Genomic DNA, 72,089 nt, shown 5'->3' with positions numbered 1-72,089 from the left:
TTAGGATAAATACAAAATGTCTTCAAAGCCTGGAAGCTTCATCAATTCAGAAACACTGGGCAAACATTTCCAGATGACTGGGGAATGAAATTGGATACCTGATTTAGGGGGATTTGAAATTTGACAGTCACAAGGGCAAAAAGAATCTAGAAAAAAATACCTGAAAATAATCATTTGGTGAAGGTGCCATGGGATCTTTTTTACCCACTGAAATCAATGCAGTTCTGAATCATGTGGGTACTTTTCTATGGATCCAAAGTACATTAGTCTCATTGGTAAGAAACTAAAATGCCAGTGAAAGATTGTCAAATATATTAAACTGCTTTATAGGGCAATAATTTTAACAAACGCACAAGAGGACATTATGACAGATGATGCTTGCTCCATGAGCATTAACCTGTTGTCAAATATAAATGATGTAGCCAGGCTATTTATTCCAGAAGGAAAGAGCCCTACCTGTGACACATGGGACAAATGTTTGATTAACAGCCCCAGCCCTGAAGGAGCCATGCAGGGAGGAAGAAGACCGAATGAGTGTGCCCCACTTGTTCCTCCCAGGTGGGTGGTAAAGTAACTAGTGCTCAGAAAGTACCAAAGGAAGTGTGATTTCTACAGTGTGCTCAGGGGAAAATACTTTCCTTGCTTGAAGGGATAGGTGAGTTGCTTGCTGGCAATGTCCCTAGTGGAAGTGAGGGATGAGAAAAACAGATAACCCATTGTGAATCTACCTTTTCTTCCACAAGCTAGGCATCAGCAGGGGAAATGGAAGAATAAGGAGAAACCATCTCAAATGTATGCTAATAGTTATACAACTGATGGCTCTCCCAATCAACCCCTGCCTTGGTGATGGGTAATGAATTGGCTGATTGTCTGGTAGGGGGGGGTTGGTGATCAACAGGCAGTGAAGGGTGAACAAAAGAAAAAAAAGTGAGAAGTTACACATCACTTATGTGATTTCCAGTCTATCATCTCCACAGATAGTTTTGAGAGAAAAGATAAGAACAGTGAAATCTTGCCAAGTGTCATGGTCAGCCATAGCAACCAGCTTGGAGATAATGAGGTTTAACTGATTTCTTGTTGGGGTTGGTTATAATATAAATAGAAGGGAGTGTGTGTGTGTGTGTGTGTGTGTGTGTATGCAATATATATATATATATATATATATATATATATATATATATAGAGAGAGAGAGAGAGAGAGAGATATGAATATATACATATATATATATATATATATATATATATATATATATATATATATATATATATATATAGATATATAAATACATATTATAGATTTATAAATGTATATGGTTATGTATAAGATAATTAATCTGCAAAACATAGCATCACCAAATATCAACAAAATATGATTTGCACATAAAATCCTGACAATCTAGCATTCATGCTACAAAATGGTTCTCTACAGCTGCTTGAGTCTCAGGTGCTTGAATTCCAGTAAATCACAGCTAGGGTTGAATGCCTGATACCTCAACTGAGCAACTCCTTGTGCTCAAACTCAGATGTGAGCTCACACATGCAGCTGCTGCACCATCTGCTCATGTAGTATGAGACCAAGAGAAGCAGGTGCTTGCAGACCAGGTAAATGGAGAACTAGAGCGGGAAGGGTGCTGTTAGGTTTGGGAGGGGGATGGGGAGTGCATTGTGGAATTTTAGGTTTAGGAAGAAACTGGGAAACATTAACTTTAGGGATGGGATGGGGAGCATATTGCTGACTTAAGGGTTAGGAAGGGGGACAAGGATTTTAGGCTTAAGAAGCAACAACATTAGGTTTAGGGAGGGGGGATAGGGATTTTAGGTTTAGGCAGCAAAACAGATTTTATGTTTTCTGAGGGAGAAGGGGATTTTTGGTTTATGGAGTGATCAGGACTTCAGGGCTAGGGACAGGTACAGGGATTTTAGGTTTAGGGAGCAATCTGAAATGGGATGAGGAAGAGGACATTTGGTTTAGGGAGCAATCTGGAATGGGATTAGGAAGGGGATATTAGGTTTAAGGAGTTATTGGGATTTTAGAGTTAGGGAAGGAAAGGGTATTTTAAGTTTATGGAAGGATGGGGAACTTTAGAGTTAGGCACTGGGAGGGGAATTTTTAGGGTTAGGTTCAGGCTTTTGGAGGTATAGTTAATGTTATGGGAAGTTTGTTACTGGGAGTTGCAGCATTTGGAAAAATAAGCAAGTGTCACTCAGGATATTTGACTTGATCAAATATGGCTTGAACACATGCAGTAGACCACTTCAAAATATAAGCTTGGAACATGTAACTTAAGAAACATTTTTTTGTTTCCAGCACTTTCCATGTTGGGAGATGGATTCCTCCCCAGCTTCTTAGGTTCATAGCTTCATAAGTAAGCACTAGACAATTGGGCTACAGACCCTTTCAAGCCAAGCTGAAAACCTCTTTTCAAAATTTCCCCTCTAGCCTCAAGGAGGGTGAGAAAAGATACACCCGGGAGAGAATTTGATGCTGCCCATTCAGTTATCTAGGTTTATCTTGAAGGTGGCAAGGGGCCCATTCAGTTATCTAGGTTTATCTCGAAGGTGGCAAGGGGCCCATTCAATTATCTAGGTTTACCTTGAAGGTGGCAAGGGGCCCATTCAATTATCTAGGTTTACCTTGAAGGTGGCAAGGGGCCCATTCAATTATCTAGGTTTATCTTGAAGGTGGCAAGGGTACTTCTCTGCTTGACATGTAATAAAAGTTTGCTCCAGAGGTGAGGGATATGTTGGGATATGAATCGATCACACCAGCATGTGCTATTTATCTGCTAATGAAAGTTTTGTTCCTTTAACTGTCTATTTTATGTACCATTAGTTCTGAAAAGGAATAGGAGATCAAATAGGATTGGATTTTTCATGACACAAAAGGCTAGATGTAGATCTCCATGGAAGAGTCTGTAACAACCTGACTACTGAGAAAGAGCTGCCAGTCTCTCCTGATAAGTAAGATTTTTGAAGCTGCAAATCTTTTTAGTTATGAATCTCTGAGATCTCCCAAGCTCTGTGACATGTTTAGATGAATAAATCCAAAAAGGCGCATTATATTCAAAAATGGGTGTGATAAAATATGAGATAAGTGGACTTAACACTTCTTTGGATCTAGTGGAAATGGCTTTGGAAAGTATATGGTCCAGATAAAAGGCTGTGGAGACATGATGGTCAAATGACAAGGAATTATCAACAAACGTACCTATATGCCTTAGAACAGTGTCAGATTGGAGGAGTGCTTCTCCTATATGGTAAGTGAAATTGGCTTGTTTACCACAATGAACTATGTTGCATTTTTTTACATTTAATTTGAGACTATTGTCCTTGTTCCAATTGTTAATATGACCTAATTTGTATAGGAGCAATTGTGAGTCAGATGAATATCTAATGTTATTGCAACACTCAGTTTACAGTCATCTGCAAATTTATGTAGCCATAGGCCAGGAGTGTTGGTCTAAAAGTCTGAGAAATAGATGTCAAATAGGACAGGTTCCAAAACTGAATCCTGTGGTATACCACTGGTGGATTTTTGGTTTCAGAAGCTACACTAACCACATGGGTTCCATTAGATAGCCAGTCAGCTATCCATCAGGCAGTATAAGGATTTGTACTCATATTTACACTATCAATAATGCTTGCATGGAGAATAGTGCCAAAGTCCTTGGCCAGGTCTTGATATGTTATATTATTTATTTATTGACATTTGATTACTAGGAAAGTCAGACTGGGTAGGAGCCCATTTTCATAAAGGAGCATATAGAAAAGCTCCAAAGTATTAAAAAAACTTTTATGAACAATACTTTTGCAGTCTTCAAAGATAATTAAAAAAATCTGCAGTTTATATAATTATATCAAATTATAAATATTATCAAAACACTGGTTAGGAACAGATACAAGTTACATGACAATGATGTAATGTTTAGAGAACTTTTAGCCAGCTAATAGATACATTAAAGGTAAGTAATCATAATACAAACAGGAATTGCAATAAGAAGTCAGAGAAAAGCAGGCTTATCATGCCATTTACACAGAAAGCTAGATGCATGCACTGCATAACCATTATCCATTCCTTCAATTACTTTTTCAAGGAACTGAATAAGGTTAAAGAGCCAGGGCCTTCCTTTGATAAATCTAAGTTGATGAGGGTACAGGGCTGAGAGAATGTTGAATGTCCAGATTAATTAAGTCTGAGATAATGCACTCTATCGGTCTGTATATGAGGCAAGTGAGATTAATGGGCCCATAGCTACCAGGGTCCATGATTGAGGCACCCTTTTGTAATGCCATTACAGTAGATGTTTTCCAGGCTTCAGGAATGTAATCTGTGGAGATGCTTAGATTAAAAACTTTAAGCAGGAACTCAGAAAGGCAATATTTGGCACTGATAATCAGACAAACAGGTATGTTGTCAGGGTTCATGGATGACGTATTCTTGTTTTTTGAAAGTGCTGAAAGAACCTGTTCCATAGTAACTAAAGGACATGTCTCAGATTGTGAAACCTGTGGGATAACTATAACTGTGGATGTAGTACAATTTGCACTAAATATGTTAGCTAGGATACTAGCTATTTTCTTTGAGACAGAGTGACTAGCTCCAAGCACTGTTGGGTGTTAATTCTTAACTTTCTGACATAGTTAAAACAGATTTGTGGTTATCTTTAGTTTTAGTTGCTATTTTAAGTTCATAATCAGGTTTGAACTTCTTAATGATCCCTTTAAGCTCTTTGCCAGTTTGCTTAAACATGCTCTTAAGGTAGGGAGACTGAGACCACTCATAAGCATTAACCAGTTTCGTTCTCTTGTCATATGATTTACTTATATGGGTACTCCACCACAAGGGGCTGCTTTTAAACTTCTCATTATATTTGTTGTGGGCAGGGGCTGCCTTAGCAATACAACCATTTCAGTGGGAGTACAATTCAGAGGCAGTTTTAGCAATAGAATCCTGCAGAGGAGAATTGCAGCAGAATTTATTTAAGTCATTAAGTAACTGAAGAAGGTTTGCTTTTGAGAAGTCCCTAAACACAGAGATATTTACATAGAAGTGCTACCAGTTTTAAACAAAAGGGTCAGTAAATTATGGTCTGATTTAACAAGACATGATGATACAAATGTAGTTGTGCAAAAAGTGGCCATATTTGTGAGAACTAGATCCAGGATACTGGTGCCCCTAGTAGGATGGTTTACTATTTGTGAAGGAGAGTTAGCATTTATAATGTCAAGGAAGAGCTACACATGCTGAACTTTGGCAGTGTAGGTCAGCCATTTTAAAAGGGGATAACTGAACTCCCTCAGTATATAGGTCTTGGATTTAATAATAACTTCAGCTAAGGTGTCAAGATAGTGATCGTGCTCAGAATGGGACATATGGGATATTCTATAGCTAGCTATGAAGTGTCTTCTTTAGGGTGATTTTGACATCTAGGAGTTCACATTTTGTGTCCAAAGGAATTTTTCATGAGGGGATGATATCCTTGACAAAAACTGATACTAGCTTATAATTAAAAAAATAACAAAAAACGAGCAGCAGATATGTTTAATTTAATAAAAAACATAAAGCATAAAACAGTAGAAAGCTTTGGGGTTTCCCCTTCATCAGTGTATGCAATTACATTTAAAAAAAAAAACCTTTAAATATAAAACACATGACATAGCCAACCAATCACAGAGAAAATATAATGAAACAATTAATTGATTAATTAATTTAATAACATTTCTTTCCTTTGCAATACTGGTTTCAGGCTTACTGCCCCATTTAGACCATGTGGTTTTTCAGCATTCAACTCTAAAATTCATTTCAATTCAGCATTTTCTAACTTTATTTATATCCCCCTCCTCTTATATTCTTATATTGTACTTTAATCACCCTGAATTTAAACTTATGTAAATTACGTTTATCTATGATATGCTTTGCTAAAGCATTTGTTTCTATCTTTCTCTTAATTGCAGATTTATGTTCTATATTGTGTTCTTTCAAAATTCTTATTTGGCTTATTGCCACTCGACACATATAATCTATTTGGCAACATGCATAGTCTGCTCGGCATTCTATATTCAGTGCATGCTCGTGTCATCATTACTTTGCATGTTTCAAACTAATTCATATTTAGGATTGTTTAATGTTTGCTGTCATCAAAACTGTTTTATTGTAGTGTACAGGTTACTGCTTTACATATCATCTAGAACATTCTTTAACATGCTGTTTCAGTTAAAATAAAATACAACTAGATGTTTTCTTTTCTGGAATGTAAAGGATACCTCCTCAGTGTAGAAAGTAATACAAACCAAAGTCAGTTACACAACTAATCTGTGGGTCAGAATTCGTAATTCAGAGAAAGGATGTTGTAATGATTGGAAGCAGTGGAGATAACTGTGCTAAATCTGCAAAGTCAAAAAACAAACAAACAAAAAAAAAAAGGAGTCCTAACCTTGTTTCATAGCTCAATGGGTAGTTATTAGCATGTAATGAGAATCGGTAGATCCTGTTTCATGTCAATTCTGACATTAAACATTTTGGCATTGAAAATTTTAAAGCCAAATTTTGATGACATAAGCTCTTTAAAGAATTATTTCATCATGTTAAGAAATGCAAATGTGTGACAATACCCTTTTTATGTGCAAAGCACAATGTAGTTCTGGATCATACTTTACACATACTTTAAAATAATAATGTACAATTATACACAACCAGATTCCATAAAGCTTGTGGATTTCAGCACCTTATGCCAATATCAGCACAAAACTTGCTGATAGCAGTGTAATATCTAAACATACCACAGTGCACCCAGAATACCTTGGTGGACAAGGGAGTATCACTGTAGGAACAGTGCACTAAAGAAACTTGCAGATAAAAAGTAAGTAATAAAAAATTGCTGTCAAAGAGCATTGCATAGTAACAAATTTATGGAAATATTATCACATCCATGGCTACGAGCAGCTAGTGCAAATTCCAACTGGATTTGATAAAAAACCTAAAAGGGAATCCATCCTTGACTGGGTCCTAACTAACAACTCCACATTGTACCCTCACACAGGCAGACTCCCAGACACCTTAAGTGATCACAACATAATATACTTTATACGTAGTATAACAAGCATATGCAAAACCACTAACTATATATCCACTAGAAACACAAAAACATTCTCTCCTGAGGTCCTCAACCAGGGGCGGCTCGTGGCATCGGACTGCCGGACTGCAGCCCCCTCAGTTGTTTTTGGTCTTGTGTATTTAATCATTAAATTTAAAAAAAAAAGAAATCTCTTTTTTTTACTTTAAATTTCGAGTCCGCGACCCGAAGGTACGCGCATGCGCATTGCGCACCTTAACCGCGGCGGTTGTAAACAGCTTTTTTTTTTTTTTTTTTTTTTGTTTTCATTGCAGCTCGGAGGAGCAATTGAGGCATCATTGTGATGCCCAGAAGTCTATGTGGCAGCGGTTCCAAACCGCATAGACTTGGAAGGGGCTCGGACTGCGACGTCCGCAGGCACGTCAGTCATGACGTGCCTGCTGGGCTAAAGCCTAAATGCTGCTGATTGGTTGTCGCTCTCTTCCCGGGCTTTATGAGCTGGGAAGAGAGCGAGAATCAGTCAGTTTAGTTTGGGATCCGATGAGGAATTCAATCGAGCTTTCTTTTTTTGGCAATAGTTGTGTGATCATCATTGTCTTTTTTTTTTTTTTTTTCATTTCTATTTGGAGCTTGGAGGGATTATCGGGTTATCGTTTACTTGTCTTGGAGTGAAGAAGATAGAAGTACAGGGTGCGTGCTGCAGAATTAAGTAAGTAAATTAAATAGGGACTCTCTTACTTGAACCTCATCTACTTTACACTTGGTTACAAATAATGTAATGTTAGAATGGGACTAAACAAATTCTTTAAAGGTTGCCTGCTTAGGGTGCTTAGTACATTTCCAGAAGGAGTCCATTATCTAACACTTGAATCTTCATGTGGTCGGTGATGACAGTTTGACTTGCAGGGGGCTATTTCTAGCTGGTACATGAAAGCTGTAAAGTGGTTATCACAGAGGATACAATCTGTAATTTGATCATGTAGTTAGCTCTGCCTTGGTCAATTCTACATCACCCCTACTTTGTTTACGTTGATTCGTTAAGGAACAAGTTCCAGTTTTCTGCCATTATTTTAACTTAGATCTTTGACTCTGTTCTCCTCTTGTAGAACTAAAAGCTTGTCATCTACGTCATCATTTCATTATTTTATAAACCTCTCTTTTAGCAGTGTTTCCCCCTCACTAACTTAAGAAGTCTCAAGCAGAGTAATTTTAACATTCTCATTTCCCTGTGAAGCTTGTTTAATAATAGATGCAGATTTCATACTGGGTACACTGCATTTGCCCTTCTTGAACTCAGGTTAATAAGTAATGTTGTAAGTTCCTCAAAGTATACAAATGTTAGTACCTAATGTTTGAGTGCTTTTAATTAACTTTGGTTGAGCTCCCACATTCATTATAACTATATAGCTGACCAACATGAAGTACTAATTCTTGCTCAGACCCCATGATTAAATATTTAGGTACCTCTGATGTCTCATTTCAGGACTTATGAAGATGAGACATCAGAGGTTCCAGACTATGATTCACAGATGAAGTATGTTTAACATAATGCAAGGGTGGGCGGATTAGGGGGAAATTAAACTGACATTGTATTTGAAGCTACAGAATAAAACATCAGACAGTTTCACAGGTAATCATTTGAAATGTTGGAACCCACATCAGTGAACCCCAAAATACACAGGCTTAATGGTTGAAAGAAAATCAGACTTGCATATACCAAGTCTGAAATAGCCATTCCCTTTCCTTCAAGGTATGGTGATCTTGGAGTTGGTATATATAGGTTTGGGGTGTATGGGGTCTCGCCTCTCATGTTGGGGGAACAGGGGGGTTTAATCCCCTGTAAAAACAAATTTAAAGGAGAAAAGTGATATTCAGGATTATATGAAACAGTATGCATTCACCATTTATGAGCAGGCTGCCACTGTGCCTGATTTTGCTGTTTCCGGTTTGAATTAGATAATTTATTATGGAAGGACCAATAGTTATGTATGTTCTGTTGCTTAAGGTTGGTGGCTTGTTTATTTGGACTTGCACAAATCTGTATCCTCAGGTATAAACTCCATACTGTTATATCATTTTATATTGCATATCTGTTGAAATGCATTATCACTGTATTGCGGCTTTACCCATAAACCAAATGCCAATTGCATGGTCCATAACCTTTACAGTAATCCTTTTAAGCAATGTATCTTGAGCTTATTCCTTGTTTGCTTTTCATTTTTTACTTTGATCATGTTTTCCACATGAAACAAGTAGATGTCAGGCAGCAGGTCTTTTTTTGGATAAGGAACATTTTTACAAGTGGGGGCATCAGAGATTTCTACTTTCAGCATGTTACTTGTTACTTTAATAAAGCTGAATATAAATTATAATTAGAACTGCAGTGCAAGAAGTGGTTTGAATTGAGTGCTGCTTGTTTATCTTACACTTGATTTTGACTGGCATTCCATTAATGTATTTTAAAAAAAAGTAATTTATTTTTTCATGCCTCACAACCTTTATTGTTTCCATCTAGAATAGATATTAAGCTGTCATGCAGCCAATGCATTGAAATATTTTTATTCTTCTACACTTCATTTTGTCTTGATTGGACTCTCATAATGACGGTTTGGTACCCAGTGCAGTATATTTAGTTTTTGTGGTTTGCTACTACAGGTGTGTGTGTGTGTGTGTGTGTGTGTGTGTGTGTGTGTGTGTGTGTGTGTGTGTGTGTGTGTGTGTGCGTGTGTGCGTGTGTGTGTGTGTGTGTGTGTGTGTGTGTGTGTGTGTGTGTGTGTGTGGTAGGGAATACCTCAGGCTTGAACCCTGTACCTTGTATGCAGGTGTTAAAGACCTGAATTCTCTACCCACCACCATTTGTAAAAAAAAAAAATTGCAGATTTTTGCCTCATATTTGATCTGATCTGTTCCTCATAATATCTGTGGTTTGTAAATATTGCAATGCTTGATATTTGATGTTACAGTGGTAGCATTGTTGCCTCACAGCTGCAAGTTCTCAGGTTTGATTCTTGGCTGGGGTGCCTTCTTTGTGGGGTCTCTATCTTCTCCCTGTGTTTGTGTGGGTTTGCTTTTGTGTCCTCCCAAGTTACAAAGACATGTCTGCATTATTTCTTCCTGGGCCTCTGCTGAAATTTTTTTTTTTGTTCCAAGTCAGACTGTCCTGATTAACAAATGTTAAATAAAATTGACAGGCATTTGAATTTCAGACTTCAGGTTTCTGAATGTTTAATTCCTTGCATATTTGATGGTGCAGTGGTAGTATTGTTGCCTCTCAGCTATAGGTTTTCTGGTTTGATTCTTGGCTGGGGTGCCTTCTGTGTGGAGTCTGCATCTCCTCCCTGTGTTTGTGTGGATTTGCTCTGGTGCCCTGTCATTTTACAAAGACGTGTCTGCAGTATTAATCCCTGGGTCTCTGCTGAAAATAGTTTTTGTTCTGTCAGCAGTAAAATTGACATTTGAATTTCAGACTTCATGTTCTTCAGAATACATAGTAACACAACCTTTTATAGCAATTTTCTAAGTTTATAAGATGAATATTTGAAATTTGTCCCTATTTTTGGGACTGTATTCCCCCATTATTGGCTTTGTCCAGGTTTTTGTGCTAAGGTTGACAGCTATGGCAAGAACTGAATTCACTGAATATGTTTGAGGGCTGTATTCCCTCATTACTGGGTATGTCCAGGTGTTTTGTACTCAGAGGTTGACAGCTATGGTGAGAACTGAATTCACTAAATGATAGCCATTTAAGTTTCAGTCTTCCTCTCTTTTACAAAGTAGCTGATGTGGTGTAGTGGTATGTTACTCTGTTTTGCTCAGGGACCTTGGCATTAAAATGTATGGTGGTAACACAGCATTTTATTCTAGCAACTTTCCAAGATTATACAAGCAATGTTTAATGTGTCCCTGGTTTTGGGGCTTTTGACCCCCCCAATACATTTTGGCTTTTTCCAGTTTTCTTGTGCTGCGAAGTTGAGATGCAGTTGAGTATTGAGTAGATTTTACAAGGAGCTGAGAGCTGCAGGGGAACAGAAGTTTAGTGTTTGCCTTGTTAATAGCACAACAGGTTGTGCACTTGCTTTTGATGCAGAAGGCTGTGGGTTCTACTCCCACAAGGGGTGGATGCTGCCGTACTGAGAATGTTCTCCTTGGTGAAGATACTAACTATGAGTCTGTTATCAGTTTGCCATCCATTTCCTCTTGCAATATTATTACTAGCTTATCATTTTTTAATGTAATATAGGCAATTTATTCCTGATGGGCAACAGACACTTTATTTTTCGATGAAACCATGAAATATAAAGGTGATTGCTAGCAGCAACCTCTTCATTAGTTACAGATTTCTTTAATGTGGAATTACTTAGATGACTTTTACTTCAGAGATTGTGCATATTTACTGATAATGGACTGTAGAACTGTGCATATTTACTGATAAAGGTGGACAGTAGAATTGTGCATATTTACTGATAATGGTGGACTGTAGAATTGTGCATATTTACTAATAATGGTGGACTGTAGAAGTCTGAGTAGACTTTTTTATGATAAATGTTCTGAATTGGGCAGTTTTGCCATTATGGGTGCATGCGTTTTGTTTCATTGCTTACTGGAAAAATGTTCAAAACAAATTTAAAACACCCTCTAACACCTGTACTGTATTGTACAAGGAATATAATTTAGTACAATGAGGAAGGTGCATCAAAGAGCACATGTATGTTTCATATGCAAGGGGCCTATGATTTGAAAACAGCCCAAAAATAATCTTTATCTGCCACTGGCAAAATGTATTTTCTTTGAATGTGGGTTTCAATGCTGTTTCAATGAATGTGAGTTTCAAGGGCAGAGAAGTTTTAATGCTAAGTTTTCATTGTGAGACTGCATTGCTTTGTTTAGCAGATGACTTAGTGTTTGTGCTGTAAAATACAAAATAAAACTTTCAAATGAAGTCCAACTCATCATAGAAGTAAAGCAGTATGCACATTAGTGTTTATGGTAAATGGGAGTGAAATAGCCAAGTAATGGTTCATTGGAATGGCTGCAGAGGCTCCATTCAACCATGATTTTGTCAGGGGGGAAGGGCAGCAAACTCAGACAGGCCCAGCTGAACTATACCTCCCAACTGTCCAGATTTTCAAAGAATTAATAGATTTTTGCTTCTTATTTTTGGTTTGTTCTTCATAAAATGTGTAGTTTTCTGGAAAATCATTTAGGAATTAAGTCACTAAATAATGATACACTGAGTTTCAGACTTCATAACCTTCAGAAAAATGCATGTTAAAGTAAGAGCTGTTCTATCAACTGTCTCAATTTATACAAGAGCAATTTTAGTACTGTTTATATGTGCCCCCAATATATTTGGCCTTGTTCAGATTTACTGCATTAACAGGTTGAGAGGTACATGCAAATAAATTGCTTTATAGAATTAGGCATAGCCAACCTCTCAACTGTCCCCGATTTTGGCTCAAAATGTTGCTCTTCCCCCTAATAATCCCTCCACAAAATAGCAATTTTGGAAGAAAACATGGAGGGTTTACAATTAAGAAATAACTGTAATAATCAAAGTTATAGATTACTTGAAATGCATGTAGATTCTTTTATTTTGTCAGCTGCTCAAGGTAGCAGTACTAATATTAAAGTGTCCCTTCTTTGACAGGTTCCCAGCTGTATTGTGTATCTATTTTATATTTTTGCATCACATTTTTGGTCCATTTTTCATAAAATTGTGTTTTTGGCAAATTAGTGACAAATCACTAAAGACCGAAGTTAGAAAATGACAGACATTTGAGTTTCAGATTTTATACCCTTCAGATTTTATACCCTTCAGAAAATTCATACTAATGCAAGACCTATTCTATTATCTTTCTAAGTTTATTAGAGCAATTGGGCCTTTGTCCCACTTCCGTGTATGGCTTTGTCCAGATTTCTTACTCTTGAGGTTGAGAGGTATGGCAAATGTGTCAGGGCCATCACAGTCAGCCAGAGACATTTCAAATTGTGACATACTTGTTGCACCCCACTCCCCTATGTAGTGACTCTGGATGTGTCCAAGCAAGGCAAGGAGTAGTTATGCAGTGTGTCCCCCCCATCCAATGTAGACACAAGTACTACAGTGGCTTTTCATCTGTCCTTGATTTTGCAGAATGGTCTGGTTTCTGTCATATTTTTTTACTGTTGATTTATGCTTATTACTCAGATTTATGCTTATTACTCAAAGTGCCTGTTGCTCTGTGTTTAAGTAGCAATGCTTTAATGACCATAAGGTAAGCTTGCCTAAGATCGTAAGATGCAAGTAAGCTTTAATAAGCATACTGTTAAGGAATTGCCAACACTGAAAGCCTTTCTGTTGTTGCCATGCAGAGAATACTTGACTAATGTATAAGCCTTGGGTATTAAAGGACAGGATTCCATTATTTTAAAAATCTCATTACACTTGTTGGAGACTTCCAGTCATCTCTACAGACTTTACCCGTAAACTAAACAGAATGCCAGTCATGTGTGGTCCATAACCTGTACAGTAATCCTTTAAGCAATGTATCTTGAGCTTGTTTTTCATTTTTTACTTTGATCATGTTTTCCCCATGAAACAAGTTGTCAGGCAGCAGGTCTTTTTTGGATAAGAAACATTTTTACAAGTGGGGGCATCACTGAGATTTCGACTTTCAGCATGTTACTTGGTACTTTAATAAAGCTGAATATAAATTATAATTAGAACTGCAGTGCAAGGAGAAGTGGTTTGAGTTGAGTGCTTCTGGTTTTTCTTATACTTGATTTTGACTGGCATTCCAGTAATGTATTTAAAAAGTAATTTATTTTTTTATGCCTCACAACCTTTTGTTTCCATCTAGATATTAAGTAAGCTGTCATGCAGCCAATGCATTGAAATATTTTTATTCTTCTACACTTATTTTTGTCTTGATTGGACTTTCATAATGATGGTTTGCCACCCAGGGCAGCGTATAAAATTAAAGTTAGTTTTTGTGGTTTTGAGCATAGCTCCTCCCTTTTCTAGCTGGCCACACCCCTCCCCTTGACCCCACCCATTCAGCTGTCTCCTGCAGCCCCCCTGTGATTTGAAGTCACCAGCTGCCACTGCACTTTACTCTGTAACTGTGACTGGACCCCCGTAAAAACCCACCCACTTGACCAGGCTGTAGCATATTTCAACAAAACATTTCTACAACATCTAGACACTGTCACTCCATTGCGCAAAATCAAGGTTAGAACTGCTACAAACCCGTGGCTCAGTAAAGAAACCAAACAAATCCTCAAGTCCAGAGCACTGCCTGGCTTTACTATCAAAAAAACAGAGAAACACAAAGCATAACTAAGTACCAAGAACTGTGCAACCATGCAAATAAAATGCATTAGGCTGGACAAAAAAATCCTACTACACAACATTACAAAAAAGGCCAACACAACCCCCAAAAATTTTGGAAAAATGTAAACCAGCTACTAAAATCTACCCAAAAGGCTACCCCCAAACCAACCACCCTGTCACTAAAGTTCCCATCGAAACACAATTCAACTCCCACTTTGTGAACTCAATTCTACTCTTAGTATCACAGGACAGTTCCTTCCTCACTACCCCACCACATCACAAATAACACTAATACAAGCTTTACCCTCAAAACAGTTTCCACCACTTCAATCAAAAGCATGCTCTCCAAACTAAAAACCTCATCAACAGCAGCCGACCTACTCCCCAGCTATTTCTTGAAATTCACAGCAGATGCTATTGCTATATCAGTCTCCACTGTCATAAACAGATCAATTATTGAAAACTATGTGCCCAAGCTTTCGAAAATATCCTATGTTACACCCATATATATTAGTGGGACCTCCACTGAACTTAATAACTACAGACCCATTGCTTTACTTTCTCCCCCGGCCAAAATCCTAGAAAAATGCATCCATACCCAGATGCTAAACTATCTCCTAGACAGCAACATCCTGTCACCTACTCAGCATGGTTTCAGACCTGCCCATAGTACCACTACAGCCCTCCTCTGCTTCACAGACACAGTAAACCATCTCAAAAATGAAGGCCTGCAGGTGTCAACTATTTTTTTTTGGATATGTGCAAAGCATTTGACACAGTCTCACATCAAATCCTGCTAAACAAACTAAACCAATATCACCTATTAAATTCCACTCTTACCTGGTTCCAAAGCTACTTAACTTACAGGTACCAAGCTGTGAAATGGGAAAATGCTCTCTCTCCTCAGCTGCCCATAACTATGGGAGTCCCACAGGGTTCTATCTTAGGACCACTACTATTCACAGTCTTCACAAATGACCTCCATACCTCCACACAACATGCATCTATCATTCAGTATGCAGATGACACTACCTTAATCTGTGTTGCACAAAACATTCCCACCCTCCTGCAAACTCAACTAGCATTCTCTGATGTTGAAAACCACCTTACCAAAGCCCAACTTATCCTCGATCCAAAGAAAACTCAGCTTATGATTATAACCAGTTCTAACAAAAACACTGATAACAGTCAGTTCACTATCTACACCACAAATGCTACTCCAATGGCTCCAGTGGTACAGGCTAAGCTATTGGGAATAACCATAGACTCCCACCTAAAATTTGATAGTCATCTCAGCTTAACTATTTAAAAAGTACATGCCAAACCATATCAAACCATTTCTTACCAGCAACACAAGATCAGTCATTGCTCGTTCCCAACTTCTATCCACCCTACTCTATGCATTTCCCTTTCTGACTAATCTTAACAAAACTGAACTAAGCAAAATGGAAGCCTGCTATAACAGAATTGCCCACTTTGCTGCAAATTGCTCATATAGAACTCATCACTGTACTGCTTTGAGACAGTGCCACTGGCTTGAACTTCCCAACCTCCTAACCTACAATCAGCTCTGCCTCTGTCATTCTATCTATTACCTCCCCAATAAGTGTCATGCCCTCAAAAACCTAGTACAACATCACTCAGCCAAAAGGCCTCTTAGATCATCAAGCAAACTACTACTAGAAGTCACCAACAGCTACAATAGCTTTGAAGATGCGCTATATAGTAGTTCAGTGGCTAAAAAATTGAACTCTGTCCCCACTAGCATTCAAAACACATCATCCAAAGCCTCCTTTAAAGACCTCATCAGACAACATCTCAAGCAAAGTTGGCAGTGCCATGATTGCTCCCCAGGCTAGTGAAAGCGGTTAAGGTATACATACTAAATCTAGAGTACTTGATAATAGTTTTCAATCTTACTCACAAACACTGGATAATCTACAATGTATGTACTGTACCTGTGTACTATGTATGTATTCTACCTATGTTCCAAATTTCAGCTGTACACCACAAATCTATTAATTACCTTTATTTTTAAATTAATATTTTTTTGTTTGTTCACTCCACTGTAACTGTTGATGTGTCGCATACCACTGTAAAAACATGTCTCTTGTAGTTTGTGTGTATACTGATCATGTCTAAATAACTAAATGTATCTGTAATTTTTCTTTGTGGAGCTTTTCTCCCCGGGCCTCTGCTGAAAAAGGGCCTTTTCGGCTCAATCAGACACCCCCGGTTAACAAATGTAAAATAAATAAATAAATAAAATCCTGAGAGTCTTGCATACATATCTATAGCAGAATCTGTTCAATAAGCTTAAGGAAAACTACAGAATATAACTGACTCCATTTAAAAAAAAATGGCAACTATCCCAGTGTAAGCTGCATGGCATTCATAATACATATTTTCAGTAATCTGTATAGAAACATTAGAGACAGCTACAGATATTTCCATAACTCATTTACAAACAAAATATACTTTCTTTAAAACTCCATGCCCTTAGCAATACATATGTTTAGCAATCTGTGGAGTAAGCTCAGAGACAACTATGGATATCTCTGTAAGTCATGTGCTAATAAAGATATGTCTGCTTGCATTTATGGATTCCGATGGAATTCGTACAGTTTCTAATAAAATAATTAATAAAGATGCAGGACATTAACAACCACATTGCCACAGCTAACATTATCTAACAATGGGTTTGGGACTTGTGTGAGGAGCACAGGTAACACACACACCCAAGGAAAGTGGGAGACAGAAAAGAAGATGTGGGGTATGGATGAAGAAGAGGGACACACAAGTGGGATGTTGAATAGGAAAATCTAAGGGAAAGTCAGAGGGGCATGGGCAATTTTTTTCTGTTTGTTTGTAATAGGTCACATTTTTTTAAGAATAGAAGGAAAGGTAAATATAGGGAAAGAGGAGGAGAAGGGTGTCACAGCAGGAATACCCACAGAACAAATATTACAAAACATGACAGACAAAGGTTGGAAAAAAAAAACAGTAAGGACAGGTAAGTTACCCATACAGGGCACTGCACAACATGGGCATTGGAAAATTGTCAAACAGGGTAGGAATGCATACCAGCCATGGTGAAATGCAGAAAGGATATCTAACTCTGCACTATCATGTTATGACATGTTGCAAACTGTGCAGCAGTCATACCTGGATATGTATGAACAATGGTAAATGTGTGTTGGAGGAGGGTAGTAAATAAGGACCACAGTACAAATTAGATAAATGAAAACATATCAGAGTAGCCCATCAGCAGTGCAGGTGTAAGCCAAGCATCATCACAAATGAGCAAACACAAATCTAGCAATGCTAAATAACTCCAGCAAAGGACAGAAGTGAACCTATGACCATACATGTGAAAGGCAAACAACCAAATACAGTGCCAAACAGAAGTACTACAGCAAAGCACCAATATGTCTACTAATACACAAGTAGGTGCACACTACCCAAACAAATGTGTAATGGAATGCATATATGTTACACACATATGCCATGTCAAAGGCATCACACAAGTGTTAATGTAACTGTATAGAAGTCTAAATCTCAGGATGCACTTGCTTGAAGTACTTGTCAAAATGGAGAACATCGACATTTGTGCTGTAATGGAGACCTGGTTTAAAGCGGCAGAAAGCACCCCTCCACTACCAGGCTATAACTCATTCCACACCTTTCAGCCCCAGAACATGTACCAAAGCTCCAAATGTGGTGGTGTCTCCATATTCATAAAGGATATGCAAACCCCCAGACTAGTAGCCCAGCATAACGCATCTGAGATACTTCAGTTACAACTAACATTGGGTAAGACGGCAATTCTGGTCGTAGCCTGCTATAGGTGACCAGCCATGTCCCAAGACTCTCACTTAATGTTCCTAAGCACCCTGGAAACTATTAGGGTCCAACTCAACAATCTCATACTAGGTGACTTCAACTATCCCTTCATCAACTGGGAAAACTACTCATGCACCAATACACTTGCCCAACGCTTCCTGGAATTCATCAATTCCAATGCCCTGGACGAGCTCATTCTTACCCCAACTAGAGGAAGCAACATCCTCAACCTAGTTATTACTAACATGGGCAACTGTTGCTCAACACCAATAGTCAATTCCTCCCTGGTTAGATCTGACCACAAACTAATCACCATGGAAATCCACATCTTACCCACACACCCCGCAAAGGTAACCACCAGGTAAAACTTCTCCAAAGCTGACTTTGGGCTCCTAAAAACAAAGGTGGCTAAATTTAAGGCACCCAGGTCAATGGAAAATAGATGCTTGACTGCCGATTCATACACCAATGCACTGTACGAACATGTACATAAATGCATGGAACTAGCCATACCCAACAGAACCAAGACACTCTCCTCCAAAAAAAGAAGCCTGTCTGGTGGTCCCCTGCCATTAATAAACTCTACAACAGAAGGAAGAAACTGTTGCAGAAAAATGTGAAGTCCCAAGACTGTAAAAACTCCCTTATTAGCCTCAACAAAAAGTTGAGATCGCTCATCAAAACCTCTAAATCCAGCTATGAATGCAAAATTGTGGCATACACTAAAAACAACCACAAAGCCTTGTTGTTCTTCTTCTTCTTTTGGCTTTTCCCGGTTAGGGGTCGCCACAGCAGAACTCCGGTCCACTAATGATTGGCAGTAGATTTTTTATGGGTGCCGAGGTGCCAGCTCGACCCCCAACCTTCAGCGAAGGCACACCCATTCTACGCATGTCTTTCGAATGCCACTCGACTGCGGGGAGGACATGCAGACTCCACAAAGAAGGCACTCCAGCCGAGAATCAAATGGGAGAACCTCTTGCTGTGAGGCAATAATGCTACCGCTGCACCACCGTGGCTTATAACAAAGCCTTCTATAGTTATATAAAGAATCTCCATGGCATTACTTAAGTTCGCTCTGAGATACTGCACAGTGGTACCTCCTATACTAAGCTAACAGATATTGCCAACATAAATTACTTAAAACATTAAACTCCTGGAAGGCTGTGTTGCAGAAACACTAGAGTTTTTGTATTAAATATTTATACAATTTCATGTGCAGTGTATTTTTCACTGGCAAGTGTATTTTTTTTTTTGTTTGTTTTCTTATGAGTGGTTTATTGTGAGATACTGCCAACATACTGGCTGAAAGATTCAGTGCCACCTTTAACCCACTCTCCCCCACTAAAGGACAAATCATGATACCAGAAGAATGCCAGGCACACAACATTACTGCAGCACAGGTTAAAGCTGCATTGTCCAAAGTCAAGAATACAGCTTCCATGTGACCCGACAATATCCCTGGATGTGTTCTACATGAACTACAAAGTGAACTTGCACAATATCTGTGCGCCCTGTTCAATCACAGCCTCACCTCAACCTTTGTCCCTACCAAATGCACACTGCTACAGTCATCCCTCTCCATAAAGGGGAGTGACTACAGACCCTGGGAACTATTGCCCCATTAGCCTGATGAGTCTGGTATATAAGGCTATGGAGTGCATCACCATGGACCTAGTTAACAAGCATGCAGGGAATCTGTAAACTCTAGATCCCACGTAATTTGGTTTTGTGAAAAGTAGATCATTCCTGCCCAACCTGGTTGACTTTTTTGAGTTAGTCACCAGAGCTGTGGATGACGGCAAGGCAGGTAATACAGCCTACCTCAATCTGGACAAGGCCTTTGATACCGTTCCCCACTCAGGAAGTACTGATAAACTCATCAAACTAGGCATCGACCCCTATATCACTGGGAGGGTTTGCAAATTGGATCACAGATAGAACCCATAGTGTGAAAGTAGTTGACTCCAAGTCAGACTGCTAACCAGTCACAAGTGGAATCCCACAGAGATTGGTCCGGGTCGTCTCCTGTTTGGCATCTACTTCTCAGAAGTCCAGGCCAACACAGAGGGACACTGGCTGACCAATTTCACAGACAAATGCAAGCCGGGAGCCATTATTAACTCCTCAAGTGATGTGGACATCCTACAGAAAGGCCTCACTGAGAACATGGCCTTAAGATTAATGCCAAAAAATGCGCTGTGATCCCCTTTGGGAAAAACTTAGTTCCCACTAATTACCACATCAATGGAAGCTCATTGAACACTGAAGGTGTTATAAGAGATCTGGGGACACAGGTTGACAGCAACCTCTCCTTCGACTACCACATTGCCACTGTGGTCAGAAAGTCCTCCTATGTGGCACATCTCATTACCAAGTGTTTTGCATCCAGGAAAAAAGAGGTCATCATCTCTCTCTACTCTTCTCTCATTAGGCCAATCATCGAGTATAATGCCCCATTTTGCATGTACCTCACTAGACACGTGCAACAGCTGGAAAGGCCACAAATGTACCTCACAAAGAGGATCCTATGCCTTAAACACATGTCCTACATGGACAGACTCAAAAAACTCCAGATATTATCTGTCTCATATTGTCTACTAAGAGGCGATCTCTGCTTGACTTACAAAGCCATGTCTGACCCAGCTCTGTTAGAAATGCTACAGCTAAAGAAATCCAAATCCCTCTGCACCACATTCTCCAGAGACCTCAACCTCATTACCACAATCAACAGAACATGCTGGAGGGACAGGTTCATAACCCAGAGACTGACCATGCTCTGAAATAGACTTCCCATACATGTCAAGCAGAGCACCTCACTGGCTCTCTTCAAGAGAAATCTTGATGAGTAGATGTGAAATAGAAAGTTCACCCTGGGGATCACTCCAGTGGCTCTACTTGATAGAGGCACTGGGAACAAATGTTGGGTGGTACGATGCCAGGGCACTTCTATGGGCTAGGCTTGTAAAGGCTCCAGAGCCATTAGCCTAGTACACACCTATGAACCTATATACCAAGAGAAAACGTCTGGCTGCTAAGGTATCACTGAGAGACAGAACTTTCCTGTCAGCATATACAATAGTCTTATACATCATTAAGTTATTCCTAAGCTACTAAATCACCCACAACATTCTTTCTACAAGAAAAGTCAAAGAAACACAAAAAAATGCACCTAATTTTTTTCTTGTAGAAAGAACATTGCTTAGTCACTAACTGTGTACACTGACTGCATATCATGACAGGTGAGAAAACAAAGAGAAATTCCTGGGATACAAGAATGGCAGTCAACCTGTGGTAGCTTTATGAAACATAAATTTCCGTTTGTGGCAAAGACTGCAGCTAGAACAAGTTTTACCAATTCTTCATCAATTATTCCTACATTTATATCTCCAATTAGAATCTTACAGAGCATACACTTGCAGCATCATGTATAGAAAATGAATGTAGTGAATCATCCCCCTACACAAAACACATATAGGTTCATAGGTTCATAGGTTCATACTAGGCTATCTGCCCTAGGGCATTTATAAGCCTAGCCAGAGTGTGTGTGGCTTTCACCACCCCTTAGGATGAAAATATTATACCCATTAGTTTGCTGTGCCTCTGTCCAGCAGTGATACAGAGATGATTCCCAGGGTAAACCTACGATCTCCCATCCACTCGTCAAGATTTCTCTTGAACAGAGTCAGTGAGGGGCTCTGCCTCACATGGACTGGGATTCTGTTCCATAGTGTAGGGAGTCTCTGGGTGATGAATCTGTCCCTCCAGCACGTCCTATTTATATCCGTGTTGAGGTTTACGTCTCTTGCTCTCGTGGCTCTGGTGGATTTGGATTTTTTGAGGTGGAGCATGTCCATTAATTCGGGTTGGACATGGCCTTGTATGTCAGGCACAGATCACCTCTGAGCAGACGGTATGCGACTGAATAGAGCTGGAGTTTCTTCAGTCGGGCATCGTATGACATATGTCTGAGCCCCTTTATCCTTTTGGTGAGGAACTTTTGGGGTCTTTCCAACTGCTGCAGGTGTCGGGTAAGGTACATTCCGAATAGGGCGTTGTACTCAATCATTGGTCTGATAAGTGAAGAGTACAGGGGTACAATGACCTCTCCTGATCTGGATGTGAATCGCTTCATGATCAGGTGGGCAATGTAGAAGGTCTTCCTAACCACTTTGGCAATGTGAGTGTCAAAAGAGAGGTTACTGTCAACTTGGGTCCCCAGGTCCCTGATAACTTCTTCCGTGTTTAATGGATTACCACCTATGTGGTAATTAGGGGTTACCTTGTTTTTCCCAAAGGGTATGACTATACATTTTTTGGCATTTAGCTTAAGGCCATGGCTCTGGCACCAGTTATCCATTTCTATGAGACCTCTCTGGAGGATTCTGTGTCTGATGGAGTGTCAATTATGGTGCCCAGTTTGCAGTCATCTGCAAATTTTGTCAGCCACAATCCCCCTATGCTTGCCTGCACTTCAGAAAAATAAATGCCAAACAAGATGGGGCGCAGGACTGAGCCCTGTGGGACACCGCTCGTGACTGGCTTAGAGTCTGACATGGCACCAGCAACTCTAACCCTGTGTGTTCTGTCCTTGAGCCAGTTTGCAACCCATCTTGTGACATATGGGTTTACATCTAAGCTGGTGAGCTTTTCTATGATGCCCGAGTGGGGTATTGTGTCGAACGCTTTTGCTAGGTCAAGGTAGGCTGTGTGAACTGCCTTCCCTCATCAATGGCCTTAGTGACTGTTTCGAAAAAGTCGACCAAGTTCAAGAGGCAGGATCTGCCCTTGACAAAGCCAAATTGGGTAGGATCCAGTGTCTGTAGGTCCCCAATGTCTTTATTTATGAGTTCCATTATGATCCTCTCCATAGCTTTGCAGACAAGGCTCGTCAAGCTTATGGGGCGGTAATTTCCAGGGTCCGTAGAAGCACCGCCTTTGTGGAGTGGGACCACAGTTGCCATACGCCATTCTTTGGGTACGTATCCTGTAGTAAGGCTAAGATTAAACAGCAGCCGTATGTGTGGATTTAGTTCCTCATTGAGTTTGTGTAGCACACAGCCGGGGACACCGTCCGGTCCCATTGATGCTGTGTTTTTTGCTTTAGAGAGAGCAGCTCTCACCTGGGCATCTGAGATGTTTGGGAGGCTAGACTCTGGTGGGATAGATATTTCTCCTTTGGGGGGGAGGGGAGAAATTTGCACTGAACCTGTCTGCCAGTATGTTGGCAATGTCTGTGGGTTCAGTGATTTTTTTATCATTTTGGACTAATTCTGAGCATATCTGGGAGTTTCCACCCAGGTTTCTAACATAGCTAAAGAAGGCTTTATGATTGTCTTTTGTGTCATTAGCGATTTTTCTCTCAAAGTTGGCCTTGGATGATTTTATGAGTGATCGTAGTTTTTTGCTAGTATTGATCAGAGATGCCTTCCCTTTTAGGGATTTTGCTCTGTCATGTAGTAGCTTTCTCCTCTTATTGTAGACTTTGTTTATGGCTGGGGTCCACCAGACTGGGTGCCTGCCTTTGGTGGAAAGGGTCTTGATTTTATTAGGGATTGCTTGATCCATACATTCCTGGAGGTGCTCATAGAAGGCATTTGTAAGGGTTTCAGCAGCGTGAGTTGTGGTTTCCACTGGCTCGGGGGCCTTGAAGGATACCACTCCAGTCTTAAGAAGTGTGAAGTTTGCTTTTGAGAAGTTCTTCACTGTGGTCTTTTTTGCTGGGGGTGGGGGTGGAATGTGGATCTCCAGTGAGATTAATTTATGGTCTGATCTCACCAATGAGGGATATACTTCTGGTGTGGAGCATTTTGTCCCCATGTTTGTGATGATCAGGTCTAGTATATTTTCTCCTCTTGTGGAAATGGTGACTAGTTGTTCCATAGCATTTGAGTTTATGAACTCAAGGAACCTTTGGGCTAGGGTGTTGGGGCTTGAGTAATGTTCCCAGTCTATGTTTGGGTAGTTGAAGTCACCTAATATGATGGTGTTTGGAGAGACATTCATACTCTCCAGTGTCTTCAGGAAGGCTGTGTGGGTTTCCTGAGTTTGAGAAGGTGGTCTGTAGCATGTTACAAACTGTAGGGCAGTTTTACCTATGGTTAATTGCACCTGGATGGTCTCCGATGCTTTGTGCGTTGCCACTAACCTGGAGGTGTGGGTATCCTTTATGAATATGGATACTCCCCCTCCTTTTGTGGTTCGGTCTGGATTTTGGGGCCGGCATGATATGAGGTATAACCTGATAGTGCTGGGGTGCTCTCAGGAGCCTTGAACCAGGTTTCAGTCACAGCACAGATATCGATGTTCTCCATACTGAGGAGGGCTTTGAGGGCGTGCATCTTGAGGTTTAGACTTCTGGCATTGAGCAGTATTACCCTTAGTTTTTCTCCATTTTTGTTTTCTAGGGTGGTAGGTTTATCATTTGAGCTTTGCCTAAAAAAGGCAATATGGGGGTGGCAAGAGCCTTTGCCAATATCCGGAAGCCCAGGGGTGACAGGTGCAAGCCGTCCCTTGCGAAGCAGCGTGGCTTGTCAAGCATGTCATCCCAGGCAGACAGACATTGGATCCCCTTAGAATGACACCAGTAATTAAGCCAATTATTAAAGCTGATCATTTTGTCTCTGTATTGTGGCATCATTCTTGGTGAGGGTAGGATACTGCTCAGGGTCAGGGTCATGGGCTACATAATCTGAGAGCTCCTCTATATCTCTTTTCATGTAGTCCAGGGAGGTACGTCTCAGGTCGTTCACACCGGCATGGACAATGACTGAGTCATACTTGTACTTGCCGTGGAGTGACCTGAGTGCTTGTGTTATGTGGCGGATTCTAGCACCTGACAGGCAGCTTACTGTGATCTTTTCCTTGTTCAGTCTGGTGAGTGGGACGTCAGTGTGTCTGACTATGGAGTCACCTATAACAAGTGTGTCTGGCATTGTGTTTGGCTTTAAGGGCTGTGACTGTTTAGCACACTGACTTTGAGAACTATGTGTTGCATGTCTTATGTCTTGAGGTGTCAGCTGCTTGGGTGTCTACTTTGGAGGCCTCTGTAGTTTTGGTAGATTTTTGATCAGTGCCTCTGTGTATGTTTTTGTGTGTTTATGTGTTTGTTTTGCAGTTGTGATAGTTCTATGTGAAACTGGGTTTGTGGTGTGCGTGGTTTCCTTCTCCTCCTGTCTGGTCTTGCCAGTCCTGAGTTGAGAGAGCTCAGCCTCCAGTTTGGCTATATAGTTGCATCTCTCACATGTATTTGTGTTTTGTGGGAGAAGGAGTGGGTTGTCTGTGTACATGAGGCAATTGTAACATTGCCTCAAGATGCCCAGATTCACCAGCTGAACAGGAGAGGACGCTAGCAACTGACCCTTGGACATGCTAGAAAAAGTGCAAAAGTTTGCTGTGTAACTGAGTCAGAAGGGACCTATAGGGAAATGGGTACTCAAGGGGATTCTAGGCTAATGTAGTACTTTCTTTAGTATACAAGTACTTTACCTATATAAAAATGCTTTAGGAGCAAGTGCTGAGCTTTTGAGATAGAGAATAGACTGTTTAGATTGCAAGTAGAGAAGTTCTAAGGGAAAAATTGAAGAGCAGACTTTACGGAGCCAGAAATAGTTTAACCTTGTTTAACCGGCGCTGCCCGATGGTGCTCTATGGGCAACTCTACACTAAATCACGCTAAAGCGGGCCTTATAGCAGGGAGCTGAAAAGAGCCAGGAATTGACCCAAAACGGCCAATAGACTACAAGTTTCTGACTGGAACCATATACACAAGAAATGGATGGCTAAGCTAAATGAGAGACTATCTTGATACTTTACACACACCAAGATTTCATGTTTATTACAGCTATTTATTTATTTATTTGCTTTTGTTAACATTTGTTAACCAGGAAAGTTCACTTGGCTGAAATGAGCCCATTTTCAGTGGAGGCCCAGGGAGAAACATTCCAAAAAAAAAAAAAACAATGTACATAATTAAGAGATTATTTAGAGAGTTAATAGCAGCATTTAACAATATACAAAAGTAATAACAGCCTTTAACAATATACAATAGAATAATATAGGAGTCAGAAGTTACACAGTAACATAGGCAATGTATAGCAACATTTTATGAAAAACTCGGATGCTTGGCAGGTATTCAATACAAACTAAAACTAAAAGCCACTTGTTAGAGAGGACTCACTGTCAACTCAAATACCAGTTTATTTTTACATATTTTCATCAACATAATCTGATTAGTACAAACTAATTAATATTCCAAAACAAGCATGCTGCGTGGACAGTCCAAAAAACATGCCTGTTTTGGATAAACTGAATAAATATATTAAACAAATGAGAAATAAAACAGATACAATATAAAAATGCTAAACCTATCACAAAACCACTCAAACTTGTACTGTAACACTAAGCAACACAACAACAACCAAAATAATCTCATTTAAACATCACAATCTGAAGGTAGAAAACAAGCATGCCAGAGGCATTATAGCAATATAAAAGAAACTACAACAGCAAAACATAGCGAACACTTTAAAAATTGCATTTACTTATATAATTTTCTTTTTACATCTATTAAAAAATTAAAAATAACCTGTATTTAAAATTAAACAAAAATACAATAAACAATAAACTGGAACTAAAAGTCTGGGGTTATTTTCTCTCAGAAAAAGTGGAAGAATACAAAATAGAACAAACAGAAACCTAAATAACAACAACAAAAACACAACACAGCACAAAACTAACACCACTGTATAATAGCAATTACACACAGCTGGGTGTGGCTAATGCTGGATTTACCCACACCCAGCTGCAGTGGCGGCTGGTGACTTCAAATCACAGGGGGGCTGCAGGAGACGCTGAATGGGCGGGGTCAAAGGGAAGGGGTGTGGTCAACCATAAAGGGGAGGAGCTATGCACAAAACCACAAAAAAACTAACTTTAATTAAATACGCTGCCCTGGGTGGCAAACCATCATTATGAAAGTCCAATCAAGACAAAAATAAGTGTAGAAGAATAAAAATATTTCAATGCATTGGCTGCATGACAGCTTACTTAATATCTAGATGGAAACAAAAGGTTGTGAGGCATGAAAAATAAATTACTTTTAAATACATTACTGGAATGCCAGTCAAAATCAAGTATAAGAAAAACCAGAAGCACTCAACTCAAACTACTTCTCCTTGCACTGCAGTTCTAATTATAATATATTCAGCTTTATTAAAGTACCAAGCAACATGCTGAAAGTAGAAATCTATGTGATGCCCCCACTTGTAAAAATGTTTCTTATCCAAAAAAGACCTGCTGCCTGACAACGTTTCATGGGGAAAACATGATAAAAGTAAAATGAAAAGCAAACAAGAAACAAGCTCAAGATACATTGCTTAAAGGATTACTGTACAGGTTATGGACCACACATGATTGGCATTCTGTTTAGTTTACGGGTAAAGCCTGTAGAGATGACTGGAAGTCTCCAACAAGTGTAATGAGCTTTTTAAAATAATGGAATCCTGTCCTTTAATACCCAAGGCTTATACATTATCTAGTCAAGTATTCTCTGCATGGCAACAACAGAAAGGCTTTCAATGTTGGCAATTCTTTAACAGTATGCTTATTAAAGCTTACTTGCATCTTACGATGTCAGACAAGCTTACCTTATGGTCATTAAAGCATTGCTACTTAAACACAGAGCAACAGGCACTTTGAGTAATAAGCATAAATCAACAGTACAAAATATGACAGAAACCAGACCATTCTGCAAAATCAAGGACAGATGAAAAGCCACTGTAGTACTTATGCAGTGTGTCCTCCCCATCCAAGGTAGATACAACTACTCCTTGCCTTGCTTGGACACATCCAGAGTCACTACATGGGGAGTGGGGTGCAACAAGCATGTCACAATTTGAAATCTCTCTGGCTGACTGTGATGGCCCTGACACATTTGTCATACCTCTCAACTTCAAGAGCAAGAAATCTGGACAAAGCCATACACAGAAGTGGGACAAAGGCACAACAAGAAGGACAATTTTTAAATATTGCTCTAATAAACTTAGAAAGATAATAGAATAGGTCTTGCATTAGTATGAATTTTCTGAAGGGTATAAAATCTGAAACTCAAATGTCTGTCATTTTCTAACTTCAGTCTTTAGTGATTTGTCACTAATTTGCCAAAAACACAATTTTATGAAAATGGACCAAAATGTGATGCAAAATATAAAATAGACACACAATACAGCTTCTACCTGTCAAAGAAGGGACACTTTAATATTAGTACTGCTACCTTGAGCAGCTGACAAAATAAAAGAATCTACATGCATTTCAAGTAATCTATAACTTTGATTATTACAGTTATTTCTTAATTGTAAACCCTCCATGTTTTCTTCCAAAATTGCTATTTTATGGAGGGATTATTAGGGGAAGAGCAACATTTTGAGCCAAAATTGGGGACAGTTGAGAGGTTGGCTATGCCTAATTCTATAAAGCAATTTATTTGCATGTACCTCTCAACCTGTTAATGCAGTAAATCTGAACAAGGCCAAATATATTGGGGCACATATAAACAGTACTAAAATTGCTCTTGTATAAATTGAGACAGTTGATAGAACGGCTCTTACTTTAACATGCATTTTTATGAAGGTTATGAAGTCTGAAACTTATTATTTAGTGACTTCTGGCAAATCATTTAGGAATTAAAACTACAAATTTTATGAACAACAAACCAAAAATAAGAAGCAAAAATCTATTCATTCTTTGAAAATCTGGACAGTTGGGAGGTATAGTTCAGCTGGGCCTGTCTGAGTTTGCTGCCCTTCCCCTGACAAAATAATGGTTGAACTGGAGCCTCTGCAGCCATTCCAATTAACCATTACTTGGCTATTTCACTCCATTTACCATAAACACTAATGTGCATACTGCTTTACTTCAATGATTGGACTTCATTTGAAAGTTTTATTTTGTATTTTACAGCACAAACATTAAGTAATCTGTTAAACAAAGCAATGCAGTCTCACAATGAAAACTTAGCATTAAAACTTCTCTGCCCTTGAAACTCACATTCATTGAAACAGCATTGAAACCCACATTCAAAGAAAATACATTTTGCCAGTGGCAGATAAAGATTAATTTTGGGCTGTTTTCGAATCATAGGCCCCTTGCATATGAAACATACATGTGCTCTTTGATACACCTTCCTCATTGTACTAAAATTATATTCCTTGTACAATACAGTACACTTGTTAGAGGGTGTTTTAAATTTGTTTTGAACATTTTTCCAGTAAGCAATGAAACAAAACATATGCACCCATAATGGCAAAACTGCCCAGTTGAGAACATTTATCATAAAAAGTCTACTCAGACTTCCACAGTCCACCATTATTAGTAAATATACACAATTCTACAGTCCACCATTATTAGTAAATATGCACAATTCCACAGTCCACCATTATTAGTAAATATGCACAATTCTACAGTCCACCATTATCAGTAAATATGCACAATTCTACAGTGCACCTTTATCAGTAAATATGCACAATTCTACAGTCCATATTCAGTGAATTCAGTTCTTGCCATAGCTGTCAACCTTAGCACAAAAACCTGGACGAAGCCAATAATGGGGGAATACAGTCCCAAAAATAGGGACAAATTTAAAATATTCATCTTATAAACTTAGAAAATTGCTAGAAAAAAGGTTGTGCTACTATGTATTCTGAAGAACATGAAGTTTGAAATTCAAATGCCGGTCAATTCTACTGCGGACAGAACAAAAACAATTTTCAGCAGAGACGCAGGGATTAATACTGCAGACACGTCTTTGTAAAATGGCAGGGCATCAGAGCAAATCCACACAAACACAGGCAGGAGATGCAGACTCCAAACAGAAGCCACCCCAACCAAGAATCAAACCAGAAAACCTATAGCTGTGAGGCAACAATACTACCACCGCACCATCAATTATGCAAGGAATTAAACATTCAGAAACCTGAAGTCTGAAATTCAAATGCCTGTCAATTTTACTGCGGACAGAACAAAACCAATTTTCAGCAGGGATTAAAACTGCAGACACGTCTTTGTAAAATGGCAGGGCACCAGAGCAAATCCACACAAACACATGGAGGAGATGCAGACTCCACACAGAAGCCACCCCAACCAAGAATCAAACCAGAAAACCTATAGCTGTGAGGCAACAATACTACCACTGCACCATCAAATCTGCAAGGAATCAAACATTCAGAAACCTGAAGTCTGAAATTCAAATGCCTGTCAATTTTACTGCGGACAGAACAAAACAATTTTCAGCAGAGATGCAGGGATTAATACTGCAGACACGTCTTTGCAAAATGGCAGGGCACCAGAGCAAATCCACACAAATACAGGGAGGAGATGCAGACAGAAGCCACCCCAACCAAGAATCAAACCAGAAAACCTATAGTTGTGAGGTAACAATACTATCACTGCACCATCAATTATACAAGGAATTAAACATTCAGAAACCTGAAGTCTGAAATTCAAATGCCTGTCAATTTTACTGCGGACAGAACAAAAACAATTTTCAGCAGAGACGAGGGATTAAAACTGCAGACACATCTTTGTAAAATGGCAGGGCACCAGAGCAAATCCACACAAACACAGGCAGGAGATGTAGACTCCAAACAGAAGCCACCCCAACCAAGAATCAAACCAGAAAACCTATAGCTGTGAGGCAACAATACTACCACCGCACCATCAAATCTGCAAGGAATTAAACATTCAGAAACCTGAAGTCTGAAATTCAAATGCCTGTCAAATTTACTGCGGACAGAACAAAACAATTTTCAGCAGAGACGAGGGATTAAAACTGCAGACACATCTTTGTAAAATGGCAGGGCACCAGAGCAAATCCACACAAACACAGGCAGGAGATGTAGACTCCAAACAGAAGCCACCCCAACCAAGAATCAAACCAGAAAACCTATAGCTGTGAGGCAACAATACTACCACCGCACCATCAAATCTGCAAGGAATTAAACATTCAGAAACCTGAAGTCTGAAATTCAAATGCCTGTCAAATTTACTGGACAGAACAAAAACAATTTTCAGCAGAGACGAGGGATTAAAACTGCAGACACATCTTTGTAAAATGGCAGGGCACCAGAGCAAATCCACACAAACACAGGCAGGAGATGCAGACTCCACACAGAAGCCACCCCAACCAAGAATCAAACCAGAAAACCTATAGCTGTGAGGCAACAATACTACCACTGCACCATCAAATCTGCAAGGAATTAAACATTCAGAAACCTGAAGTCTGAAATTCAAATGCCTGTCAAATTTACTGCGGACAGAACAAAACAATTTTCAGCAGAGACGAGGGATTAAAACTGCAGACACATCTTTGTAAAATGGCAGGGCACCAGAGCAAATCCACACAAACACAGGCAGGAGATGCAGACTCCACACAGAAGCCACCCCAACCAAGAATCAAACCAGAAAACCTATAGCTGTGAGGCAACAATACTACCACTGCACCATCAAATCTGCAAGGAATTAAACATTCAGAAACCTGAAGTCTGAAATTCAAATGCCTGTCAAATTTACTGCGGACAGAACAAAAACAATTTTCAGCAGAGACGAGGGATTAAAACTGCAGACACATCTTTGTAAAATGGCAGGGCACCAGAGCAAATCCACACAAACACAGGCAGGAGATGCAGACTCCACACAGAAGCCACCCCAACCAAGAATCAAACCAGAAAACCTATAGCTGTGAGGCAACAATACTACCACTGCACCATCAAATACGCAGGGAATTAAACATTCAGAAACCCTTAAGTCTGAAATTCAAATGCCTATCAATTTTATTTAACATTTAATCAGGACAGTCTGACTTGGAACAAATAAACAAATTTTCAGCGGAGGCCCAGGAAGAAATAATGCAGACATGTCTTTGTAACATGGGAGGGCACAAAAGCAAACCCACACAAACACAGGGAGAAGATACAGACCCCACAAAGAAGGAACCCCAGCCAAGAATCAAACCCAAGAACCTGCAGCTGTGAGGCAACAATGCTACTACTACACCATCAAATATCAAGCATTGCAACATTTACAAACCACAGATATTATGAGGAACAGATCAGATCAAATATGAGGTAAAAATCTGAAATTTTTTTACAAATGGTGGTGGGTAGGGAACTCAAGTCTTTAACACCTGCATACAGGGTACAGGGTTCAAGCCTGAGGCATTCCCTACCACACACAAACTCCAGTAAAGCACAAGCACCATACACAAACTCCAGTAAAGCACAAGCACCATACACAAAGAAAAAGAAAAATAAACATTGTAAATTGAAAGGCACCTTACCTGAATACATCCAGAGTTAACGTCCGTACATACATCCTTCCCGCGCAATACTGAAGACCCGCGAGATCCACATGCTCCTTCCCGACGCCGACGAGATCCCTAAGGCACTGTCCCGAGTCCCTGCTGCTCCTCTTGCAGTCCGGACACGTCCCATAATCCTGGCGGGTCTTACAGTGCACAGACGCTCCTTGTGTCCCTATGGGGACGGCCGGGCTGCCTTGAGCATGCGCATAGACCGATAAGCCGAGACTCGGTCTATGCGCATGCGCGAAGTCCGCGAATTTTAAAAAAATATTTTTTTTTATTTTCCATTTCTTTTTCTTTCTTTTTTTCTTTTTGAGGGGGCTGCAGTCCGGCAGCCCTATGCCACGAGCCGCCCCTGCCCAGCTGTGAGTTATTGCTATATTATACAATGACCCCCCCTATTAATATTCCAAAACATGCATGTTGATTGGCCAGCCCAACCTGCATGCCTGTTGTAAATCCCAGAATATACTAACGGAAAAAGGTCCGGTCGCCCGGACTTTTTTCCGTTGGTATAAAGTGCCCCAAAACTTTTTTTTTTTTTTGCAATTAAAAAAAAGAGAAAACGGAGCAACAGAGACTTTTTTTTTCTCCATTGCTTCTGTTTTAAAGCATTGATGGACTGGGTAAGCATGGGAACAGAAGACCCATACGCATGAGCAGTACATCAAATTGAAGAAGCAGTATACCGCAACCAGAGGAAGAACAACAATCCGCCATTATATAAAGACATTATTTAAGAAAAGTAAGTATTTTTTTCTTAAATAATGTCATTGTATAATAGCAATAACTGACTCCGTGGTTGTGGTATATTGAAGATTTACCCACGGTTGCCTTTGTTTAATCACTCGGATTTTGCCCTCGTGATTAAACCACACCGACCATGGGTAAATCTTCAATATATCACACCACGCTGTCGGTTATTGCTTAATTAAATGATGCTACAGTATTTTGAATGGATTATCTTTACAAAACAACCCCGGCTAAATATTGAGTTCTTCTCATAGTAAAGTGTTGGTACTGATGTAGATATAGGTATAGATATAGAAAGATGTGTGTGTTTGTGTGTGTGTGTGTGTGTGTGTGTGTGTGTGTGTGTGTGTGTGTGTGTGTGTGTGTGTGTGCGCGCGTCTGCATGTGTGCGTGTGTGTTTGTGTGTGTGTGTGTGTGTGTGTGTGTGTATTTGTGTGCGTCTGCACATACAGTAACTTATTGTGGAGTTTGTTATATGTCATTTAATTTAATTATTAATGAAGTTAACATTCATAGTTACAAAGCTCTAATTAATGTACAAGTCTCAAGTCAATAAGTGTCATCTAAGTAACACATACCCATTATATTACACAAGTAATCTTTAGTGTGGAGAGTCTACAATATCTAAGATGTTTTGTATCTACTTTTTCCAGATTAAAAGAAAAAGTAAAACAAAACTTTTTTTTTTTAAGAGCTTGAAACTATGTTCATTTTTAAAGACGAAAGCCAAGTCACTCTATTAAGTGTGAGTTACATGCATAAGATGGCTTGCATCATACCTCAGTTAAAGAAGACAGTGAGGCAATTCTCAAAACTCCAATTCTGATTTTGAACTAAGTCAATTAAATTAGGAACTCTTTCACACCAAACAGTCAAGTGTTCTATTAAAGGCTGCCTCAACATGGCTTCTATGAGAAGACAAAGGAAGTCATTGAAAAAAATTAAAAACTGCCCCTCAAAGCACAGAAAGTCACAGAAAGCAGTTAGGTAAAGGACCCTTTACTGAGGAATCAAGAGACATGACAACAGAAAAACATAGGCCTCCCCAATCTAATCATAGTGGTAGAACACAATACACAACCTTGACAGTAGAATAAAGTAATTAGAAGGATCCATGTCATTTCTTAAACTGCATGGATTAACAGCAACAACAAAAAAGAAACTAAAAACAAAACATGCTTAGATTTTTTTTTTAACTGCTAGTGAGAAAATCATAAAAGCACGTGATTTAGCACAATAACTAACAGGCAATGAAAATCTGCCTTAAGGGTTATTGTTTTGGTATTCATATTACAAACTGTTCCAAACAAGGAAGAACATAAAGAGCAATTCTGTATCAATAAAAGAAATCTATGTCTTAGCCCAAGGCTATAGAGATAATGTAACTTTTGCAGTCATGTTCTGTAAACAGGCAGAGCAGGTTTTTTAAATATTGGAGTTAATTTGTGTTTTAGGTAAAGGCAATGCTGGGGAAAATGTAGCAAATGTGTAAACTGACATATAAGTAACTCTTAATGAAACAACATAATTGTCAGTCTATTTTCCAAGATAATAAGGAACCTAGAAGAGCAACAAAAAAATGCATGTTTTTTTTTTTTTTTTTGTCACATTAAAACAAGGTGATGTGCATTTGGGTTAACTTGCATGTTTGATATTTTATTTATTTTGATGTGAATTATGAATAGAAATCAGAAAAACTTGTGGTAATTTCTAAATGAGAGTTACAAACAATGACAAGGGGAATTGAATAAAAGTAATTAAACTATTCAGGAACCAAAGGACAAATAGTGTGCAAGTCTCACTCTTGGATTCCTTGTTGAAATTGATCACTTACTGAAACTCATTTACGTAATGATACCTTGCAGCTTTGCAAAGTCCACTGGCTTCCCCTTTTTGTTTTTTTTTTCTGGCTGTTTAAGAAGCCTCTTTATAAATTCCTCCTTACGAGTAGCTCATAACATCATAGCTGATCATCAGTCTTTAAATATCGCAGTTTTGAGCTTCTGAGTCTTATACAGGATATGGCTTTCCCCAGATGCAATCCACGCATCTCTATTGATGAAAACTGCACTCGCCAGCAAACTGATCAGACTCTTTAATTTAGTCCACCTTTGTATGTCTGTACTTTGTATTTCACCTTATGTCTTTCCTGTAATCTGATTGATTAAAATGCATTTATTTGTATTCCATCTTCTGCTGTTGAAAATATTATTGGAGGATTTAAATTGCTTGTGAAGCAGAACAAGCAAGCTGTATATTTGTTTTGTTTATTTTCTTTACTTGTGAACACAAATCCAAAAGGCACATAATTTATTTTAACAGTAAAACTAGAAACAGTCCAAATAATAAAACGCATAGGTTATATTTATTTACTAAGCTTGCAGCTCAAGAGACCATTAAGGAGCTCAACACATTTTTACATTTGCACAAAAGATCTTTCTGGTTAAGTGGATTTCTTAGAGTCACACAGCTGACAAAGGCAGATGGAAAGAATCAAACTATGGTTTTCTTTAAGGAGCTTAAATATGTAAGAGCATAGCAGCAGGTTGGAACTTTGCTGGATTTTAAACCAACATGTTTTCTCATAGATTGAAAAGTCATGTGCAATAACAATTATAATAAAATGGGAAGTTAGATTTGAAGTATTTTTTTTGAGAACATAGGTTCCTTTTAAGAATAAAACTATGATTAGCAGTCTGTATTCTAACTTTGCCTGTAGAATACATTTGCTTCCCTTACCTAGTGTTCCTATATGGTCTAAGGAAAGCAAATGAGAAATTTAAAAAAAAAATAGTTTTGTATGGAAGATCAACTATCTTTGAAATGAAATTGATGGTTAAGGTTCTAGTCTAATCAGAGACTCAGATTCTTAAGTAATTTTTTCTTTTTTTGCGTGTGTGTGTGTGTGTGTGTGTGTGTGTGTTTTACAAAGGTTTATTCTTATTGTCTTTAATGTGCAAGTCTATAGAGACTAACTATATTTTATGTTAATATATTATATTGGTAAAAAAAGGTTGTTGCTTTTTTTTTTTGAAGAGTCAATGATCACTTTTCTGCTGAAAATCTAACTGATAATATTTTTGGTGTTCTTGAAGCTGATACTATATATATATATATATATATATATATATATATATATATATACATATATATATATATATATATATATATATATATATATATATATATATATATAAAGGAAATGAACCTGTCTTGTAAATAACTATGTCATCAGCACTAAGTTAAGTGAGAATTTGGGGGTTTCAGTACACTGCCTGTTTATGTATATGGAGAAGAGGAAGTGTGATGAGATGTATACCTGGTGAATGTCTTTGACTTGTTTAGGTTAGATGTGCCAAATCCTATTGCAGTGGTGGAGAAAATGTTTTGAAATTATTGGGTTACAAGTGAACTAAGTCTGCATGTTAATGAGGAAACGTGCATCAGTTGGTGGTCTGCTAAATTAAAAGCATCCATTAGTTCAATAACTATGTCCCTGTCAGTTAACCTTTTCCAATCTTTGTTAAAATGTCATCTGTTAAGTTTGAGAGAGTTGTGAATGTCCTGCATTTAGACAAAAGCTGTTCTCATTTATAGACTATAACACATGCATTTTAATATGTTCAGAAAGTTGAATATAAGCTGACCTTCCTATGTTTTCCAACAGCTGGCAAAATAGAAAATGCTCTGAAATGAAGGGGAATTAGGGTAGAAATATTTGAAATGGATGCTATAATGGGATTTTTTCATCACTCTTTTTTAGCATGTGTGTGATGCTATACAACTCTATTCATGCTGTTTGGATTCTGAGAAGTTAAAAAAATGCAAGAAGCATTTATGAGGTTAGAGTGTTGCTTGAATTGGATACAAAATACAGCAATAGAGGTTAAAGATGTGTGTGGTAGCTAAAATAAGTATGTCTGAGAGAGCTGTCAAGTAAAAATTAAAGCAGAAAGTCTTCACTGCATTCAAATGTTATGTCACACGAGCATCATAGTTTTATGCAGTAGCCAGATAGAAGTTTGTTCATATTTTTCTCTAAACATATCAGGATATATGCCATTTATATATTTTCACAAAGGACACAATGTAAAATCTGGATTGTGATGGTGAGGGTCTTTCTAGTCAGGTTTCCCAAACAGAATACTCAATTCTCTGAGATTTCTCTTTGTAATATCTAAAATATAATTTCCAAGAGGGCTGCTGGAATTACCTCATTTGGTCACCTGACTCTATGTTCTCACAGTATTCCCCTTTGAAGCTGAAACAAGAAGTTAGAACAGACAGCCACAATACACATCCAAATTTTTATGGCACTTCCTGGGGTCTCCACTCTTTTCACTGAGCTAATGGACAAAGGCTATCCCCAGACCCAAAGTCTCTGGTCCTATTCAGCACTGTGGGGTGACTTCTAATGATTTAACATCTCATTTACATTTCTCTTAAAGTTATCCTCTGCTGTGCAAGTATTCTCTGTTAAACCATATACATTTAATTCAGCTGCAATAATACTTGTATGTTTCTCTTCATTTCAGCAGGATACACTGTTGTTACATTTCAACACAATCAAAGCTCACAAATGCATTTTCAGCACAAGCATCTGTAAAAAATCAGTTTGATATACAAATGAAACACAGTTCTAATGCATTTTAACACAAGCATCTTATATAAATCAGTTTGATATACAAATGACATATCGCTCTTTCCAAAACTCCAGCTGGCTGTGCTGGCACTTAACCATATCATCACAAACGTCTATAACATAAGCCCTACAGCAGTGGATATACTGTTACTGCAACAGCATTGTCTTAACAAAGCCAGATTTAAGACCCTGAAGCAAAGGATCATCACCTTATGCAAGACAGATCCCACTACAGTATGGATGTGTAAGGGATATAGACTTTCCACTACATCAGGGGCTCTACTTCACAGAGTGAGGGGCTCTGAAAGTAATGATAATGGTGAGACTTGGAAAGGCAATAAGCAAGTGGCTAGTAAATATAACTGTACCAAACAGAATGGTATGAATGACTAAATTGGAATTGGTGGCATTTACATTTATGTACACAGAGAATTCACAGGGTACCAAATACAATTGCAAAAATATGCAAATTTGCCAATGCACATACAGAATCATTAGAGAACGATGCAGTAATGAAGAGCTTGCTAGTATAAAGAAAACATGAAATATTTCAATTGTAGTTTCAGAATACATTTTTAGAGCTTACTGTGATGGTATACAGTTTATATTTCTTAAATGGAGTATCTTGCAACAGGACTTTTAACCTGTAAAATACAAAAGCATTTACCGAATACTTGCTGTTCATATACCATCATAGGACCATATGAGGTTACAAGGCTAACAGCCCTACAGGCTTTTATAAGCCTAGCTAGCTATAACTCATTTTCCCAATTATCAATGTTCAAGGACAAGAACAGCTTTGGTATATACCTGTGCCTTAGGACATTTACAATCTGTCCCTGTCCATAAAAGAACGCAGTCGACAATCTAAGGGGAAATTGCTGATTTCCTGCCCATTGGTCCAAATTGTGTTTGAATATGCTTAGGGAAGAGCTCTACTTCACAAGAATAAGTCTGTTCCAGAGAAGGGGTAGTTTCTGAGACACATACCTTTTCCCTCCAACATGCCTTTTTATGTCACACATAAGGTTTACATCCTTAAATCAGGTAATTCTCATGCTATGTGTTCTGCAGAAGTGTAACAGATTCATCAGGGCTGGATCAGAGAATGCCTTGTATGTTAGGCATAGATAACCACCCAGTAGTATTTTGGAGACCAAGTACAGGGTTAGAGCTTTGAAATGGTACAAATAAGACATGTTATTTATACTCTGTAGTCATTTAGTGAGGAACCTCTTGGCAGCTCCAGCTGCTGCAAATGTCTGGTCAGGTACGTGCTGAGGGGTGCACTGTATTTGATTATTAGTCTAATAAGGGCTGAGGATAGTGACACTATGCTCTACTTAAATCTGGATACCATACCCTTTACTTATAAGTTGTGCCACATAGAAGGATTGTTTCACCACCATGGACACATGAAGATTAATGTTCAGATTATTATCAACCTGAGTTTCTAAGTGAAGTGTTATCAGTGTTGTAATTTAAACAGGTGGTTGACTTCCCATAGGGTATAAATATTGCATTGCATTTTAGGTCATGGATCTAGCATTAGTTATTTGCCTGTGTCAGACCCTCACGGGAAATATCCACTTCTTCAGGAGATTCAGTAATTATACCCAGCTTGCAGTCATCAGAAATTTTGGTCATCCAAATGCCCTCTGCATTTGCTGTGTCTTCAGAGAAGTATATTCCGAACTGAAGATGTTTCTGTACTAAACCTTGTGGGACACCACTAGTAAAAGGTTTCTTGGTGGAGTTGGATTCCCACACCAAAATGTTTCTTTTATTTGTTTACTTTTTTTAATTCTGTGTTCTCAAAGTTTGTTTGACTTCAGTGTAATTTTATATATATATATATATATATATATATATATATATATATATATATATATATGTAAAGGTTGTAGATTTGTAGATGTGGGCAGTGTACCATGTCACTGACTATGTGGAGTTCATAAGTGAATACTTGGATAACTGCTAAAAAGAGTCACTTTTAGGCCTAGTCAATAATGAGAGGTCAGAATTAAAATCCTATACCATATGTTTATGAGGGGAAGAACTTTTTATCATTATGCAAAACCCACCCCCTTCAAGAAGACAGAATAACTTAGAGCAGATATCTATAGATTCCCAAAAACTGCAGCAAAAACTGGAAATGAGGAAATTAAGTGGTACAAAGAAAGTGAACCAGACAGTATAGATTGAGCTGTCATGAACATCAGAAGTGTTTCTTCTTGTACATCAGTAATAAAATTATATGCAACCTGTATCCAAGAATCATTTTTTTTTTTTTCCCTTTCTTGTTTACCATTTATAACATTCAGTGTCGTCTCACCTCTTGGATAATTTTCATCCATAATAAATACTAGCGTGATCAAAATATTGGCAAAAGTTCAGTTTTATAGAATTGTTCCTTAGCAGATATTATAAACATTGCAAACATTTCTCTGCAGTACTTTTAGCCAGAAGTAAGCCTTTATTCTTTACAAAAACATTGGTATGGTTTTTGCTGTTTTTCCTTTACAAGACTATGTGAAGTTCTCAGCCCCCCAAACTTTTATTTTATAACACACTGTAGATGTGGTCAGAAAAATGTTGTCAGCATAACATATTTTACCTCATTTAATCAGGTGCAGTTTACTGCAAAGAGTGTTGCAATTATTATAATTACTAATGCCGACATTTAAAGCATAGTTAAGATGCTGTCAAAGGAACAGCATGGATTTATAAAAGTATTATCAAAGTTATTGCCACCTATACCATACCTGATATTAGTCATCAATAAAAAAGTAGAAAGGTCTATTAAAAGTTGTCATATTTGAGCACATAAAGACGTTCCTTAAAGTGAAATGGATGGTCACACCTTAATATTGTGATACTCAAAAGATGTGGCTTGAATGAGTAGCCATACAAGTAAGCAGAGTTGTTTAGATTATCGGACTTTCAAGGTAACAGCAGGAGCAACATGCTCTGGCCTACCACACTTTAATGATGGTAACTCAAGGGCTAGTTTTGGAGCCTATAATCTTCACACTATTCATAATGATGCAATTCAAGATGTGCCAAGACTCTAACCCATGCTATATGCATTTGAACTTATTCAGTCTTGGGGAGCCAAATTTTCACAAATGGTTCAATGGGGAATACAAGTTGCTTTTAGTATAATAATTGTGTTCCAAAGAAAAAATAAACTGATACTTAATCCAGTGTCTTATACTATGATATCTGTTAGCAGCCTGAAGCTTATAAAATCTGGTGGTCTTCGTATTAGGGGCACTGCAGTCATTTCTGTCAGTCACGTCTACACTACAAATATCTTGGTAGGTGGGTGGACACAAATTTTCCTTTTAAATTTCTTACAGGTATTGTAGAAGATAAGGTTCAGAAACATATTAAAGAAAACTCTACATGTAAGAGCTGTCTGACAGCAGAATAAATACAAGCTATTAAAATTAATGTTTTTGTACCAAAATTAAAAAAAAAGATCTTTCATTACTTGATCTAAATTTGTCTCACATCACTCATATACTTCAAACATTATTTTTTTTATTTTGTTGCACAGTATAGAACATTACTGTTTCCCCAGACAAAAAGTCAGGTGACTTATATTAAGTTTATGAGATACACTATGTTTGACTACCTTACATTATTAATTATTACATCTTGAGCAAGGCCTACTGCTAGAAAACAAGTTGAAGCTGTCTTATCATCACTACCAACTGATATATGCTAATGAAGAGCAAACATTAAAATAGACCACATTAAGTCTAGTAACTTGGACGTTAACCACTCATTAAAGTTGGTGCTGCCAGATGGAAGAAACCTTCAGCATGCATTAGAATTGAGATCAGATATGGAAATGTCTACATTATAATGAAAGAATATTTCAATAACTGCTACAGATTAGAACATTTTCTTTTTCTTTTTTTAAACTTGGTCAATCTAAGTTGCAAAGCCATTATTCTGGTGACAAAATCAAAGTAGATATAAGCATACAGCAATGTCATGCTAACAGGTTCTTTCATTATACAGAACTGCTGAGTAGCAATAGTATCTAACCAAAGTAATACGAATCCTGTATACTCAAGATTTTAAGTTATAGTGATAGTACATTAGTCTCAGCATAAAATATCATATGGATATATAAATGATGTAGCCAATGTCAGTTGGCACATCAAATCAAGAGTAGACCTCAGGACTGGTTATCACCATTTCATATATCTAAAGTGGATCACAGAGGATGTGAACAAACATGTGACATCACAGTGGATGTGAGCAAGCCTATACTATTAACAAAGGAAGACTCAAATGAGTGCAGTCAGAATCCATGATAGTCTAGATGCTCAGGTTTGTCTTTTAGAATTTTTCCAAAGATTTGAACCAAAGATGGACTGAAAAAGTCTTATGTTAGGAACAAACTTCAGTCTTGCATATGTCAGTTGCTTATTGTTCAAAGCAAACAAAATTTTAAGTCTCCGTAAACTGAGAAGACAAACACTTTAGAAGGTATATGGATCAGATAGAAGAATAGTAAAATGCAAAGAAAGAGCAAGAGAGATAGTGTAAACAGTTGACAATACCACTTCAAACAGAATAAGCAATAAAAATCTGTACGACTTTATCAGTTATACACACCTCAGAGATCTAATTGTGAACAAATAAATGTATAATGGCCATGGTATTCCATTCAGCTCACCAGTATCAGACACATACAGTTTAGTTCACCACAACACACACACACACACACACACACACACACACACACACACACACACACACACACACACACGCACACACACAGACACACAAACACAGATAAAGTGGATCACAGAGGATGTGAACAAACATGTGACATCACAGTGGATGTGGGCAAGCCTATACTATTAACAAAGGAAGACTCAAATGAGTGCAGTCAGAATCCAGATGTGCCCAGCAAATACTTCTGCTTTATTGACTCTGTACACCTCAGAAGTTTGAAGCAACAAAAGTTGAAACAAACTAAGATGAATAAAACAAAATTCACGTCAGCAGAACCAGCAGCAAAGAGTCCAATATTAAGTGTTTTATTAACATCCACTTTTTGTTCAAGAAAACTGAACTTCTTCAGACAAACATCAAAAGGTAACAAATGTAAAAAAACTCCTTAAATGCACAATTAATGACACATGGTACATTTGAATGGACCAACCAACTGGTTAAAACTCGCTGACATCAATATGTGGGAAAAAGCTGATCTCAAAGCTTCTTAAAGTGCTACTGCATACAAAAGTCAGATCTTTACAAGTTGTGTTTTGAAATCAAACAACTGACCAAAATAAAATGAAAAATTGTCAATGAAAATGTGTCTAAACATAAAATATTTAAAACCAAGAAAAACAAAGCATAATAAATGGAACCGATTTAATGACGAAAAATAAGAATTAAAACATAAAAAATAATAAGTCATGAATGAAGAATAAAAATAAAAAACAATAAAATTACCTCTGCATACTTCTGAGTTTCAAAATGCAAGCTAAACTTACTCTGTCGTTAAGACCTGGAGGTCTATATGAACAGAGTTTCAGCTGCCAAATCACTTCTAGGCGTTCTAATAATAGTTGAAAAGGACCCCCCCCCGATGTCAAAGGGAACCTGTCCTAATACCCTAAAAGTAAAACTGTGCTGAGGGTGGTCATTAACATGTTTCGCCAAAGCGTTTTCACACTTATTTTTCCTAATACAATATAAATGTTCATAGATTCTTTCGTTAAAACCTCTGTCAGTCTTGCCCACATAAAATGCTGGGCAAGACTGGCAACAAGCTAAATAAACAACTGATTGAGATTTACAGTTGAATCTACCAATAGTGGAGAAAGAAGACCCAGCAATTTTGAATCTCGAACCAGTGGCAATGTGCCTGCACATGTTGCAACTCTCACATTTGAAAGTGCCCTCTACTCTAACACGAGTGTCCTTTTTTGTTTCTAGTATCCGTTTGAGGTTATCACCCCTCCTGTATATAAAACTAGGCAAAGTACCAAACCTGGCTTGTAAGGCATCGTCACACCAGAAGATACTCCAGTTCTTGACAAACACCTCCTTAATTAAGTGGGTCTCAGCACTATAATTAGTGATGAAAGAAATAGAAGTGTCTACTTTCTTGTTGTCTACAAAGACTTCAGGCATGACTGGAGGTGAATGTTCTAGTGGACAACTTGTGAACAAACTGCTTTGTAAAATAGGTTTATAAACACCCCCATACCTTTTAGTCTGGACCTCAGTAACCAGGTCATGAATAAACTTGTCTGGGTAACCTCTGTGTAGAAACAATCCCTAAATAAACTCACATTCTTCTAAAAAGGGTTCATCGTCAGTTACCATTCGAACAGCACGCACAAGTTGCCCCTTGACGACCCCTCTTTTTTGGTGCCCAGGGTGGGCACTAGTAAAGTGTAACATGGTGTTAGAATAGGAACTCTTACGAAATATTTTGGCCTTAAAGCTACCAGCAGAGATAGCTTTGTATAAGTCTACATCCATAGGTTCATAGGTTCATAGGTTCATACTAGGCTATCTGCCCGAGGGCATTTACAAGCCTAGCCCATAGTTTTGTGGCTTACGCCACCCCTTTAGTATGGGGAACTATACCCATTATTTTGCTGTGCCTCTGTTGAGCAGTGACACTGAGGTAATCCCTGGGGTATATCTGCGATCTCCCATCCATTGGTCAAGATTTCTCTTGAACAAGGCCAGCGAGGTGCTCTGCCTCACATATACCGGGATTTTATTCCACAGCATAGGGAGTCTTTGGGTGATGAATCTATCCCTCCAGCACGTCCTATTAATAGCCGTGTCGAGGTTTAAGTCTCCCGCCCTTGTGGCTCTGACGGATCTAGATTTTTGAGGTGAAGCATATTCATCAAATCTGGGTTTGACATGGCCTTGTATGTTAGGCAAAGGTCACCCCTGAACAAGCGGTAAGCGACTGAATAGAGCTGGAGTTCTTTCAGTCGGGCAGCATAGGACAGATGTTTGAGACCCTTTATCCTTTTGGTGAGGAACTTTTGTGGCCTCTCCAGCTGCTGCAAGTGTCGGGTCAGATACATTCCGAATGGGGCATTGTACTCAATCATTGGTCTGATGAGTGATGAGTATAGGGAGACTATGACCTCCCTTGATCTAGATGAGAATCCCTTCATGATAAGGTGGGCAATGTAGAAGGTCTTCCTAACTACTTTAGCTGCATGGGTGTCGAATGACAGACTACTATCAACCTGGGTCCCCAGGTCCCTGATAACTTCTTCTGTACTCAGTGGATTGCCACCTATTTGGTAGCTAGGGGTAACCTTGTTTTTCCCGAAGGGTATGACTATGCATTTTTTGGCATTTAACTTTGGGCCATGGCTCTGGCACCAGTTATCTGTTTCTGTGAGACCCTTCTGAAGGATATCTGTGTCAGATGTGTTTTCTACTATGGCGCCCAGTTTGCAGTCATCTGCAAACTTTGTCAGCCATAACCCTCCTGTGTTTGCTTGTACTTCGGAAAAGTAGATGCCAAACAAGAGTGGGCCCAGGACTGAGCCCTGTGGTACACCACTTGTGACAGACTTTGAGTCTGACATGGCGCCAGCAACTCTGACTCTGTGGGTTCTGTCACTCAGCCAGTTTGCAACCCATCTTGTGATGTATGGGTTAACATTTAAGCTGATGAGTTTTTCAATGATACCCGAGTGGGGTATTGTATCAAAGGCCTTCGCCAGATCGAGGTAGGCTGTATGGACTGCCTTTCCCTCATCAATGGCTTTGGTGACTGTTTCGAAAAAGTCAACCAAGTTTAGAAGGCATGATCTGCCTTTGACAAAGCCAAACTGGGATGGATCCAAAGTCTGCAAATTCCTATGTCTTTATTTATGAGGTCCATTATGATCCTCTCCATGGCTTTGCAGATAAGGCTTGTCAAGCTAATGGGCGGTAATTTCCAGGGTCGGTGGAGGCACCGCCTTTGTGAAGTGGGACCACAGTTGCAGTCGCCACTCCTGGGTGCGTATCCAGAGGTAAGACTATGATTAAACAGCTGTCCTAGCTGTGGGTTTAATTCCTCGTTGAGTTCGTGGAGCACACAGCCGGGGACACCATCAGGTCCCATGGATGCTGTGTTTTTGCTTTGGAGAGAGCAGTTCTCACTTGGGCGTTGGAGATGTTTGGGGGCTGCAATCGCTTGGTATAGATATCTCTCCTTTTGGGGAGGGGAGAAGTTTGACTGAACCTGTCAGCCAGTATGTTGGCAATGTCTGTAGGATCAGTAATCTTCACATCATTTTGAACTAGTTCTGAGCATATCTGGGAGTTTCCTCCCAGGTTTCTAACATAGCTAAAGAAGGCCTTATGATTGTCTTTTGAGTCTTTAGCTATTTTTCTCTCAAAATTTGCTTTGGATGATTTTATGAGAGCTCTTAGTTTTTTACTTATAGTGATCAAGGGTGTCTTACCTTTTAAGGATTTTGCTCTATCTTGTAGTAGCTTCCTCCTTTTGTTGTAGAGTTTGTTTATGGCTGGGGTCCACCAGAGTGGACGCTTGCCTTTGGTACAAAGAGTCTTTGTTTTGCTTGGGATTGCCTTATCCATGCAGTCCTGCAGGTGCTGGTAGAAGGCATTTGTAAGTGATTCAGCAGCTTGAGTACTGTTTTCCATCGGCTCGGGGGCCTTAAAGGAGACCACACTAGTCTTTAGAAGTGTGAAGTCGGCTTTCGAGAAGTTCTTTACTGTGGTCTTTTTATTTCAGGTGGGGGTGGGATGAGGACCTCCAGCGAGATTAGTTTGTGATCTGATCTCACCAGTGAGGGGTATACTTCCAGTGTTGAACATTGTGCTCCCATGTTCGTGATGATGAGATCAAGTATGTTTTCTCCTCTTGTGGGGATGGTGACTAGTTGTTCCATGGCATTTGAGTTTATGAATTCCAGGAACTTTTGGGCTAGGGTGTTCGGGCTTGAGTAGTGTTCCCAGTCTATATTAGGGTAATTGAAGTCACCTAGTATGATGGTGTTTGGTGATACATTTATCCCTCTAGTGTTTTCAGGAAGGCCATGTGAGGTTCCTGAGTTTGTGAGGGTGGCCTGTAACATGCTACAATTTGCAGAGCAGTCTTGCCTATGGTTAATTGCACCTGGATGGTCTCCGATGCATCGTGCGTTGCCACCAGTCTTGAGGTGTGGGTGTCTTTGATGAATATGGATACCCCCCCTCCTTTCTTGGTATTGTCTGGATTTTGGGGCCGGAACGCATGATAAGAGGTAAAACCTGATAGTGCTGGGGTGCTCTCAGGAGCCTTGAACCAGGTTTCTGTCACTGCACAGACATCGATGTTCTCCATACTGAGAAGGGCCTCGAGTGCGTGTATTTTGAGATTTAGACTTCTGGCATTGAGCAGCATTACCCTTAGTTTCTTCCCATTTTTGTGTTCTAGGGTGGTAGGTTTAGAATTTGAGCCTTGCCTAAAAAAGGCACTATGGGGGTGGCAAGAGCCTTTGCCAATATCCGGAATCCCAGGGATGACAGGTGCAAGCCGTCCCTTGTGAAGCAGCGTGGCTTGTCCAGCATGTCATCCCAGGCAGACAGACATTGGATCCCCTTTGAATGACACCAGAGTTTAAGCCAATTGTTAAAGCTGATCATCTTATCTCTGTATTGTGGCATCATTCTTGGTGAAGGTAGGATACTGCTCAAGGTCAGGGTCATACCTGCCTGGGCTACATAATCAGAGAGCTCCTCAATGTCTCTTTTCATGTAGTCCAAGGAGGTACGTCTCAGGTCGTTTACACCAGCGTGGACAATGACTGAGTCATATTTGTACCTGCTGTTGAGAGACCTGAGTGCTTGCGTTATGTGGCGGATTCTAGCGCCCGACAGGCAGCTTACTGTGACCTTCTCCTTACTCAGTCTGGTGAGCGGGACATCAGTGTGTCTGACTATGGAGTCACCAATGACTAGTGTGTCTGGCATTGTGTTTGGCCTTAAGGGCTGTGACTGTTTGACACTCTGTGAGGTCTATGTGTTGCAGGTGTTGTGTTCTGAGGTGGTGGTTGTTTGGGTGTCTGCTTTGGTGGCCTCTGCTGTTTTGGTAGATTTTTGATCAGAGCCGCCGAGTATGTCTTTGTGTGTTTATGTGTATGATTCGAGGTTGTGATGGTACTATGTGAGACTGGGTCTATAGTGTGTGTGGTAACCTTCTCCTCCTGACTGGTCTTGCCAGTCCTATGTTGAGAGAGCTCAGCCTCCAGTTTGGCCGTATAGTTGCATCTCTCGCATGTATTTGTGTTTTGTGGGAGGAGGAGAGGGTTGTCTGTGTACATGAGGCAATTGTAACATTGCCTCAATATTCCCAGGTTCACCAGCTGAGCAGGAGAGGACACTAGCAACTGATGCCTCGACATGCTAGAAGGACTAGACAAAAACTTTAAAAGAGATTCCGGGGACGTGGTGACCGAGAAATGGGGTTTGCCTTTTTGGGGTGCTATCTATAAGAGTGCCGTATCAAGGTAATAAGTACTGTAGGAGCAAGTGCTAGGTTTAACAGATAGAGAAAAGTCTACTTGGAGTCAAGTAGAGATGATCTTTTAGGTATTAGAGAAAGTGCTAGTAACAGGGATGCTTAAAGGTAAGATTGAAAAGAATGCACTCTGCAGTGTGCACTAGAGAAGTTAGATATGAAAGTAGGTAACTTGAGTTTTACCTGTTTAAAAGTTAAGGTTTAGTGGAGAGTTACTATTTTTAAAACAGCAAGATGGACTGAAAGGGTGGTTACTTTTGTATTTTGGTACTATGAAATACTGTAGGATGGCCAATAAATTTAAATAATTGAAGGGGTGGGATTTCAAAAGTGATGGTTTTGTGATTACTCACATAAGCCAGTGAAAGTAGAGAGAAATGAGATATATGATCAGATTAACATAAGAGGCGGGCAACTAGAAAGACAGTGGTATTTAACAAGACAACTTAAATGGGTGGGAGGGAGGGGAAAAATTCTGCCTGACTCAGAACAGAGAGAGCTGTGGTCTCTTTTGAAGTTTTAATATGCTGTTGAACAGAATGCAAGCAAAACACAAGGTAAAGAAAACAAACTACAGTATTCAAAATATAGAAAGGCAATACAGAAATACAAAAAATAACAGCAAACTAACCTTTCCTTCACAGCAAAGTGTAGCAGAGTCTGGATGAGCCTTTCTGGTAAGATAAGAAATTCTAGAATCAGACACTACAAATGTAAAATTCAAAAAGACATGCTGGAATTGAGATAGTCCATGAAAGTCCCCACATCATTAATTGAACCTTCTGTCAATATAAAGATGTCGTCCAAAAATCTAGTGTAAAAATCGATTTTGAACTGACCGTTGTGATTACCAAACACATATCTGTGTTCCCATTCAGCCATTATGATGCTAGCAAAACTGGCCCCTACTGGTGAGCCCATGGCTACACCAGTCTTCTGTAAATATATCTCTCCCCCAAATGTTACAAAGTTGTACTTCAAGATGACGTCTAACAATTCCTGCACCAATCTGATTTCTACACTGCTAGCGTTATGATGCAATAAACGGTCAGTGACCCAGTCAATCCCTGTAGCATGAGGGATAGACGTATAAAGGTCTTTTACATCTATTGTCAAAAATCTATGACCTCTCTTGAATTCTAAAGCACCCATAGCTTTTAAAAAAGCCCAAGAGTCTTTACAAATGTGTGTTTCCTTTTCAACTTATTTTTTCAGTATATTATCCACGTATTTGGCTATCGGGTAAGTGATTGAACCCCTAGCATTAACCAATAGCCTCATGGGAGGGTTGTACACATCTTTATGGATCTTGGGTAATCCAAAAACTGTTGGAATCTTGGGAAACGAAACAGTCAAATATTTCAACACATCTTGTTCTATAACATTTTCTAAAAACAGATCATTCAAGAAAACATGGATGCACCTATACGCTGCATTCAATTCGTTAATGCTAGACAGTGTATAAGCATCCTGCAATAACATGTGGGTAAGGCAGTTTTCATAATGACAAGTGTCCATTAGTACTAAACCACCCCCCTTGTCAGGTTTAAGAATCTTGTTAATGACCACCCTCAGCACAGTTTTACTTTTAGGGTGTTAGGACAGGTTCCCTTTGACATCAGGGGGGATCCTTTTCAACTATTATTAGAGTGCCTAGAAGTGATTTGGCAGCTGAAACTCTGTTCATATAGACCTCCAGGTCTTAACGACAGAGTAAGTTTAGTTTGCATTTTGAAACTCAGAAGTTTGCAGAGGTAATTTTATTATTTTTTATTTTTATTCTTCATTCATGACTTATTATTTTTTATGTTTTACTTCTTATTTTTCGTCATTAAATCGGTTCCATTTATTATGTTTTGTTTTTCTTGGTTTTAAATATTTTATGTTTAGACACATTTTCATTGACAATTTTTCATTTTATTGTGGTCAGTTGTTTGATTTCAATACACAACTTGTAAAGATCTGACTTTTGTATGCAGTAGCACTTTAAGAAGCTTTGAGATCAGCTTTTTCCCACATATTGATGTCAGCGAGTTTTAACCAGTTGGTTGGTCCATTCAAATGTACCATGTGTCGTTAATTGTGTATTTAAGGAGTTTTTTTTACATTTGTTACCTTTTGATGTTCGTCTGAAGAAGTTCAGTTTTCTCGAACGAAAAGTGGATGTTAATAAAACACTTAATATTGGACTCTTTGCTGCTGGTTCTGCTGACATGGATTTTGTTTTATACCTCAGAAGTTTGACTGCAATCAAATAAATAAATAATGGTAACATTACCGTATGTCAGCTTGTTGCTGTCAGATGCCCACAGTGTGACTTTTTAACCCCAACACAAATAATTCCACCAATTATAGTTTATTGACCCTATGCATTTCAGATATATAAAAATTATAAATAGCAACCATAACAATGTAATTCGGATTATTGATACCAACGTCTTGCTACATAACCCAATGCAAACCCAATGTTTCTCTCTCTCTTACACACACACACACACACACTCACACTCACATACACGTGTATTTATATGTGCAATGTTTTATCTGGCTTCTCTAGCACCTGGTAAAGTTCATTGATTTGGTTCCACCTGCAACTGTTAGTTCAGGAGTTTAAAAAAATAAGATTCACTCTCTGAAATGAGGAATAAAAAGCCCCCCAAAGGTCTTCTGTATAAACTGTGGTCTAAAAAAAGTAGCAAAGTCTACTGCTTGAAACTGAAACTGTAACAGGCTTTTAGCTCCAAATGTAACAAGCGTCTTTCTACAATTTGAATTTAACACACTAATCACTTCACTGCTTCAGCTGTTATTGCAAATACAGCACTAGCATTCATTTCAGTCTGCATTTACTACAACCTTGCCCATTAATAACTGCCACTATATCTCCCAAGCAACCTGGGTCTCTCACCCTTGTTACAACTCTGCAGATGTGCCCACCAGTTATAGCCAATTTATTGACAATGTGCACCTTAGATGCCTGAGTTTGATCAAATGAATGAATGTATAACTAAGTAACTAAATAAATAAAAGAATAAATTAACAAATAATGGCCACAGTAATACATTTCAGTTTGCCCCTGTCAGTCACAAAATGCAGCTTATAGCAACCCCACACTTGCAGGTATGTTCTGCAGTCACAGCCACTTTATTGCATATGTATACCTCAGACATAATGCGGAATCCATGTCATAGCTCAGGGGCCAGAGAATTTACATAAACTGGTCATTTAAAAACTGCACCCTTTCCTCCCTTACTTCCCCATTTCATCAGTTAAAAATGTATAAACAATTCCTGAAATAAACATAAATAAACATTCAATCATTCAATAGTTAAATCAGGGACTGAAACTTTGATATCTACTGGAAAGATGTTTTTTTTTTTTTTTTTTTTTGAAAGTACTAGTACAAGTCATACTATGGGAGGAGAGTTTCTGAGTCTTTTGGATTTATTTCGCGGTACTGCAGTGAAACAGCTTGAAATGTTGGGATTCACAGACAAAGTCCCAACATGTGGAGAGTGAATGACTTAAAATGTCATTAAAATGTGTTAGTTATTCTAAAAGTGTATTAGTTCTGATTTAAGCACTTGGGCTTCAGGCAAGTTATTTTACATTAAGAAGGTTTGTGGTCTGCACTCTTGTGGGAGGAGAGGCTGGACTCTGCCCTTCTGAGCTGGGAATTTCTGGTTAAAGGCTTATAGTACCTGCATATTTGAACTGTTTCTTACTGAAATTGGTACACCTTGTTTGCTGTAGCATAGACTAGATCCAGGCCTTCTGAATCTAGCTTTGCTTGTATGCTTGTTGTTTGTTTGCTTGTTATCTCCCTGAAATGCTAATTCCACCTAAAATGTGGCTTTTCAGCACTTCTGTGGATCCCTAGTGATATCTGCATTGCTTACTGTACTTATTTCCTTGTTTCACTTGAAAGAAGGTTACTGTTTGTCGTTTTTGCATTTAAGTTACCTGTAACACATTGTATTTAAGTTACCTGGCACTTTCTCACTAAAGCAATTATATAAGTCAGCACTAAAAAATTAAAAGCACTACACCCTCACAAACTCCCCTTGAATAACTTGTTCCCCATTGGTCCTTTTTTTCAATTATAAAGGAATTCCCAATACTATTCTAGCATGTCCAAAGGTCAGTTGTCAATCTCCTCTCCAGTCCAGCTGGTGAATCTGGGAATCTTGAGGCAATGTTACAACTGCCTCATGTACACAGACAACCCTCTCCTCCTCCCAACAAATGCCAACACATGTGAGAGATGCAACCATATAGCCAAACTGGAGGCTAAGCTCTCTCAACTCAGTACTGGCGTAACCAGTCAGGAGGAGAAGGAAACCACACTCACTACAATTCCAGTCTCACATAGACCTACCACGACAGCAAACCAAACACATAAACACATAAAAACATACTCAGAGGCTCTAAATAAAAATCTGCCTAAGCAGCAGAGACCTCCAAAGCAGACACCCAAGCAACCGCTACCCCAAAACAAAACACGTGCAACACATAGCTCACAAAGCCAGTGTGCCGAACAGTCACAGCCCTTAAGGCTAAACAACACACCTGATACACTTGTGATAGGTGACTCTATTGTCAGGCACACTGACATCCCGCTCACCAGGCTGAACAAGGAGAAGGTCACGGTGAGCTGCCTGTCGGGTGCTAGGATCCGCCATATAACACAAGCACTCAGGTCACTCCAAGGCAAGTACAAATATGACTCAGTCATTGTCCATGCTGGTGTGAATGACCTGAGACGTACCTCCCTGGACTACATGAAAAGAGACATAGAGGAGCTCTCTCAGCATGTAGCCCAGGCCAGTATGATCCTGACCTTGAGTAGCTTCTTACCCTCACCAAGAATGATGCCACAATATGAAGACAAGATGATCAATTTCAACAATTGGCTTAAGTATTGGTGTCATTCAAAGGGGATCCAATGCCTGTCTGCCTGGGATGACATGCTCGACAAGCCACGATGCTTCGCTAGGGGATGGCTTGCACCTGTCACCCGTGCGCTTTCGGATCTTGGCAAAGGCTCTTGCTACCCCCATAGTGCCTTTTTTAGGCAAGGCTCAAAAGACAAACCCACCTCCATAGGTATCACAAGGGATAAGAAACTAAGAGTAATGCAACTCAACCCCAGAAGTCTAAACCTCAAGATGCACTCACTCGAAACTCTCCTTAGCATGGAGAACATCGATATCTGTGCAGTAACAGAAACCTGGTTCAAGGCTCGCGAGAGCACCCCAGCACTACCAGGTTATACCTCATACCATGCTTTTCGGCCCCAAAACTTGGACCGAACCACAAAAGGAGGGGGAGTATCAATATTCGTCAAAGATACCCACACCTCCAGGTTGGTGGCACAGCATGAAGCATCAGAGACTATCCATGTGCAACTAACAGTGGCTACAACTGCCTTCCAGTTTATAGCCTGCTACAGACCAAACCCAGGAATCCCACTCGGCCTTCCTGAGAACACTGGAAAATATGAAGGTCTCTCCAAACACCATTATATTGGGCGACTTCAACTACCCAAACATAGACTGGGAGCATTACTCTAGCTCCAACACCCTAGCCCAAAGGTTCCTAGAATTTATAAACTCAAATGCTGTGGAACAACTTGTTACCACTCCCACAAGAGGGGAAAACATACTGGACCTGATCATCACCAACATGGGGACTCTATGCTCCAGACCAGAAGTGCATCCCTCACTGGTAAGGTCAGACCATAAACTAATCTCACTGGATATTCACATCCCGACCCCACCCCCTGCCCAGAAAACCACAGTGAAAAACTTCTCTAAAGCAAATTTCACATTCCTAAAAACTGAGGTAGAATCCTTCAAAGCCCCCGGGCCTGTGGAAAATACGGCCCAGATCGCAGAATCCTTTATAAACGCATTCTATGAACACCTTCAGGAATGCATAGATCATGCAATCCCAAATAAAACCAAGACCCAATCCTCCAAAGGCAGACGTCCTGTCTGGTGGACCCCAGCCATAAACAAACTATACAACAGAAGGAGGAAGCTACTACATGATAGAGCAAAATCCCAAAAAGGGAAAGCATCTCTGATCAGTATTAGCAAAAAACTACAGGCACTCATAAAATCGTCTAAGGCCAGCTTCGAGAGAAAAATTGCACAGGACACTAAGGATAGTCACAAGGCTTTCTTTAGTTATGTTAGGAACCTGGGTGGGAATTCCCAGATATGCTCAGAATTAGTCCAAAATGACAAAAAATACACCGAACCCACAGACATTGCCAACATCCTAGCTGACAGATTCAGTGCAAACTTCTCCCCCCCTCCCCACCAAAAGGGCAAATATCTATCCCAGCAAAGTGCTGCCCCCCTGACATCTCAGATGCTCAGGTAAGAGCCGCCCTCTCCAAAGCAAAAAACACAGCATCAATGGGACCAGACGGTGTCCCGGGCTGCATCCTACATGAACTCCAAGAAGAGCTAAAGCCAAACATAAAACTACTGTTCAATCTCAGCCTTACTACAGGATATGTACCCAAAGCGTGGTGCACAGCAACAGTGGTCCCTCTCCACAAAGGTGGTGCCTCAATGGATCCTGGAAACTATCACCCCATAAGCCTGACTAGCTTGGTCTGCAAAGCTATGGAAAGGATCATCATGGACCTCATAAATAAAGATATTGGGGACCTACAGACACTGGATCCTACCCAATTCGGCTTTGTTAAGGGCAGATCCTGCCTCTTAAACCTGGTCGATTTCTTTGAAACAGTCACCAAGGCCATTGACAAGGGGAAGGTGGTCCACACAGGCTACCTGGACCTCGCAAAAGCCTTCGATACAATACCCCACTCGGGCATTATAGATAAGCTCACCAGCTTAAATATAAACCCCTATGTCACTAGATGGGTTGCAAACTGGCTCAAGGACAGAACCCACATGGTTAGAATTTCTGGAGCCATGTCAGACTCCAAACCAGTTACAAGTGGCATCCCACAAGGCTCAGTCCTGGGACCTCTCTTGTTCACTATATATTTCTCGGAGGTGCAGGCCAACACAGAAGAACTGTGGCTGACCAAGTTCGCAGATGACTGCAAACTGGGCGCCATAATCGACTCTCCAGCCGACACAAGCATCCTCCAAAAGGGCCTCATAGAAACAGACAACTGGTGCTAGAGCCATGGCCTCAAGCTAAATGCCAAAAAGTGTATAGTCATTCCCTTTGGCAAAAACAAAGTGCCCACAAATTACCACATAGGTGGTAATCCATTAAGTACTTTAAAAGTAATTAGGGACCTGGGGACCCAAGTTGATAGCAATCTCTCATTTGACAACCACGTGGCCAAAGTGGTTAGAAAAACATTTTATATAGCCCACCTAATCATGAAGGGATTCACATCTAGATCAGGGGAGGTCATCATGCCTCTTTACTCATCCCTCATCAGGCCCATAATTGAGTACAATGCCCTTTTTGGGATGTACCTTACCAGACACCTGCAGCAATAGGAAAGACCCCAAAAGTACCTCACCAAGAGGATCAAAGGGCTCAAACAGATGCCATATGCTGCCCGGTTAAAGAAACTCCAGCTCTACTCAGTGGCATACCGCCTGCTCAGAGGCGATCTGTGCCTGATGTATAAAGCCATGTCCAACCCAGAATTAATGGACATGCTGCACCTCAGAAAATCCAAATCCCATCGAGCTACGCACTCAAGAGACTTGAACCTCAGCACTGAAATAAATAGGACATGCTGGAGGGACAGATTCATAACCCAGAGGCTTCCTTCACTCTGGAATAAAATCCCAGTCCAGGTTAGGCAGAGTCCCTCATTGACTCTCTTCAAGAGGAATCTTGATGAGTGGATGGGAGATCGTAGGTTTACCCCGGGTATCACTTCTGTGTCACTGTTAGACAGAGGCACAGTATACTAACCTCGAAAAAGGGCATAGCAAAATTAATTTAAAATAGGTGGCAAAAGCCAAACACACTCTGGCTAGGCTTATAAATGCCCTAGGGCAGATAGCTTAGTATGAACCTATGAACCTATGAAAATCTAGACTTGTATGCACTAAGTCCAAAACTGCCATATCTCAAAATATTCCCTTTTGTCTAGGGAATGATGATCTTTGAATTGGTTTATATAAAGTTTATGGTGGTAGAGGGGCTTTGGGATGGGAGGATTGCCCCCTGATGTAATAACGTAGTTTGACAGAAAAGAGCAATGTTCAAGAATGATTCTTCTGTATTTTTAGTGTTTTTTTTCTCCCTTTCTGTGCTCAGTATTTCAAGTCTGAACATTTCAGGAGGGAGCTATAACTGACATCCAGTGTCAACTTTTTTCATTGTAGCTTGCCTGTGGGCAAATAACATAAAAAACTATGGTTATTAGCCCTATACACACCTAGTATCCTATGAACCAGTACAATTATGTTATTTAGGAAACAGATTATTTCTCTGCTTCTGATCTCTAAAGTAAATCCAGTCCATGGGTACTTTTTGAAAATAAACAAATAAATAAAGTTAGCAAGCAAAATAATTAAATAAACACTACTTGACTATGTCCAATTGGAAATGTAGTTATGAAGTGATTCATAAGATTTCATTCATCATGAAATGAGGTTTAAACACTTTGATTTCCTACTTAAATCTGTCATGCACTTTATTCAGCTGCTTTGACTGCATTTGCGTTTCCCTCTCCTACTCTATTAACTCACCTTTGCTTTTCCTGCTGCTTGCTGCCTGTTCCCTAAAGTGTTCAAATGCATCTTTTCTGCTGCATTTACTAGTTGTCTATAGCCTGTTTAAATTGTAAGTGTTATTCTGGTTTAAGCACTTGGGCTTTAGGCCTACCCTTTAGCCCTCCCTGGCCTTTTTTCCTCAGATTCTGAATAATATAGATAGGAAATTTCCTACAGTTTTTCCTGCCGGTCTGGTCAATATGGGCATCCTGAGATAGTGTAGCAACCACCTCATATACACAGACAACCACCTACTACTACCACCTAGCAATACAATTTGTGAGAGATGCAATTACATTAGGAACCTAGAGTCTATGCTCTCTCTCTCTCTCTCTCTCTTTCACAAGCCAGTACATCTGGCACTGAGAAGCTTGTCAATACAATCATTACACCTCAAACACCACCCACACTTGCATATGTGGAGATTCTCAACAAAAACATACCCAAACAAAGGAGACCTCCAAGGGAAAAACACAGATAATCTCTACAACTCTCCATGTCACTTACCATGCATAGTCCACACACCTGTACCTCACAGTTACTAAGGCTTAACCATAAACCCAACATATTAGTCATATGAGACTCCATTCTGAGACACACAGATGTACCTCTCACCAGGCCGGATAAGGAGAAAGTCACTGTTAATTGTTTGTCATGCCAAAATCCACTATATCACATATACACTCAAGTCTCTCAACAGTAGGTACTGTTATGACTCTGTCATAGTCCATGTTGGAGTGAATTACTTCAGAAGTACCTCCCTGGACTATATGAACAGAGACATGATCGAGCTCACTGAGTATGTGTCCCAGGCAGGCGTGTTCCTAGCCTTAAGCAACATTCTACCATCACCCAGAATAATGCCTCAATACAAACAGTAAATGATTGACTTTAACAATTGGCTTAGTATCTGGTGTCATTCCAGGGGGATCCAGTACCTGACAGACAGGGAAGATATGATCGACAGATCACAATGCTTTGCCAGAGAGAGCCTGCATCTTTCTCACTTGAGCTTCAGGCTTCTGAAAAAGGCTCTTGCCTTCCCCATAGTATCTTTTTTAGGAAAAGTGATGAGGTCAGAACTACCAACATAAACATTTCTACAAAACGCAAATTAAAGGTCATGCTGCTAAATGCTAGGACTCTAAACATGAAACTGCACTCATTTCAAGCAATCTTAACCCTGGAAGATGCTGACATCTGTGCAGTTACAGAAACCTGGTTCACAACTGCAGAGAGCACCCCCGCCTTACCTGGTTCCTCACCCTATCATACATTCAGTCCCCAAATGGTGGGGAGCAAAGCCAATGGAGGTGGAGCTTCAATATATATTAAAAACATATACACCTTTAGGCTGGTCAAACAGTATGATGCACATGAGACACTCCAGGTGCAGTTAACCATTGACAAGACTCCTATTTAAATCATAGCTAGCTACCGGCCCCCAAATTTGACTCAAGATGCCCACTCCATCTATCTAGACCACTTCGAATCTATCAAGATTTAACCCTTTTCCCTGATCCTGGGTGACTTTAACTACTCAAACATAAACTGCAAGAACTACTCATGCCAGAACACAAATACCCAGAGATTCCTCAATTTTGTCAATGTAAAAGCCTTGGAACAGCTAGTCTATACCCCACAACAGATGATAATATCTTGGACTTGATATTAACCAACATGAGTTACAACTGCAGCATCCCTACAGTATTACCCTCCCTGGTAAGAGCCAAACATAAAGCGGACACATTCAAAATCTCCATCTCCCCCAACCCCTCCCCTAGTTAGGGCAGACAAGAAAACTTCTCCAAAGCTGATTAAAACTTCCTGAGAGATGGTATAAACAGCCTCACAGCTTCATAGCTCCCTTTCCCTCTGTAGGAACTGGCACCAATGTCCAAATCTACACAAAGTACTATACAAGCATTTATAGATGCATGGAACCAGGAATAACCGACATGACAAAATCATCCTCCGCAAAGAAGAGTAAACCTGTCTGGTGGACATCTGCAATAAATAAACTCAATAATAAAAGGAAAAAAATTGCTGTCCAGGGCCAAGAAATAGCAGGTGCCCAATTGGAGGCAATGCCTCCTTAGTGTGAACAAGCAAGTAAGAGCACTAGTGAAATCCTACAAAGCAAACTTCGAGTCCAAATTGACTACATCTACTAGAGACAATCATAAGGCCTTCTTCACATATTTCAGCAATCTTAAAGGAAGCACCCAAATCTGCTCAGAAGTGGTGGTCAGGGACACCAAATACACAAATGCTGTTAACAGAGCCAACTTGATGGCTGACAGATTAGTGAAAACTTCACCCCTTTGTCCCTCCATCAGTAAATCAGGACATCCCCAGTACCTGCCACCTTCCCCTTATATATAGGGAACAGGTTATCACTGCTCTCTCAATGGCAAAGAATACATTCTCCATGAGACCTGATAACATTTCAGGCGGCATCCTGCATGAAATCAGGCAGGAACTTGCAGCACCATAAGGTGCGCTATTCAACCAAAGCCTGAGTATCAATTTTGTACCAGCTGAGTGGGGGATAGCCTCTGTCATCCCTTTGCACAAAGGTGGAGCGTCCATTGATCCAAAGAATTATAGACAGATCAGCCTAACTATCCTGATCTGCAAGGCCATAGAATGGATTATCATGGACCTCATTTACAAGGACATTGGCAACCTCCAAACCCTCGATCCCATATAGTTTGTCTTCTTGAAGGGGAGGTCATGTCTGTTAAATTTGGTCGACTTTTTTTAGACGGTCACCAGATCCATGGATGAGGGGAAGATGATGCACACCACCTACCTTGACCTGGCCAAAGCCTTCGACACTATTTCTCACTTGGGCATAATAGATCAACTCTCTCAACTAGGCATCAATCCATATGTTATCAGATGGGTAGCAAACTTGTTCACTGATAGAACCCACCTAGTCAAAATAGAGGAAGCCAACTCAAGCAGTAGACCCATAATGAGCAGTGTATACCAGGGATTGTTCTTGAAGACTCTGTTATTTGGGATATAATTTTCTGAGGTGCAGGCCAAAACCAGTGGGCTATGGTTGGCCAAGTTTGCAGATGACTGCAAGCTGGGCATTGTCATCAATTCCCCTAGTAATGTGGACATCCTCCAAGAGGGTCTCACCCAAACAAATGACTGGTAGCATAAACATGGCCTCAAACTGAGTACCAAAAATTGCATCATTGTCCCCTTTGGGGAGAGTGACATCCCCACAAATTGCCACATAAATAACAATGTCCTAAGCATGCAATCAGTCGTGTGAGATTTGGGCACCCAGGTTGATAACAACCTGACTTTTGACTGCCATGTTGCTTCTGTTGTATGGAAAGCTTTCTACATTGCTCACCTCATAAGTAAGGGTAGCTCATCCAAAAACAATGAGGTCATAACATTCTTGTATTTTTCCCTTATAAAGCCCATTATTGAGTACAACACCTTTTTTGGCATGTACCTTGAAAAGCACATGCAGCAGCTGAAGAGACCACAGAGGTTCCTCACCAGGAGAATCCAAGGCCTCAAATATCTACCATACACAGGTAGGCTAATAGCCCTATCCCTCTGTTCAGTTTCATAAAGATTCCTCAGTGGTGACCTCTGTCTGGCATGCAAAGCATTCTCAGACCCCGCCTTGATGTGACTGCTGCATATCCACAAGTCAAGCTCCACTCAAGTAACTCACATATTCAACCTCAACCTGGTCTGTGACATTAATAGGACTTGCTGGTGGGACAGATTAGTGTCCCAGAGACTCCTCCATCTGTGGAAATGACTCTCTCTCTATGTCAAGCAGAGTACCTTATTATCCCTTTTAAAACACAACCCGAATAACTGGATGGGAAACAGAAGATGCACCCATGGGATTCTACCTGCGGCCCTGCTGGACAGAGGCACAGGGTGCTGAATTGTCTAAACATGAGATAAACTCTTGGCTAGGCTTATAAGGGCCTCAGGGCCAATAGCCTCGTAGCTTCCTATGGTCCTATGATCCTATAAAATAATTTACCTGTCAGGCTACTGCTTCTATCATTCAAATTGCTATGTATGCAGGTGCAGTTAAAATTGCACTTTCAATAGACAGAGATGGGAGAAACAGCATACATGGTCTTGTTCAGCAATGAGGAATGTGCCTGTAAAACAACCCAGAAACCCTTTTCAAGATTCTCACAATAGAATTCAGAAACACTCGCATGTGCAATAAGAGCTATGATCTGGAGTCTCAGTCAATTTCTTTTCTCTTTTTTAAGTGTTTAAGTTATAGAGCAATCTTTTTTTTTTTTTTTTTTATTTCTTTTTATTAGGGTTATATCAAAACAAAATGAAAACAGGAAAAAAAGTTAACAGAAAATAAACAATAACACTCAGCACACAGCCATAAAAACATAGAGCCTATATACAGAAATAACCTATATACAGATCTCATCTATATCAACCTATGTTGCATACAGAGTTATGAAGTACAATCATGACAGAATGTGTTCAGATATCAGTTTCCAAGTGTCCTTCTGGGTCCTTTTATTCCTCATGGAATACCATATATATTTATGTGCTAAAAGCTGTTTCCTAGCTGTTTGCTTAAATCCATCCCATGTTATTATGGACCTGTCTTTACAATTTAGGGTGATGTAATATTTTATTAGCATAAATGTTGTTACTAGGATGTGCATATGATTATTATTAATTCCTAGTGGGGGTATGTGTAGGAGAGTAAATTTCCAAGATAAGGTTGATTTTTCATATCCCATTTTCTCTAATTTGACTCTTAAGGCACACCAGAGTTTGTATGTACATTTACAACTCAAAAATATGTGTATAATATCAGCTTCTTTGGAGGGGCAGAACTGGCAGTGAGGTGGGAGTTCTTTGTACATCTTATTTAATATCGAGGGCGTACAATATGCATTATTTAGGATCATAAGTTGAGTATATCTGAGCTTCTGAAGGAGAATATCTTTGGAGAATTTCTGAATTGCCTGTGCAATTGTATTGGAGGTAATTGTAGGATCTTGTTTTGTCCAGTAATTGGAGTGAATAGCTTCTTTAGTGTGCCTAAGTGAGATAATGAATTTATAGGCATTTGAAATAATTTTTTTTTTTCCCGTGTCATCATATCCCATAGCATTCTACATGTAGCTATATGTGGGTCTGGGATGCCAGTATCCTTCCAAAATCTGTAGCATAGTTCTTTCAGTTGTCTTACCATGATTGTATATTTAGACGGAAGATTAAGTTTGTTTCTAATATTAGCTACAGATTCCTGCCTAAGGAGATAAATGTCTAAAACTATTTTTTCTTTCAATAGTGGGTATGAATTCAGGTCAATCATCTTTTCATTTAATTGAATATTGGGGTTAAGGTGTAATGGTTGGAATGCCCAAAAAGCAGTTAGTAGATTTAGTGATTTGAAGAGATTTTGTGTTATTTTAATTTGTTCCCATAAGTTGTTTTGTATTTTGTATCTTCTTCTAGACATTCCCTTTAGGAATGGGAGGGCCTTGGGATTAAATCGTAATGTTTTAACATAGTTGTGATATAGTTTCATCCAAGTTGGGCACCACATATTTGTTTGTTCCCTGTAATTTGCAATATTGATTAGTCTGCTACCTTTGGTAATTTCATAGTATAGTTTAAAGTCAGGCAGACCCATCCCACCTTTGTCCTTTGGATATATACATTTTTGATAGCTTATCCTGGTAGGTCTTGGATGCCAAACGAATTTTGAGAGGGTTGTTTGGATGTTATTAAACACTTTATTGTGAATCAGTGTATTGGTTGCGTTAAATATGTAAAGTTTTCTGGGGAGGATATTCATTTTAATGATGGCTACTCTAGAGAGGAGGGGGAGTTTCAATTGTGTCCATCTTACCAAGTCTTTTTGTATGGTGTCCCAAGTTTTGATAACATTGTCCTGATAGTAAAGTTATAGAGCAATCTTAAATACAGATGGTGAGGTTACAGCCTAGCTGCTAGTATCACAAGCTGCTTTCAATACCCCTCAGTTATATATTTAACTCTAATGGATAACAACACTTAACAAGGATAGTGTTAAGAGTCTCCCTTTACACTGAGCACAGCTGGCAGTTCACACACATGCATAAACACACACTCATACACACCACAAACACATTTGCATGCATGTGCACTTATGCCAGACTTCTATAATACTTAGAACTTATCCCTAACATATGTCTGCAAAGGAGAAGTTGAATTGCCATTGCAGCTATGTGTTATTCCAGTTATGAACAACAGAGTTCTTTGCACACTCCTTCTTAAAGTTTGATTATAATTACATCTTCACAAAAGCCTGATTACTGTTCCCCATGAAAATCTTTTAAATGCTGTAATTAAATTTTACATTCCAGTGGATTAATACCCAAAGCAGTGATTTCCAAAATATACATTTTTTTTACTTTAAATCCAGCACCACTTCATTTAGACAGTTAAATTACTTAAATCAGAATCATTTTGCCAAGATACTATACTTCAGGGTAAGAAATCAAAGAAAAATTGCTTTACATGGCAAGTCATCCACCTTCACATTAACCATATTAACTGTGACACTGTTCCTATGAATATTACAGAAAACTAGACTTGGTGCTATTCCCATCAAGCACATTCATGAATGCACACACACACACACACACACACACACACACACACACACACACACAAGATGTTTTAGAAAAAATATTGACTTACATTATGGCCATTTTCTAATAAACAATAGAAAGTGTAGAATGTACAAGTAAATGAAAAACTGTGTAATGGAGACACCATGAATGGTCAATAGACAGTATGCAGATTATTTCTCCAGTTTTCTCTGTCACTTGGATGTATTGACTTTAATGGTAGAATAGGATAGCTGCACTATGGTATCTGATGCTGTTATCATTCAATAGTTCCTTAAATGGAAGTAGTCTCTGCTCTATCAGAGATTCCTATGCCTAGTCAGGGACAGAATGGTATTGAAATCTGATACAGATTACTTCCATAAGCATAGGAATGAAACAGTGTCCATTTAAAGGATGATATACATTTGTCTTTTACTGGAAAGAAAGTGAGGTTTACGAATGGTTGAAATAGCATAAGGAAACAAACAAAGAAGCATTGATCTTATCTATGAGACCAGTTTGCAAAGTAAAAATGTAGAACTTTGTTGTACTTAAATGAGGTGTCATCAGATTTGAAGAAAAACATATAATGCTTAAAAATGCAAGAAAACATAAAAGATAAAAGCTTGGCAATTATAATTACTAATTAGGAATGAACTGACATGATAGATGAAAGAGTCATAAGATAAGGAAAAGAAACAGTTTTAACAGGTTGCAGATAAAACTTTTTGGTGCTAAAAAATAAATAAATGAAATAAATATATTAATTAATTAACTTAAGTAAAGCTCAAAAATTTAATGGGGAAGGTTGAAAAAGAGGGACAAATTGCAGGAATAGTATATGTGTATTTTCACTTAATATAAAATTAAATAAATTATATTTATATGCTTGTAGCATTGTCGAGTATGGGGAGTTCATCAAACATGTTTTCATGGAGGAAAGAATAAAAAGATGTAAAAATATCTTTCAATTCTAAAAAACACAACACTCAGTAAGATCTTAGAAGATTCACAATGGAATATAGAACTGAAATGGATAACTGGCAATATGCATACAACTTTTTTTAAAACAAAATTGGACAGATATATGGCAAGAATGGCAGAAAAAGGGATTCTGTGACTCCCATTTGTTATAGTGAGAAGAAAAGCAATCCTAGATCCTGCTGGTTGTAATCATGACCTCATTCATTTATAAAAAAAATGATAAAAATCACAACTGAAAAACTTTGAAACTGCCTAGAATATTATCAATATGTGACAGGAGTTAGAAAGAGTAATTCCAAAATGTAACCATGGTACTTATTTAGAATACTGGTGTGTATGTGGCCAATATAAACTTTGCTTTAAATACCTTCATTTGTTTTCTAAAATATAAAATCCTCCATATACAGTTAATGACTGTATAAATGCCAAGGTATAAACTTTGTAACATATTTATGTTTTAATTATTCATGTTATAGTGTAGTGTATGCAAAATTAAAATCTGTCCTATGATGGTTTGTTCAACAAACAAAACATGAAAGTAAATAGAAACAACCACTTACATATGTATTAGATGTGTCATGCATATTTAGAAAACTTATTTTGCTATTTTGACTAATAACTTTTAATTTGTAAAATAAAGTTTAGTTATGTAAACAAACATTACACAGATAAAAATGAACTCAGTTATTTTCATTCACTAAATGTTTTCATCAAAGTTGATATAATAATAATGAATGTATAAAATATGTTTAGATTATATTTCTGCTCTAATTGTAATTATATCCAAACCATTTTTCAGATATATTGATTTGATAACATTCTTAAAAAAGTGAATGATTCATGTGAAATTGTTAATCACGCCGATTATTCTCACTGATGGGTTGGAGCCGATCCTCGGCTCCGACACGGCCGATAGCAAGCTCAAGGTTTGCCAGTAGCTTGAGATCAGCCCCTTATCCCACCATGCACTGCTAGAATTACCTCAGATCTAGTTTGCCACGGCAAGAGAGATCTCGGTGATCCAGATAGCTCGGACCATTTTAGAAACAGCAAGTTTTTAAAAAGTTTTTAAAAAATGTTTTCCTTTTTGATATATTTATGTAGTGTGTGTTAGTTTTATTATTTTTATATTGTTTAGACAGTTTAGATAGTTTAAATTGTTTTAATTTAGGGACTTGGCTTTTTAGTTTTGTGTGGGCCTTTAGCCCTTTTTCCTACTATTAATCCCTTTAGCAGTTAGTTTTTTTTCTGTGGGACTCTTAGTCTCATATTTGTATTATATTTTTATTTATATATTTATATATATATATATATATATATATATATATATTACTGTTATAGATAGTGCCCGGGTTGGGCTTAGTTGTTTGTGAATCTATTTACTGTTTTTTTCTCAGTATGTCAGAGGATAGGGAGAAATCCCATCCCAAATCGGGTTTTAAAAAATGCCCAGATTGTGGGCAGAAAATGTCCATCACTGACGGACATATTCATATGTGTCTACTGCTTGGGGGCCAAGCACCTCCAAGACACCTGTAGCATTTGTCACTCCTTCTCTTCAAGAGTACTCTTGGAGAGAAGGAGGAAACTTATAGACAGAGGATTGCTACAGCAATCTTTTTCAGAGGTTTTGAATAGCCATGAAGGTGCTAGTATGTCTTCCAAATCTTCAAAATCCAATTCTTTAGATAAGGTATCCAAAAAGGCTAATATTTCAAAAGGAGGGTCATTGGTTCCATAGTCATCGGAGCCGAGTGTACCTTTTGATTCGGAGCTAGCTTTCAGTATTGGAGCCAGTCTCCGAAGTTCCTTCTTCACCTCTGCTCCAGTCAGCACCTTTGGTGCATTCAGCTAAGTCTTCAGTCAGCCTTTCAGATTTGGACATGGATCGGCTAGTGCAGAAGCTTTTACAGGCACCAGGACTTGCCAAATTGTTGTCGGCCCCAACCAGCTTGTCGGTGCCGAAGACCATGGAACCGAACTTGTCCACTTCTCCTCCGGGCTGTACTGGACTCTCAGAGCTGAGGGAAGTTGATCTGATGGTGGTTGGACCCTTGAAGCTGATATCCTCTCCAGGGTTATCGGCTCCATCTACTCGGATGTCCTCGGCACCGACCGAGGGCTCTAGGAGCCGACACTCTCCTGTCGGGTCTGGGGAGGATAGTCGCACCGACTTGTCGGTGCCAACTCTCCCTCTCGGAGCTTCGGCTCGGATGAGCTTGGCTCCTACCTCAGGCTCGGAGCCCAGGGTTTCAGTGCGGGAGGATCAGACGGTACTCTCGGGTCCATCAACTCCTCCTCATCGGAGCCTTGGTTCCTTCGATGTTATGAGGAGAGTTTTGTCTCCAAAGACAACTTCAGCATCGGTTCAGCTTTAACTCTCCCCTCAAGCTCCTGTGCCTACTTCTGCATCTACCGACCCCTCTAAGCATAGAGACCCTGAGCCTCAAGTACCCCTACAGGGTGTCCCCTGCTCTTCTGAGACCTCCCCAGACTCTCCCACTGAGGAGGTGCCCAGAAAGAGACTGTGCAAGAGGAGGCACTTAGACTCCCCACAGGAGTCTTTGACATCTGACACGGACTTAGATGAGTCAGAAGGGTCCCCTCGGTCCCTCTCTGAGGATATTTCTTTTGCAGAGATACTAGAGATCCTTAGTCAGAGGGGTGACTGGCAGTCCAAGACCCCTACTGAGGATGAGGCTGTGCTCTTGAAGGCTTTTGGGGCTCAACCTTCCACTTCTTGGGTGTCTCCGCCTTACGACAAACTCATGGATCTGATCTCTCGTAAGGCGTGGGAGTCACCGGAGGCCATGGAACCTGTCCCTCGTAGACCCAATAAATTCATATCTGCCCCTGTCGATAAACCTTTTTTGACAAAAGGAGTGTCTGTGGATGCCATGGTGGTGGCTGCAGCCACCAAAAAGGAAGTATCTGAGACATCCTCTTCTATCCATCCCCCTAACAGAGATTCTAGGGTTATGGATAGATATGGGAAGCGCATGTTTAGTTCAGTGACTTTTTCTTTGTGATCACTGAACTACTTGACCCATTTTACAAGACTACAGAGAGATTTCCTGAAAGAGCAAGGAGATACTCTCCAGGGTACAGTAGCTGCAGGAGTGGCCGACAGTCAAAGCCCAGCTCGCTACCCTTAACTCAGTAGTGAACTCGTCCATGCGTCTCATATCCTATGCAGCTGATGGTTCGAGTAGAGCCACTAGTTCAGGCATTGCTCTTTGCAGATAAGACTGGATGCATCTCTGTTCCTTTGCAGAACCCTTCAAGTCTTCTTTTATTAATACCCCATTTGATGGCTCATCACTGTTTGGGCCCAAAGTAAAGGAAACTTTAACCAGGTGTGAACAGGAAGGCAAAACTTTATCTTCCATTGGGGTCCGCTTTTCCACTCCTACTCGGCCCTACCCCAAGGGCCCTAGGGGGGAAAGATGTGGTTCTGAAAAACTCAAACAGCCTTTCATGACACATGTGGTGAAACCTCCTCTAGAGGCAGAGGAGGGGAGTATAACGGAAGACGCCACCCCCATGACAGAGGGGGTCCACAGCAACAGGGTGACAGGAGTCAGTTCTCCGGTCAGTCCTACCAGCGCTCCTGAAAGGGGGCCCGACTGTTCGGCTCTGGAGGCAGTCAGGGGTCGCTTGTCTTTGCACTCAGAAGCCTGGATAAACATAACATCGGATACTTGGGTACAAAGCATCATTTCCAGAGGATATTTCATACCGTTCTTTACCCCTCCCATTCCTATAAAAAAAATCCCAGATGTTCCACCCAATATCAGGGAACAAGCAATCGTAGAGGTGAACAGATTGCTAGAAAAAAGAGTCATCCAACCAGTCCCAGCAGACCATGTCGGATTCGGAACTTACTCAAGATTCTTTTTGGTACCAAAGAAAACAGGGGACTGGAGACATATCTTGGACCTCAACAGACTCAACAAGTTCATAAAGAAAGAGAAGTTCTGAATGGTCATGCTTCAGTCCATTATTCCCTTTTTAGGGAAAGGCGATTGGATGTACTCCATAGATCTCAAGGACGCGTACTATCACATAAAGATGGACAGATGCTCCAGACATCAGCTGCACTTCCGGCTGGGAGCCAATCATTACCAGTTTCAAGCTCTGCCCTTTGGTCTCACTTCAGCCTCCAGAGTGTTCACCAAATGCATGGCAGTGGTCACGGCTCACCTGAGGCATCTAGAATTCCAGGTGTTTCCATACTTAGACGATTGGCTCCTCACCGCTACCACCAGACATCAATTGACTCAGGCAACACATTACACTCTGACACTCTGCCATCAATTAGGCATTACGATCAACTTTGAAAAGTCTGCCTTATCGCCATCTCAGCATACCATTTTTGTAGGAGCAGAGTTAGATACCTCAACCACCACTCTACGTCTCCCTATTGAAAGAGTCTCCCTTCTTCACCAAAATGTCAGCTCACTGGTGTCAAAGAACAAAGCTACAGCAGCGGAGGTATTGAAAGTACTAGGTTTGATGGCGGCAGCAATCCTAGCTATACACTCGCAAGGATGCATATGCGAATCCTTCAATGGCTTCTTTTCACTCAGTGGTCTTATCAGAAACTACCAATGCACCACATGATTCTTATCACGGATTCTTGCAGGAGAGACCTTCGGTGGTGTTTGACGTCTCTTCATGTTACAGTAGGGAGACCCTTTGCCCCCCCCAATAGCCACTGTGACCACAGATGCTTCCCTGATAGGGTGGGGGGGGGCATTTTCAGGGAAAGACTGCCCAAGGCACATGGACAGATCAAGAATCACATCTGCACATCAGTGTTCTAGAGCTGAGAGTGGTACTTCTGGTGTTGCAGTACTTTCAGGACTCTCTCCTTCTAGGGACTATTGCAATTCAGACCAACAACATGTCAGTAGTCTGGTACTTGAACAAGTAGGGCAGAACCAAGTCTTACCCCCTTTGTTGAGAATCTTCAGGGTTTGGCAATGGGCTGTGTCATCCCAGCATTTTCTGTTAGCAACGCACATCCCGGGAAAATCCAACGTCATAGCGGACAAGCTGAGCATGGCAATATTACTCCCTCATGAGTGGTCTCTCAATCAACAGGTTGCGGAGTTGATTTTCCACAAATGGGGCCAGCCTTGCTGCGACCTTTTTGCCAGCCACATCAACTCAAAATGCAGAAGCTACTTTGCTCTGATACCACCTCCCGGTCATCCCCCGAGAGATGTACTTTTACATGATTGGCCCCGGGTCTCCTTTATGCATTTCCACCCTTCCCATTAATACCCAGATTTCTACAGAAAGCAAAGTTGCTGGGAAGGAAGGTTATACTCATTGCCCCCCTACTGGCCTCGACAGATTTGGTTTCTGTTTCTTCACCATCATCTGTTGGAGGATCCATGGATCCTGGACCCAGTTCCAGACCTTCTGATGCACCCGTCAGGGGACCTTCATCCTTCTCTACAGTCCCTGAAACTGACTGCTTGGCTAATCCACTTCCCCTAATTGCCAGGCTTCATTCAATTTCAGAAGATACAAGACAGATTCTTTTGTCCTCTCACAAGCCATCTACCAGGAAATTATATGGCAGCAAATGGAAAAGGTTCTCAATTTGGGCCAATGTGCAAAACATTGACTCTTTTCGACCTCCGCTATCTTCGCTCTTGGAATTTTTGACAAAAATTTTTAAGGAAGGGGCAGCAGCTGCTACAGTTCGAGTTCAGTTAGCTGCTATCTCAAATTTTCACCTTGGCCTTGATGGCTCAAATATTATGAGCCATAAATTATCCAAAACCTTCCATAAAGGCGTTCTTCATATGAGACCTCCAATCAAAATTCCCTTTTCTCCCTGGAATTTAAACCTTATGCTGTCTCAGCTTATTCTTCCTCCCTTTGAACCAGCTTTTTCTTGTGATTTAAAATTCTTATCATGGAAAACAATTTTTCTTGTGGCCATTACGTCTGCCCGCAGAGTGTCAGAACTTCAACCATTATCCATCAGACCACTCTACATGATCTTCCATGCTGATAGAGTATCTCTTAGAACTTACCCCTCTTTTTTACCTAAAGTCTGTTCTGAGTCAAACATCAATCAGGTCATTGAACTACCAGTGTTCTTCCCCAACTGCTCTAAAAACTTAGAATATATGCTGCACAAACTTGATGTTCACAGACAGCTCAGATTTTATCTTGACAGAACTAAGGATATTAGGAAATCAGATCAACTTTTTATAGCCTTCTCAAAAGCAAGAAAAGGCAATCCAGTGGCTAAAACAACCTTATCTAAATGGTTATCCAATTGTATATCCTTTGTTTATGAAAATGTGAACATGCCTTTAACACATAAACCAAAAGCTCATTCTACCAGAGCTGTCTCTACCTCTTCTGCTTTTCAAACTAAATTGCCCCTTGATGATATTTGCACTGCAGCCACTTGGTCTAACCCTCATACCTTTATCTCACATTACAAAGTAGATAAGGCTTCTAGGGACAGGTCTTCCTTTGGTTCTACAGTACTGAAGAACATACTCCTATGAGCCACCCAGGGTTGAGGGTGATAGGGACGCTACCCATCAGTGAGAATAATCTGCGAGATTAACAACTTCACATATAGAAGTTATGTACTTACCATAATGTTCCATGTGAGTTATTTATCTCGTCTTTATTCTCATGTCACTCCCTCCTTCCCCCTCCTGGCTGACTGCTGACTTAGAGGCTAGTGCCATCCTGGTTATTCAATATTTCTCTTTCCCTTTGGGTACTCTTCTTCGTAGATATATATAAGAGACTATGTATAGGTTGTATATATGTATATATATGTATAGACTATTATTCGCAGCAAACAAGATCTGAGGTAATTCTAGCAGTGCATGTTGGGATAAGGGGCTGGTCTCGAGCTACTGGCAAACCTTGAGCTTGCTATCGGCCGTGTCGGAGCCGAGGATCGGCTCCAACCCATCAGTGAGAATAAAGGCGAGATAAACAACTCACATGGAACATTATGGTAAGTACATAACTTCTTTTTTTTCTTCAATTTCTTTGTCTCTGTCTTGCTGGCTACTGATAATAAAGCATAGGAGATGTAGTCCTTATTTGGCAACAGACATTGAGATGGGAGCATTGAATAACACTAAGTGTTTGGACACTGGAAATCTTTCAGCCTATAATGATAGTGCAAAGGATTGAAAATGACACCCAAATTGTTTTCTTAACATATAATCAAACA

Source organism: Protopterus annectens, chromosome 2.part0 (genome assembly GCF_019279795.1).
Source record: "Protopterus annectens isolate FY-2018-M chromosome 2.part0, PAN1.0, whole genome shotgun sequence".
Taxonomy (NCBI): Eukaryota; Metazoa; Chordata; order Ceratodontiformes; family Protopteridae; genus Protopterus; species Protopterus annectens.
This window is presented reverse-complemented; position numbering follows the sequence as displayed.